Below are 72089 nucleotides of genomic sequence, written 5' to 3'. Positions count from 1 at the left end.
GAGTTGGGGAGATAAGGAGTAAGTCATATAAGTTCTTCTATGGGACTTAGGGTCACTGGGGATATTTTAAGTAAGGGAGATACTGATCTAATTTACATAAAGATTAGGATTGGTCTGGTACCTATGTGGAGAATGGACTGTCAGGTTGCACAATGCAAGTATGGGATCTTAGAGGAGAGCACTGTAGGTGGGAGATAATGGTGGCTCAGGATGGAGGTGGAAATGATGAGAAAGAATTTAGATTATATTTTGAAGGTATGGTCAACTAGATGAACTGTTGGAGGAGTAGAGGAAGAAAATCGGAATATTAAAGATTATTTATAACTCTTTCTTGAAAATAGAGGTGGCAGTGGTAATTATGAATAGAAGTTAGAGCAGAGTTAGGGGAGAAAATCAGGAGTCCTGCCCTAGAGCACTAAGTTGATTGCCTGTTCGCCATATGTATTAGTTTCCTGTGGCTGTAGTTAACAAAATACCACAAACATGGTGGCTTAAAAAACAGAAATTTATTCTCGCATAGTTCTAGAGGCTAGAAGTCCAAAATCCATTTCAGTGGCTGAATTCTAGGTGTCAACAGGCCCACATGTCCTTTGGAGGCTCAAATCCATTTCTTGCCACTTCCAGCTTCTAATGACTGCTGGTACGACATGGCTCCATGGTCACATTGCCTTCTCTTCTTCTGTGTGTCTTCTCTTCTGCCTATGTGTAATTTTTTCCTGTCTCTCTCTCTCTCTCTCTCTTTTTTTTTTATAAGGACACATATAACTGCATCTAAGTTCCACCCAGATAGTTCAGGGTAATTTCCCCATCTCAAAATTCTTAGCTTAGTGACATCAGCAAAGGCTTTTTTTTTTTTTCCTAATAAGGTCACAATCATAGATTCCAGGGTTTAGGATGTGGATATTTTTGGGAGTGGGATGGGGGCATTTTTCAGCCTACTACAACATCTGAGAGGAATATTGAGCTGAACACATGCACCTAAACCTGAAAAGGTTTAAGGAACTGATGAATTGAGGAGTTGACAGAGATGGGATAGAGAATCAGCTATTGCTTTTGGTAAAGAGGAGTTAGTGAGTGGGGAACATAAAATTCCAAGTAAAATTGGTGAAGAGGAAATGGAAGTTCTATTTCGGGCAGTATGGTGTTCTCAATAATCTGACAACCTCACAGTTTAAAAAAAGAACTTGAAATGTTTGATAAAATATAGCAAACATCCTCTCAACTATATGGCAGAACTCACAAAGAAAAAAATTATAGAAATCTTCAGAGCTCCAAAGCAAAGAGGAAGCTGAAAACAGAGGGTGAAGCCATTATAGAAGTTCTGCTGGTTTGGAAATATTTGTCCATCTAAAATGTGATCTTTAATGGCTACAATGTTTTGGTATTAAGATACATACCTAAACCTGCCGTGAGATGAGATGTGATTTATGGCAATATTTGCTTTCTAGAAAGAAAGATGACAGCAAAATCTGTCAAATTTGACCTGAGATCTGGATTTTTAAAAAATCTGGACAATTTTAACCACAGTCCTATTCACAAGGGTTGGGTTTTGAAATAGTATTGTCCAGGGCAGTAAATGCTAAGAGATTAATAAAAGCGATCCTTGTTCACAACAACCCTGGGTGGTGAAAGAAGACTAAGAAAATCTCCTCTGGACAATAATGGTGTACCCTCAATCCAGAAAGCATAGAATTTCTAACCCTAAATACAAGATCATACACACAAGAGGAAACAAGCTGCCATAGTTGAACTGTAGAGGGAAAAATCAAGAACAGATATGGACTCCTATAACTTTCAGATAATGAGAACTGATTTCTTATTTTATTTTTTTATTTTTTTTTTTTTTTAAATTTTTATTTATTTATGATAGTCACAGAGAGATAGAGAGAGAGGCAGAGACACAGGCAGAGGGAGAAGCAGGCTCCATGCACCGGGAGCCCGACGTGGGATTCGATCCCGGGTCTCCAGGATCGCGCCCTGGGCCAAAGGCAGGCGCTAAACCGCTGCGCCACCCAGGGATCCCTCTTATTTTATTTTTTAATGAGTTAGCTTTAAAGAAATAGTATTAAAAGGTATAAATAAATAAAATGCTGAATTGAATAAATGAGAAAAGCTAATTAAAAAAAAAGATTGAACAAAGCACCCAACAGAAATTTAGAAATTAAACACATAATAATTGAAATTTAAAATCTGTGGGTGGTAAAATAACATGTTAAACCCAGCAGAAAAAAAAATAAGTAAATTAGAAAACAGAGCCGAAGAAATCACTCCTAAGGGAACAGAGACACAAGAGAATGGAAACTCTGAAAGAGAGGTTAGGAGATGTAGAAGATGCAATGAGGTATTAGTTATCTACTGAGCTGTGTAAAAAACCACCTGAAAAGAGCAGCTTTTTTCTAATTCTCTGGGTTGTTGGGCAGTTCTGTTGATAGTTCCACCTGGACTCATACTCACATACCTGGGAATTTATCAAGTGTTCAGCAGGGAAAACTGGGATAGCTGTTCAGCCCCAAAAAGGTTAGATCACCTCTTCACATGGCGGTACACTGTTCCAAGGCACCAAGCTCTCATATGCAAGTGCATTATCAAACCTTCTTGTATCACATTTGCTAAATGCTCAACAGGCAAAGGAAGTCACATGGACAAGCTCAGAGTCAATGTGGGAGGGAATAATTCTGGAATACCAGGAAGTATTACAGTAGCATTTATTACAAATGAGAAAGCCTAACATGTATCTCAGTGGAATTCCAGAAAGAAAGGAAAAGATTAACAATTAAGAGAAGGGAGGGGAGAGGACAGAAGGAGCAGACTCCCTCCTGAGCAGGGAGCCTGACATGGGGGTTGTTCTCAGGAATCTGGGATCATGACCTGAGGCAAAGGCAGATGCTTAACCAACCACCCAGGTGCCTCCAAGATAGTCTTTTTAAAAGTTGAGCCAAAATAATTGTTTACATAGAAATCTATACACCCAATGAAACATCTTTCAGAATAAAACTAAAATAGAGATTTTCAGAAAATTTAAAACTGGCAGAGTTTTCACATAAGTGATTATCAATAAAGGAAAAATTTAAAGAATATATTTCAGGAAAAAGGAAGTGACTCCAGAAAGAAGTCTGAGATGCAGAAATCCATGACAAGAAAAGAAATTGAGAAATGTAAGTGCATCTAAACTAACATTGGTAGTATAAACAATAATAAAATGTCTAATCTGGAGGGTACAAATAGTGAATCTAAAATACAAGGAAATATAACAGTAAATTGAGACATGCAATGTTAAAGAATATGGATATTTTTACATTAGTCAGGAGAAGAACAAAAATGTTGATATATTTTAGGATTTGTTAGGTCTGAGTATTCATAATTTAGAAAGAAGTACTAGTAAAATAGAAATAGAATCTAAACAAGTGTAGATAATATTTCAATTTAAAAAGGCAAAGATGGAAAGAAAGCAGAAGAAAAACATTACAGGAGAGGCAAGGTAAATGCAAAACACAACATGTATATGTATCAGTAATTTAAAGAAATATAAATGGTGTAAAGTTCCATTTCAATATAGTGATAAAGGGAAAAGAAGGCAGGAAGGGAAAAAAGGAGGGAAAGAAGAAAGAAAGCAGGCAGGCTGTACCTATATGTTTCTAGCAGAAGCACTCTTAAATATAAGAATACAGAAAGGTTAACGAAAAAGGTATAAAAGGTATAGGCCAGAAAATATTAACAAAATAAAGATGGCATAGCAATATTAATATTATTTAATGTGGACCCAGATTCTAGATCAGCTCTTAAGGACCCAGGCTCCTGACCTGCCCCAGTCTAGATCAGCCCCTGAGGACCTAAATTTAAGGTTGGTCTCCAAAACCACAGGCCAACACCTATAAACCAAGCTCCAGTTTAACCTTAGCACCAGGTGGGCCTCCAGAGCACAAGTCTCCAGGCTGTCTCCTGCAAAACCATGCTCCCAACCAGTCACAGCATTGGACTGGCCTTGTAGATCTAGATGGCCGGATATACCCCAGTGGTTCTTGGAACCTGTTTGGCCTTGTGAACCCAGACTGTACACCAATCCTTATGTACCCAAGCATCAAGTGTGCCCATCTGCTGACCTAGGAACCAGAATAGTCTGTTATAGGACTCCAGCAGCAAGCCTGCCAGGAGATACTATTAGATGGTCTAGTCTGGGCCTCCATACAGGCTGACTGGTGCAGAGGACTTGAACAGGACATTTTTCCAAAGAAGACATACAAATTGCCAACAGATGCATAAAAAGATGTTCAACATCACTAATCATCAAGGAAATGCCAACCAAAGACACAATGAGATATTACCTCACACTGGTTAGAATGGCCATCATCAAAAAGACAATAGACAAATGTTGGTGGGGAGATGAAGAAAAAATCCTTATGCACTATTGGTTAGACTGCAAACTAGTACAGTCATTATGGAAAATGGTATGGGGTTTCCTCAAAAATTAAAAATAATGCTACTATATGATCCAGCAATCCCACTGATATATTTTTTAGGAAATAAAGCCACTATCTCAAGGAGATATCTACACTTCATGTTCATTGCAACATTATTCACAATGGCATTTACCTTAGTGTCCATCGACAAATGAATGGATAAAGAAGGTGTGGTATACATATATGTAAGTACAATGGAATATTATTCAACCATAGAAAAGAAGGAAATCCTGCTGTTTGTAATAATAGAGCTAGATTATGGAGGCATTATACTAAATGAAATAAATCAGACACTATAGAAAACATATCAGACACATATGTTTTCACCTATATAGGGAATCTAAGAAAGCCAAATTCACAAAAATAGAGAGTAGAATGGCACTTACTAGAGTCTAGGGGATGCAGCAAATGGGGAGTTGTTGGTCAAACTTGATGGTCAGAGGTGTTGTTACAAACTCCCAGCTATAAGATGAATAAATTCTGGAGATGTAATGTACAGCATGATGTCTAAAGTTAAGAATTCTGCATTAGATACTTGAAAGTTACTAGGAGAGTAGATCTTAAATGTTATTACCACACACAAAAAAGGGTAATTATGAAAGGATGGTGATGTTAATAACCTTATTGTGGTAATCATTTTGCAATATATATGTGTATAGAATCACCACATTGAAACTTTAATTTACATAAGCTTTATGTCAATAATTTCTCAATAAGTTCAGAAAAAATAATAATCTAAAATGTAATCAGCAATTAACTTCAAAATATATTTATAGAATTATAAGGAGAAATTAACAAACTATAATTTGGGGAAATTTTATACTATTCTCTGTAATGAGCAGATGAAGCAGAAGAAAAGTCAGTAATTCTATGTAAGGCTTAATAAACTTGCCCTATGGATATAGAGAACACCGCATCTCAGGTTAAAGATTACACATTCTTTCTGAGCACATTTGAAACATTTAGGGAAGAAAATGACAGTAGAGTATACCATAAAACACCTTTTAACAAATTCTGTAGAATTAATATCAGAGTATCCACATACTCTGGTTACAATACAATTAAGGCAGACATTTTTTTAAAAGTTACTAAAATAATAAATAGATCTGAAAATTAAAACATACTTCTAAATAATCCAAGGGTGAAAAAATCATAAAAGATACGTGAAAATACCTAGAACTCTTCAGTAACAAATAGACAATCTAGCAAAACTTTTGAGCAACAGCTCTTGTAGTCACTATAAGAATGTTTTAAAATTAAAGTACTATTACAGAAAAAGAAAATGAGAATGATCATGAGGGAAGTAGGATAGATAAAGCAATAAAGATAAGTGGAAATAAATGAATTTGAAAATAAACATTCACAGAGAAGGTCAACAAAACTGAGCACATGTTCTTTGGAAAGGTTGAAGAAGCACTAAACCATTGAGAAGGTTAATGAAGAGAAAAGAGAGAAGCCACAAAGACATGTTTGGAACAGAAAGAGGTATGTAACTACAAAAAAAGGAGAGATTAAAAAGACTATAAGGAATGCTAATTATTTTTACATTTGCATATTTGAAAGTTGCCAAGAGCATAGATTCTAAAAAGTTCTCATCACCAGAAAAAAAAGGCTGTGACTATGTATGGTGATGGCCAACTAGGCTTATTGTGGTGATTATTTTGCAATACAAAGATAATATTGAATCATAATGTATATCTGAAATTAATGTACTGTTATATGTCAAATTATTCAATCAATCAATCAGTCAGTCAATGGCATCTGCACTGGACTGTGGAACCAGTTATAGGAAGGAAGGGAGGTAGGAAGGAAGAGTGACATTGAGAGAGTTAGTACAAATTGGCTTTTTTTTTTATTTGTTTATTCATGACAGAGATTGAGAGAGAAGCAGAGACACAGGCAGAGGGAGGCTCCATGCAGGGAGCCCGACATGGGACTCGATCCGGGGTCTCCAGGATCATGCCCTGGGCGGAAGGCGGCGCTAAACCGCTGAGCCACCCGGGGTTCCCCAAATTGTTTTTTATAATAAGTAAATTGAAAGAGCAAAGGGAAGACTTTCAACTAACTCACACAGCACCTGTTAAAGTCTAGAGCTGAGTCTATCTAAAGAAGAAATATGGTCAGTTTTTACACTGAAGAGTTTCAGCAAAGTCATTTGAAATATTAAAAACAACAAGACAAAACAACGCTAAAATAATTTCAGGACAATAATTTTTGGAACCTAAGAGGAAGTAAGTTATTTTCTAAGGAAAAAAATGGCTTGTAAAAGTGAATTCCAAATAAAGTTGAAAATCTAAGAAGCCTCATAACCATTAAAGATTTTGAAAAACAATTCTAAATCTACCCATAAAATCACACTACACTAAACTATTTTATTGGTGTAACTTAGCAATCATTCACATTAGAGATATTACTTACCTGTACAAATTCTTCCAGGAAATGGAAAAAGAACAGTCACTCTGTAACCCATTCTATGAGGAGGGTGAATCTGACTTTCTCATGTAAATATGGGAAAGGGGCATACATAAAGAGAAGGAAATCAAAGGTGATCTCACATATAAACAGAGATAAAAAGGTTTTAGCAAATAAAATAATGTTTATTTTAAAAAGAATTCAATATAGCCACTATGCTACATGCCCTGGATGTTTTTGTCTTCCCCCAAAATTCATATCTTGAAATCTACCTCAGTATGATGCGGGTTGGAGATGAGATCTTTGGGGGTGATTAGGTTATGAAGGCAAAACCTTCATGTATGAAATTAGCATCCTCATAAAAGAGTCTGTAGAGCACTCCCAGCTCCTTCCACCGTATGATTATATAGTAAGAAGACAGCTATGTATGGACAAGGAAGTGAGCTCTCACCAGACACCGAATCTGCTGGAACCTTGATTTTAGATGTCCAAACTTTAGAACTATGAGAAATAAATTTGTTGTTTATAAGCCACCCAGTCTATGGTGTCCTGAGTAGATTAAGACAATGACAAACTTTGGTTCATTCTGGAAGTTCTACAACAGTTAAACAGAAGATTAAATAGTGTGACACATTATAAATTAAAGAACCCATATAGTCAGCATTGTTTTTCGTAGGAGAAAAACAAAGTTCACAATAACAACAGACAACATGATGTCCATTATAAGAAGAATAAATAAATGAATTGTGACATTTATTCTATGGAATAATGTACCACAAATGAAAATGGTGGAATTGGGAGACAATGTACTAACACAAGTGAATCTCACAAAAATAATTTTGAGTAACAAAGGCAATTCATAAAATATATATAGTATAATATGATTGTTATAAAGCCTAAAAATATGCTAAACAATTCTGCATATCTTTAGGGATGTATAAATATATATATATATACATATATATATATATAAAGTGAAAATATATGTAGGAAATGATTTTCAAAAAAAATTTAAACATCAGAAAAACACTTAGAATTCTGGTTACTTCAGAGGCCCTGAAGGTAGGAATGAGTTCAGAAGGAGTTTCATATTTTAAGTAGGAGAGAGGATAAATGGGTTTTCATTACATTAATCATTAGTTATCTTTTATGTTTGGAATATTATTAGTGTTAAAATAAAATAAAATAAAATGGAGACCAGGCTTAAAGATCCTCTAGGCAGAACAAAACTAGTCAAGCCATATAAGTAAAATAGTCTATCTTCTTTCATGAAGGTAGGCTAAGCTTACATTATTTCTTGGAAATACCTCTGATAATCATTAACAAAACTTAAGTCATCTTCCTAAAATAGTATAAGATAATCAATTTAACCAATGTCTTGCTGTCTGGAGATTCTCATTTTAATAACCAATCATTGTAAAACTTGAACAACCTCCTTACTTTTACCTTGTAAGCTATCCTGTAATATCATGCCTGTGAACTTCATACTAGTTTCACGTTGAAAGTACCCCTGTTTGTGAATAGTTTACTCCCCATTCCATAAAATGCTTCTATCAAATAAAGTTCATTGAATTTTCTTTTGACATCAGTGTATAAATTCTTCTATGAGTAAGGCAAAGTAAGGAAGAGTAAAGAGGATAAATCTGATTGTCAACACGCTGCATGTCCTAATAAGTTTCAAAGTTTGTTGGAATGGAAATACTAGGAAAAAGGATCTGGAAGGATATGAGACAAAAGTTAGAAGCCAGATGCCTGAAACTGAGTTTCAGAAATGCAAGATTTAGGGTCATAATGAAATCTGTAATACATCTGTGGAGTGGATGGTTCTGATAGGAAGAAAAAGATCATTGCTGTTGAGGAAGTCACAAAACTATAAAGTCACTGTGCTAGATAAATCCTCTCTCTGGAATTTGAATTTGGCCAGAATTACAACACAACTATGGAGATGAAGCGTGGGGCAGTTTTAATGAATTCCTGGGTAAAGTCGGTAAGTCTCTGCTGACAATGTGGTAGAGTCAGATTTTCAAAAGACCTGTGTTTTTGGTTTGTTTTTGTTTCTTGTTTTGTTCTAATAAACAAGGGAGAGAAAATATTTTAAAGAGTAAATGAAAAGCAAGGAGACCACAAATACATGCCGGTCCTGGAATATGAGGCTGAGTTTTGGGGAGCCTTTCCTAGATGGTACTCCAAGGGAGGCAGGATGCTCATGGGGTCGCTCAGGTCGGTTATAGCTGGATCCTGAAAGAGTGTCCAGGAAAGAGACAGAGAATTGCTAGAGGCAGATGCTATTGCATTAACTATGTTCCATAGAGAGCACAATCCAAGTGTGTGGGAAGATGAGGGAAGGTGAGGTGGGCTGGAGATCATGCCAAATCAGGTAATATATTCAAGAGTATGTATACGGGGATGATGGAGATTCATCTGGGAATCTTGAGCATCTGACACTTACTGTGATACATGGTGGGAATACCCTGGAGGTATCTACAGGAAGGGGGCAATGGTTGAAGTTAAACACCAGGGTATTAAGAGGCAGAAGACAAGCTTTGTCAGCTCAGAATTCAAATTTCTCTCACTTCCTTGGCCTCCTGTCATTATTCCTCCACATGCACCTCCACTCAGATCAATCCCTCTTCTCTGTGTCCTCTGATTCAGCTATGGATGTGGTATCCTTTCTGCTTTCCCATGAAACTGTGATGGTCCTCCATAGCTTGTTTTTTCTTTTGAATTTCTGACAGCACCTAGCAAAATGCTGGATGCACAGTGGATATTCAATAAATATTTGATTGATTGAGCTATAAATTTTATTTGTCTAGGTTATAACCAGTACTCAGACATTTGAGATGTGGGTATAAATTGGAAAGCAAAGGATCTGAGCTTTTACTGGAAACTTTTTCATGTTTGAAAGAAAATCTTGGCTTGTAAAGGTTTTGCTATTACTCTTGCTTCTTCCCCAGCTCATCGCAATCTAAGATTTATAAAAACATAAGTAGTTGCCGTGGAGACAATTGCTGGGCACTAGAGGAGCCATTTGGGAATAAAAGCAAGAGCTGCTATAATATTCAACAGCAAGATTTTACATTCATCTTTTTGCTTTCAATAGTAAAACTGAAAATAAAATACTGAAAAAATATGGAGTACTGTGAACTTGCTCTCTTTGTTACAAAGCTGATAATCATCTGGTACATACCAATAGACACTACCCTTTGTGAAGATTTCGGAATAATCCCACACCAGTTGAAAAGAGTCAATGCTCCTGGCAGTCCATTGAGTACTACCCCATGTTCCTGGCCCAACGTCCTCTGCAACTTCTTATGATACAGCAACTCAACTTGACACCTGGTCAAGTAGGAGCTCAGCACTACATCTGTAGCTTGCACACCAGATGTCATACATGGTGTACCCACTGGCTATAAAATATAGTAAATATCATTTCTTACTATATTTGTCAGAGTTATAAACTAGCGTCCTACAGACATGATTTGTGTGGCCCTCCCAGGGCTTTATATTCTTCTGAAATTATTAAGTAGCATTTAAAATTCCGGTGGCTTCATGTAATAATCCACGTTTTTATTTCCTCTTGAATAATTGGAGGTACCCATAACATTGGGCTTTTATCTGCCCCCCCCCAAATAAGTCATGGAGTAGAGCAGCAATCCTCCCCTTGAAACACTGTATACATTCTGTATTGGCAGGCACTACCACCTCTCATTATCAAGCAACTGGATTGCACTTTTTTATGTTACTAGTTACCCCGTGGATGTTTATGTTCCACGCCAGGTTTTACAATAACCCCAAACCAAATTGCTAGGAGCTGTGCTTGCTTCTAGACTTAGGGGTCATTTGGTGCCATACCAGCTCAGTTCAGCACACTCTTGCTTTGTTGCCACCTCTTCCACATGCCTTTGCTTCTAGTAGTTATAATCTTGCTGCATACCTCCCTTTCAATTCTAATTCAAGATGGTGCATCCAAACTTTGCAGACAAGACAACCTTGTCTCTGATGCCTATATTCTTAAAATTTCACAGAAATTGTGGAGAATTATGTACATTAGTCCTGGTATTTACGATCAAGAAAAGATAGGAATGAAATTTTGTGACCTCTGCCATATATCTTTGCTCAGTAAATGAAAAATTAAATCTCCTACAGGAAAACTGCTGCTAGCAATTATGCTGCTATTTCTGGGAAGGAAGTGCCCCAGCAGGGACAGGCCCAAGATTTCTACCTGCTTACCTGCTATTTTCTCCCTTAACTGTGACTACCACCTGCCAGCTTGCGAATTCACAGCTATACCTAACAATAAACAAGAAGGAATGTTCTGACACCATATTTAATCAGAATCCTTGCCTCTGTTTTCTGTTGCTGTGTGACATACCATTCGAAACTTAGTTGCTTGAAGGCACTGGCTGTTGATTTGCTCATGCTTCTGTGATTCAGCAACTTGGGCTAGGCTGGCCAGAATCATTCATGCCATTGCACTCACCTAGCAGCTCAACTGTGGTCTAAGATGGCCCCTTGCACATCTCTGGCAATTAGTGGGGAGTGCAGGGAAAGGCACTGGGTTCTCTTCCATGTGCCTGGGCCAGGTGTCTTGACATAGTGAGCTCTGAGCAACATTCTAGGAGGGTGAGAACAGAAGCTTTGGAATGCTAATAATGACATTTCTGTCTCATTCTACTGGCCAAAGCAAGTCACAAGGCCACCCAGACTCAAAGGGTAGGGAAGTAGATTCCAGTTTTTGATGACAGGAGCTGCAAAGCCATGAGTATGCATTCAGGAGTGGGAAGAGATATGACCACTATGCGCACAAACAGTCTGCCACATTCCACGTTGTAACAGAAGACAGGATTTATAGCAGAAAACCTTTGAAAATGTATTAGAATCACGTAACACACATTGGAAATCTCTGGTGAGATGGAGAATGCTAAGATAAGGGAGACTGGGGAGGATTTCTAGTTTGGAATTCATCAGGAAAGTCCTGAGAGTGGAAAGAGAGAAAGAAGGAAGAAGTAGGGACAGAGAATAGAGGAGGGATGGTGAGGGCAGGAGCGTCTGAGAAGGAGAAGCCCCATCAAGGACCTGAAAGAGCCATCTGCCAGTGGCCACAGCTCAGCCCAATCTCACTCCCTCCCTTTAGTGATAAAAGCCTGGACTGTGTTTTCTGATCCATCCCTCCCCACCACTCAAGTATAGGACCTCCTCATCTCAGATCTAAATACTATGATATTTTCCAAACAACTCTTTCAGGGTTTCCTCTTCTGGTACATCCTGAACATCATACCTGCTTGGCTTAATTATTAAAAAAAAATATTTTTATTTCTTTGTGAATAAGTAAAGTTGCTCATGTTACAAAATTCAAAAGTTACACAGACAGAAATCAGAAACTTGGAGAAGTTAAATGACTTATCTCCTAACAAGTGGTAGAACCTGGACTTGACACAGGCTGACTGTAAACCCATGCTCTTAACCACAGCACTGTTGACTTCTAGCATCAGGGCTCATCTGCCCTGTGCACAGAAAAGTTGGAAATTACATTTTCTCCCAACTATCAAAACTAGCAAATTTACTTTGATTAGCAAATGAGAAGTGTAGACCTGTACTTCTTATCTAAAACAATAAACTTAGAAGCAGTCAGCTTTGTCTCTTTCACAGAAATAAGAAGTTATTGGAATCAGATACCAAACATTGCTCATTTTAAGACACCGAATCATACCTGTACACGTTGTCATGACCATAAAGGCACTGAAATTGAAAGAGAATTGAAAATTGGATGTGACCTGCATCTATCAGCATCCCAGGAGTCAAGGTGAAATGTGGAAGGGGAGAGAGAGGAGACTTTGGGAGGTGGGTGTTCGCCACCCAGAGAGGAAGAAAGGTCCCCTGGCTTCTGTCTCCCTGTCTAGCTTCCTTACTTGAAAAGTTGCCTTGGATGAGAGAGCCTATATTTGTGCTTCATCAGCTTGGTGGAGAAAAGAGACATAGGAAGGAGCATGACCATTTAGTTTCAAAATCACAAACCCATGGTCTTTGTGTAATGCATCTTGATATATTCATGCTACCGGCAGTACAATGGGGTGTGCACACTTGGGTCTGATCATACGGCATTTGCTGGCATGTGCATTTTGTCCATAGAACATTTACCTATAGCATCTGCCTGTTAAGGCCTGTTGAGCTTTAAACACTGGAGTTGTGGCAATACAAGAAAGAAGAAGGTCATCCTGCCCACTGGACTTTTCATAGGCCCATCCCAAAGCAAGGCAGACTTACCTGAAGCTGGACTTTCCAGCTGTTCTTCTGCTAAACTTTTGGTTACTCCTTTCCATTTATCACACAATGACATCTTGCCAAAAAGGCTATTTGTATATTTCTGGCCATTTGTGGCTATTCTGTAGTAAGAGACACTTGTGCCCAAAAGGATAGGTTTCCCCCACTTTTTGGAAAAGTGATCGGGGCAATTTCTGTTCCTGGTTTTTAATCAGCCACCTAAGCCACCCAGATTAGTGGGAAGTAGATGGATCTTCCCCCTGCTTGATGAAGAGAACTTCTTTTAGCCATTATGACCGATATAACATTAATCCTCAAAGCTGAGGTTTGAGTCCTCTTATTAGAAGAAAATCTTTTATCCCCTCCCTTAAATGTCATAAATAGACCACTCTGGAAACAAGTCCTCCAAGGATACTTTGGTGAGTAAATGGGTCAAGAGAAAAGTGGGAATGCTTTTTCTCACACATTACACAAAATCCTTGTGATTCAACCACGAAAATTATTTACCTAAACACTGAAGTTCTTCCCCACTAATATGGGTAAAAGGAAGGACAGAAAAGTCAATGAAATTTAATTTTACCGTAAGAGACTATCCCAACTCTCAAAAATACCAGACTATGCATCTTCAAAAATCATTCTTCCACTGCATATGATCTAATTTTCCAGAGAAGATGTTTGCGGATTTGTAAAGTATAATTTGAATTTTTAGGTATAAAATACAGTACAAATTATCTGATGTTTTATATATTATATCTGAAAGGTAAAATTTTACAGTGCCTTCTTCATTCTGTGTGCGTGTGTGTGTGTGTGTGTGTGTGAGAGAGAGAGAAGAGAGAGAGAGAGAGAGAGAAATAAGAAGGAGGGTGAAGAGCTAAATTTCCAGTTTGCCTTTCTAGAGACAGAAATATGCTTTCTGTGCCTTTAGCAATTATAGTGTGAATGGAGAAAGCAAAATCATGACCTCCAGGGTCCCTGCTCCAGGGATCACCATGGCAAAGGCAGGCTGGTCCTAGAATCAGGCTCCTCAAAAATAAGGGACTCATATCAAATTCCAGATAATTGAATGTAAATTATACCTTTCTGTATTCTATGTTGCCACACTCTTAGTTTATAGTGACTCAACAATAAGCAAACTTCTCAAACAAAATATCGTTTGAATGATGGAAGGTAGAGGTGAGAAAGCCCTCAGTCCCAATTCCTGACTTTTCCATTCCTCCTTTGCAAATCTGCATCTGAAGCAGGTGAGAGGACAGAGATGAATACAGTCTTGAGGAGTCATTCCCTACGTGCAGCACCACAGAGCAGACCCATTTATAATTAAATTATTGAAATCATTGGGGGTCAGGTGCAGTCTCTCACAGACTATCTAGGCAGTAATGGTGAAAAAGGAATAATGACCCCTCCTCTCTTCATTCCTTTAGTGAGACCTCTGTGATTGCTTTAAAGAAAATCTTGGTGTCTGTTACAAAAGAGACAGGAGTACAAAGGGCTTGCTCTGAACAGGCCATTAATCAGTATCAATTCCTGCCTCACAAACCCACCAGGTAATTCCTGCCCATTTTGCCAAATTATATATATATATATATATATATATATATATATATATATATATATACTCTGACATCTTCCACTCACGTATCAGGTCTGAAAACACTAAAGTCTTCAGACAAGCAGAAAAATGAAGTGCATGTTGAAACTCTGGGAGAAGCATCCTGTTTGTCTCTGTTACTTCAGCAAAATTGCCCTCCACTTCTCCTCTACTCACTGCTTCTTTCTGGAACAATAGCCTGGAATCATTGTCAAAGTCAATGCCCACTTGACATGAGGGATGTGTTTAAAGATTTATTCTGGAATCTAGATTCCAAGTACACATTTAAGACATGGGCTGTTATTTACCAGCACACCTTCCAAAGTGGTCTTGTTTCTCTATAGAAATGACAAATTAGACACATGCCTGACTCATTTGTCTGGTTGTGGTTTATTATGGGGAAGTTGGTTGCCTGACCAAATCAGCAATGCTGAGAGACCAGTCAAGAGATGTTTATGGTTTATCTACTATAAGTAAGGTAGTGGAAAGTCTGAATAGGTATCTAAGCTTCATTTAGATGCTGAGTAAAACAGAGAATTTGAAAATGAAACTATCCTGAAAAATTTGGATGCTGTGAACTTTACATGCCCACACTGTATGCCAGAAAATGCTTTTAAAACCTGTCATCACAAGTAAATGAGAAGAAAAGAATTAGTGCAAAATGTATGTAACATCACTGCCATTCAAATAAGTGTTTGCTTTAAACAGCAAATAATACAAAATACATCCTGAGAGTCAATGCTGGGTACTATGCCCAACTGGCCATCAACACACTGTTCAACTTGGGCAAATTCCCCTCCATATGTGAGTTTTAGTTTCTTCATCTGTAAAGCCAAGTGGCTGGAACAGGATGATCTATTACGTCTCTTGTAGTATGAAAACTCTATGATTTTGTGATTTGACTTTACTCTTCCATTAATACTGAATTACTTTTAACAGAAAATAGATAATAAACATCAAGATAGCAAAACATATATTTTGCCTTTCATCATTAGTATACATCTCTGAACACTTAAATGCACAGTGCACAAAATTGTAATACATAATTACCATGCAATATCTACTGGTATTAACTACAAATGCTATAGTTTGTCAAGACTCAGTTTCTTACAATTATTAAAAATTCAGAACATTGAATTCTTTACAAAGTGCACTCATCAACCACTAATACTCATTTTTATTTTGCTGTGATTAACTTACTTCTTGGCATATTATCATAATTGGTTTGTAATTCCCTTGTTCTTCCCTAGCTATATAATCTTCAATGAACGTTTGGGGGAACATTAAAGGAATTGGTATTTTCATAATATAAGTAGAGGCTGAGGTACAGTTAATAATTACTTTCTGGAATGTGAAGCAACAGATGACGATCAGCTAGTTTTCATTTCCACGAAGAACAAAGACTAAAGCAGCAACAGGAAAGTTTGTGATTACCAAAAAAGAATACCTTCTGATCATTGTTACTCAGTAGAATTTGATACCTAGAGACTTGGCAAACTTATTGTTCTAGATGTATTTGAAAATATGGCAAATATATTTGGGGTTGGTGAAATTAAGAGCTTCTTGAAAACAAGACAGAAAGTTAACTTTTCTTCTAATCCTATTGGAGAAGTGGTTGGAAGAACACTAACAGCCTACTTGTCCTGCTATAGGTCTTCCAGGATCACTACTCCTAATTCCAGAAGACCTCAGTGTATTTCACAGGCAACCAAGAACATCTTCCTATTTTCTTCTACAAAAATTGAGACTCTATTCCCAAGTTTGTATCATAAATAACACTGCCAAACATAGGTTCTATAAAATATATATAAGCTCAGCCACATCAATTACACAAGTATGCCCCCAAGGAAGTCTGGAACAGACCTATCTTGCTTCAGCATTTCCATAGAAAAGGTTTCTGAAGCATTTTGGCCACTCCTTTGGGGTTTTATAAGCAAAAGAGGAATGGTGGCATTGTCATCCATCCCCAGATGTCACTGCAGGAGAGGGAGGGGAGGATGAGCTAAAGCAGCATTTCATAAGAATTAAACAATAAATGAATATTAACAACTGCTATATTTTACCGTACTTTTTGTAATCCCTCATATAATCCTCACAACAAACCCAAAGCCATACTCTCAGAAATATTCACTCACTTCAGGTTGCACAACTACTAAGTGGAAGAGTACGAATTTGAATCCAGATAAATGTCTTTATTTCAAAAATGTTAATGAAAGGAACAATCATGGGCACATTTTCAAATAGATGATTTCTTGCTTGGTGTCCTTATCTGAATATTTCAGCCTCATTTATCTCACCCAATTAATCTAGGATTCATAGTTATTAGAATTTCAAAGTAGTGAAGAAAAACTAGATTTATTTAAAAAAATGATACTGGGTAGCCATATAGGAAAAAACAAAACTAAGCTGGATCCTTTCCTTTGCATTCAAATTGTTCAAAGATCTTAAGTAAAAAATGAAACTATAAAAATAATTGAAGAAATAGGGGGGGAAATTTAATAATCTCAGAGTAGGGAAGTTTTTTCTAAGAATAATACAAAACTGAGAAGACATAATAAAAAGTATGATAAATTAGACTGTGCTAAAAATAAATTAAACATGGCAAAACACGATAAGCAGTGTCAAAAGAATGCCAACACCTAGGAAAAAATTGCAATTTGTATCATAATCAAATTTTTTTAAACTATGAAGAATGTCTGCAAATGAATGTATAAAACACCCCAAAACAGGATGTTGATAATGGGGAGGCTATGTATATATGGGGGTAGAGAGTGTGTGGAAATCTCTATACCGTCTGCTCAATTTTTTTCCTTCTGCTCAATTTTTCTGTGAATCTCAAACTGCTTAAAAAAAAAAAAGTCTCTTAAAAAAACAAACCCACAACCATTCAATAGAAAAATGGACACAGGACAAAAAGAGATCATTGACATGAAAAAATTTAAAATATTTCTTAAATATAAGAAAAGATAATCTCTGTATAAAAGAAAAAATAACATCATAAAGATACCATGTTTTATGTACTAGATTGGCAAAAATTAAAAGGTCTTATTCATACGTTTTGTTGAAAAATGTGGAGAAAAGGGTGTTATATCAATCTCTCACACATTTCTGAGTTGATTGGTATACCCTTCATATAGGGCATCTCAATAATATCTTACAAAAATTTTAATGCACATACTCTTTTTCTCCAGGAATTCATCATTCTGATATAAACCCATATGTGTGAAACTATACGTAACTATATGTACAATGTTATTCATTTTCAAATATTCATATTCATTGCATTTTTTTCTAAAAGCAAAAGATTGAAGATTCATATTCATTACATTTGGTAATAAGAAAAGTTTGGAAGCATCTATGGTGTCTATCAATAGGAGACTAGTTAAGTCAATTACTGTTCATTCCTAATGTTTGGTTTGTGGGGAGGATGTTATTGCCACATTTTTTTTTTGTTTTCATCAAAAAGAGTTTTTCCTAAACATTCTAATTTCTTGTTCAATCATTTACTGAAGCGAGTGGCCTAATTAGTGAGTCTGAATGAGAGACTGGGCCATGTAACTAAGCTTGTCCATCTTTCCTTTCTGTTTCACCAGGTCATGAGCCATGTAGGCAGGCCTGTGGCTCTTGAGCTGCCTATGACTGATGGTAAGTCTGTCTAATATGGGAGTTCAGTATCAGGAAATTGTTGTGCATCTGAGCTGTAGTCTCTAAAATCAATTTTAATAAACATTTTGCTCTCTATCTGCTTTGTGTTTGTCTTATTTAAAAAAAAATGAACTCCAAACTTAGGTAAGAAAAGGATAGGTGTCATTTACATAGTACATACCTTTCATCCTCTCCTCTCACCCAAATGAGAAATCTTTTGTGGTGCAGGTAGGTGATCATCTCCAAGTCAAATGGAGAAAAGAAGAGCAAGGTGCAGAAGACCATGTGCAGAATGCTACCATTTGGGTAAAAAGAGTGAAGGAGAGAACATATGTTCATCTGTATCTGTATGACCTAGCTCCTAAATGGGACAATGGAAGCTGATATTGTTGGCTGCATTCACACAGCAGGAGAGAGAGAGGCTGGGTGGGGGGGGGGGTCAGGAAGGGGGGAGAGGGCACACGGGGCATAGAGAAAGCAGCAGATTTTCCATGGTGTTCACATCTGTACCTTTTAGAGTTTGAATACATGATTGCATATGAGCACATGAACTCATTTCTTCTGTAGTATGTTTCTAAAATTACCTTTCTCTTCCCCTCTTTTGCTCTCCCCCAAAATTCTACTTTGTTAGTGCTGGTGTTAGTAAGGGGGTAAGAATTACTCTATGACTACTCATCAGCTTTCCTCTCCCCTGAGAACTAAGAAGACCTCTTCCTGAACTTTTCTCCCAAGAAAGACTCTTTCCATAGAGTGAGTGGGGCTTGGAGACATAGAAAGGGGAGACAGGGATGGGGTGGAATAGGTTCAACAGGAAAGGGGGTTGGAGGGGCGCTGAGGTTGTTGGAAAGAGATTGGTACAGACAAACTGGGATTTGGGGGGAAAGTAGGTGGGAGAGAAGCAGGGACTTTTAGGAAGTATCTCTGAGAGCTTGCATGAATTCCATGCTTGTTGGCTTCTGACAGGACCGTGTGCTCACAGCTTCAATGGAATTGCAAATATTATGAGTTGGAGCTTAAAACAGTCATGATGGTGTCTTGCTGCCTGGATTTTCCCAAATATCACCACCCTGCAGACACATAAAAACAGCTTATGAGGATTAAAACCCTCCCATGGGTAGACTTTTACTGATTCATTTATCATGGAGAGATGTAGCTTACAACCTAAGCCACTAATGAATCATCAAACCACCTATTTGCTTTCTGTTTTCTTTTCTTCCTAAATGGGGGTACCAAATAGCCTTAGTGTCCTGGGAGATCCCAATGACCAGTTTTGTTCACCACCAAATACCAAATATCAGCCCTGGACAGCACCCTGGACAGAAAGCTAGTTTAACCAGCACTTCCATGCCTTAAGGCTCTGCTGGAGGATTCTCTCCTGCAGTGAGGAGAGCTCACCTTAGATCCTGTTCCCAACCCCATGGACCCTACAGTCCACATCTTTCCCAACCTGACTATGTTTCTCATCCCCAGTTTAATCTCCAAAATGCCCAGTTTGGCTATTCATAGAAGACATATTTTAATGGGACTAGCTTACCATTTATGTGTAAAATACAACACTCCACAATTCTAAGGCAGATAATTAAGAAGTATCACATTGTCTTTGTCACAAATATTCTTTCACCTCAGTGTGAAAGCCTGTTCACATATTTTCAGTTTTTACAGTTTGTTGCTCACATAGCTCATAACTTGGAAATAAGCACACACACACACACACACACACACACAGGGAACCTTGGGCTTAAATGAGATTTAGTGACACTGATCCTCTCTGCTAAGATCTGATCAGGAGTTTGTTAGAGTCCTTGGGTTTCCTGCATTATCATTTGTTTCTATGACGATGGTAGTGATGGGAAATAATCACCAGCAAGGACTTTCAACCTATCGTCAGAGAGGTTTGGGATATGAAGAGAAAGCAGTGTAGAAATTTAATTTAAACCTCTAGGGGAAGAAATTTTGCCACAATAAATGTTGACTGTCATTCAAATACCTAAGCGGAAGTAGAATTCCCTATAGAATAGAGACTACTCTGAAACACACCACAATAAGGAATCTGTTCTTAGACTTTTTATTATTATCTATGAGAGTAGGAAGAACAAAGATAGCTTAAAAATGACATGCTTTGGATGTCTTTCAATGCTCTGATTCTATTTTTGGCTATCTCCCCTTCTCATGGAAGTCAAATCATCTAACCAGATACTGTTCATTTGGAAATGCTGCTTACAAGAGGAAGGTAACATCAAATTTCTATTATACATGTCCTTTCGAAACCCTACTGCAGTTTTCCAGCATTTCTAAATTCACAATATTTCTTGCTCAAGGGAATCAATAATTTATTGAATCACTTGTGGATTAATGAATTTAAGTCTCTTCATCTGCCTATACAGAACTGTGTTCCATTTCATACGACATCACCAGTGAACTACCCTGTCACTCCTAAACTTCAGTCAATTAGAGTGAATGATGGCAAATGAATACCTCTTCCTCTCTTTTCAAGGAAAGCTGCTAACACCAGGCCACACATTAGATAATGAGTATCAGTCCTCCTTGCTCTAATGCAGAGAGGAATAGTGAGATTTTACCTGGATAGAGTCCTGCAGCCTGGGCAGCTCCGTTGCCAGGGGAGGAATTAGCCAAATAACCCAGATCAACAAGAATGTTCTAGAGTTGTGGCCAGAAAGGCAACTTGGGGCAAGGAGTTCTGCATCTCTGAGCTATTACCATCAAATACTCTTCTGCCCAGATTCTTCCCAAAGCCTCCCATCTCTTTTTTTTTCTCTCTCTTGAGCTAATTTCTGCTTTTCCACATCTTTGCAGCCCTCACATTTCAGATCGTGACTTCAGCTTGGAACCGTGCAAAGGCCAGCATTTAAAGGGCTAGGCAACACGTGGTCTGAAGGCAAGTATGACACAGAAAAGGGAGGGAGTGTGTGCTAGAGGCGAATATGGCAAGGAGATAACAGTTGTAATCTTGCTTTGTTCTATTTTCTATTGTGATGAAAAATTAGACCAACGAAAATCACGACTCTCTTCTCAATTTATCCATCTAATTACAGAATGTTTGAGGGTTCCTTCTCATTCTCCATTGTGATGCATTTTGCTTTTCTCTTTGGGATTTGGGATTGGGTGGAAAGGACAGGCTACAAGGCACCTTCTCATGCTACTGGTATGGTTAAAAGTTCTATGATGCTTAAGTGCTATTTTGTTGCTATAAAACTGTATGCATGAATGATCTGGCAATGAAGTCTGAAACTTAAAGGATAAACAACTACTACATCTTGGTTAGAAGACAGCAGCCAGATCCAGACTCTGCTCAATTTGGCTGTAAATGACTGATGATTAGAACAAGGTTAGATTACTCCAAGTGCAGGTCACTTCTTCAAGCTAAGGCCTTGGTTAACAGAAAACTGCTTTGCCACTGGTACTTTCAAGAACAAGATTGCAGTCCTCCTAATTAAGGTGATGGTAGAATGGCTCAGTGATTTGGTGATTCAGCTTATAAGCAGAATGAGGAGTTGATAAGGGAACCCACACGGCTTCTTGCCTGGTCTGCCTTTATACGAGTCAGGACACCAGGGCAGCTCTTAGGTGTTGGCTGAGAATCTGGAAATACATTTGCCTCTGACAGTGTGGCAGGTAAAATCCACATGTGATTACCTTTGGGAGCAAATTCTAAGGGATTACCAACAGGTGACTGCAAAATTTCAAAAGATTCAGTCAGGCAGTAATTGCAGGATTATTAATCAGGCTCTTTCAAGACGGCAAGAAGCAAAGACTCACTCAGGTTGCCTCAAATAATAGACAACTGTTGTAAAGAATAGGGAAATGAAGATACAGGAATTCTTCTCAAGAGCCTCATAACCAGGGATTATAGATCCTGAAAGCCTGCTTATAAGCCAACAGGAGCCAATGGACTCTCCTCATCAGAACTGGACATCTCCTGCTCCACTTCCACTCTTAGCCATTGCGATGAGTCTACAGTTCCATGTTTCTGCGCTTCTGCAACTGTTGACTCTCTTCTCTCCTTATGTGGTGGTTTCCCCTTATTCACAGCTTCATTGCCTCATGGCTTGATGTTCCTCTTGATTCTCTTCTACTGCCTTTTTAAAGTTATTTTTTTGCTTCTACTGATCCCACTGCCGGTCTGCTTTGCGTGCATTTCCTTCAGGTGCACCACTCTTCAAGTGAGAGGATTTAAATAGATTGGCCGAATCACTGCTGCACAGCATCCTGCTGGACAGGAGTCTCATATTGAGCTGGCTTGCAGGCCTCTGGCCACATAGAAACCACTGCTTTGAGGTCACTCAGCCTGTCCTAATCAGCTGTAGCCAAGGGAGCAGGGACGTATCATATAAAAACGACCCACAACGTGTTAAGGGACATCTCAGAAAGGTGTGGCCGATACTCTGAGGACAACTAGAAGACCTCTTTCCATGGCTGACCCAGTACCTCAGGTAAACAGGGTAACTTTTTCCTGACTGTAGCTCAGGAAATAGAAGCCTAGTCAGTTGTATTGTGCTGTGAGAACAGGCACATTTCCAGAAGATGAAAAGCAAAATTCCAGATCACAGTGGTAGTTAAATCACTACCCAGCAGGGAGCATATCCAGGCAGGCAAGCCCAGAGGTCACCTGAAAATTGCATTTATTGCAGAGATATGCTGTTTCCTTTGAAGCCATATTTTAACCCTCCTTGTTCTGAGCCTAGGCATGCCAAGCAGCATTTAGATAAAGCCAACTTTATGTAGTCTGCATACAAGTGTGAATGCTTTGTCAACATGAGTATGCAAATCTACCTGACAGCCAGTCATATTTCTCATTGTAAAGAGAATGTAAAGCCCTTCTGGACTGTGTGTGAGAGTGAATATGTGTGTGTGTGTGTGTGTGTATGTGTGTGTGTGTGTGTGTAGCATATAGCTGTTTCTAGACAATATGGATAGATTTATATAACATATACTAAATAATAACATTATCTACCAATAAATTCTGTTATATATGATAGAATGTATATTATACAGTATAGAAATACATAGATGTAGACATATATGTGATTATATATTTCTATAATATATCATATATTCTATTATGTACATTCTATTATATTTATATATACATATATTTTAATATTTGCTGACATTAATATATTCCTGAGAGATAGAGGAATTCACCAAATTTCAGATTCTGGGCCTGTAAAGTTGAAGACCAGCCCTGAAATATAATAAATGCCTCTGAGGTGAATTTCATCTTGAGGGGCTCTAGCTCAGCTTCAGTGCATCTCTCCCATATTCTGCACCTCTGCCACAGCATGAACAATCAGCTTGCTGTCTGAAACTTCAATACAAAGTGCTTCTTTCTCAAGAGAATCTCATTAGTTTATATTCAATAATTAATAAGGGTTATTTTAATTTAAGCAGACTGTTAGCCATAACATTGCACACACATAAAGATAAGGTTTTCCAAACTGAACTGTAGAATATAGTCCAATAGAAGAAAAAAATTTTTAAAGATCTCCTTAAGAACAATCTGAAATTGAGATAAATATACTATTATTGGGGATTATGGGCTCAAACTGGGCTGTTCAACATCACAATCCTCAACCTCTACTCCTACCTCCACATATTTCCACAACTGGTAATTCTCATGCGTACACAGATCGAGGTTCCGTAAGGTGGTGTGCAGGTGAGAACCATTCTTCCACTCTTCCATCTTCCTGAGAACTTCAAGGGTATTGGTTCCATTGCAGTCTAAGTGAGCGCTATCTGGAATTTCATAGTATATACCCTATGTGACCCCATTCATTGGTGCCACAACTGCATGTGATAATACACTCTTTAAATAAATAAACTTGTGATAGTGGCTAAAGAGCAAAGGACAAGAAAATGATGGAGGTAATTTGAGGGGCAATAGCACCTTTGATATATGAAAATATTCTTCTGAAATGTGACCATTATTAGACAGCTGATAAGGCCATTAAAAATAATTTAATAATTATCTTAAATTTCTGTGTCAAATGTTGTTGAGCAAAGACTCCTTAATGTGAGATGTAACATAAGCATTATTGAATAGAACAAATTGAGTATTAAAACAGATGACAAGAAATTTTATGTGTTGAGAACTCTACCATTAAGTTGTTCAGAAGTAGAAGATAAACTTTGGGGAAGACTGTGAGGGTATTCACATTATTCCAATAAAACTCATAGCATATATTTTTGCTTTCAAGCAGGAAAGAAGGGGTAATATTGACTGATCCAGGTCCAGGTGGGATTGAATTGTTCATTTCCTTTGTCTTTCTTCACTAACTTCTTCAAGCTACTTGTCTTTCTTTCCTAACTTCTTTACTAAATTACCGAAACAGTAATTTAGAAATTGTTAATTTCCTTTGTCTTTCTTTACTAACTTCTTGAAGGTACTATAAGTAACCCAGAGCTGTCACATACCTATTTATAAGAAGCTTTCTTTCTTTTTGATTTATTTAGAGTCTCAGTTTAAACTATTGCTGTCTCTTCACTTTTTCTTTTGAGTTCTTAGAAAGTGTGAAAGAACCATAATTACAGATAATTAGGAAACAAAAGACATCACTGTACACACACTTACTAAAAGCAATCAGTGATGAAATGTTTAATGTTCGAACTCAGAAAGAACCACAGTGGCCGACATCATTCTTTAAGGTTCTGAAAGAAGTAAACTGCATAAAGAGGAAATATTGCTTTGTGTCTGGGGTCAAGGCTCGAGAGATAAACGGTAAACATAAGAAATTCCTTGGGATGGGTTTACCTGTGGTAGGAAATTCCAGAAAGCACACTATACTTTCATTCTCTGGAAATTGGCTTCTATGACGTTCCTTTGTGTGTGTGTGTGTGTGTGTGTGTGTGTGTGTGTGTGTGTGAAAGAGAGAGAGAGAGAGAAGAGAGAGAGAGGAGTTGGGGAGGGGGAGAGAAAAAGAGAGAGAGAGAGAGGCTAGTTATATGCAAGAATGTCTCATTTCCTTCAATCAGAAAAATCATTTTGAATAAAAATTTTTGATTGTGGGGGTGGTTATGAGATCTTTTCTGCTTAAAAGTAGCAATTCTCCACCCCATTAATTCCCTATTCAAAGTTCTTTGTTTAAACACTGATGTTTGTCTCCTGCTCAGTGCTGCTGATTTGGAAAGAATCCTGCCACATTCATTAACCACCCAAGCATCCAGGGTTCTTGTTGCATTATCTTATTAAATGAGTGGTTATTTTTATGATGCATTATAAAAAAGCACAAGATCTACTCCCTGTCATAAAATAACCACACTGATTAAAAAACAAATCCAGCAGAGTGGCCTCAAAATTTTCTTTTGCCAAATTGACAATGACTATGAAAACTTTAAAGATTTCTGCAATATAGCTTTAAGATGAAACCCCACCGCCAACTATTATTGCAAGGTAGAACAGCACTAAAATAACCAGTGTGAGGAGAATCTGGCAAGGCGGAATGGTCTGCATCATATGCTAAAAATGCTTAGAAGCATTTAAGGTGAGCATGAATCAGAGAACTAAGGAACATGATGTGAGCAAATCGAGCATGGCTCTTCTCGCTTGCCTTGTCCATCCCCCTTCCCCGACTGTCTCTCTAACAGTACAATCTCACGGGGCCACTGAAATGTTCTTAGATTTTAACCCGTTAAAACTCCTCTATGTTCCCTTTCTGTGTACAGATGAGGTCTGCGAGCTTGTTGGCACTGTCAGCAGTGCTTTCTGAGTTCTGATTTCTGTCCCTTCAGATGAGGACCGTCTGCCAGCCCCATGGGTTCCCCACCCCCTGCAAGTTCTCTCCTCATCTCCAGATTTTATGCTGAGGGTCCTTCCTCTCTGGTCTGCATTTTTTTCTGGGTCCCTCAAATTCATGTTCAGAGATAATTTCTTTCTTTTTAAGATTGTATTTATTTATTCATGAGAGACACAGAGAGAGGCAGAGACATAGGCAGAGGGAGAAGCAGGCTCCCCGTTGGGAGTCTGATGCAGGACTGATCCTAGGACTCCAGGGATTACTGCCTGAGCTAAAGGCAGATACTCAACCAATGAGCCACCCAGGTGCCCCTCAGAGATAGTTTCTGCAGGGATTCCTCCTCAGACTCCTTTTCTTCCTGTAAACATATCGTTGCATCATCCTGTAATGGGGGTGTCATTTGGGAAGGCATCTGCTGGACGTGGGTATTTGGGATTGGGTTTATTGCCTTTAAGTTGTATTGTAGTTGCTTAAGCAAACACTGATTCTGTAGACTGGATGCTCATTTGGGTAATTAAAAATGCCGATGGAGATATGGTTGGTAGGGGGCGCTGAACCCCTCTGGTCCATCTGAGCAGCAGGAATTTACAGAGCTGTTGTATACATCTTCTATTCACACCTGCATTTGAACCCCTTTGGGGCAGAAGCTTTCTCATTCTTGTGTCCAACTGGCTAGTAGGGTCAGGCACTCTGCAGTGCTCAGGAAATGCTTGCTGAATTGGATATTTTAATCAGAAGAAACATATTTTGAATATTTCAGTCTTAACAAACAGAGACTAACTTTCCTGAGAAAATGATAGTGATTAATAAGTGAACCAGTCTTTAGGATTCCTAAGGAACCTGATGCATGCTGCATTTAACCTCATAAGTAACTCCACAAACACAAATTGTGGCATAACAGAAGCCACCACCAAAGGAACACAAGATATTATTAGTTTTTGCCTTGCCCCCCCTCCCTGAGTCCGGCGTCATCCTTCACCCCTCCCCCACCCTGCTGCCACCAGGCAAATGTTGTGTCACAACCAAGACAGGCTGTATGGCTGGCAGCCAAGAAATCTCACAAAGTGACTTTTACTACAATAAATTCTCCATGGTCCGAGGCTTAGCCCATAGTCTTGAAAGTTCGGAAATTCAGCTACAGTGACTTTGTCAGAATTTTAATATTTCCCCTCCAGGAAGCTTTCCCCGAATTCAAAAACATGGATTAGACATCCTTTCTAAATGGTCCCATAAGATTCTGCATTTACCTCTGTCCAAGCCCTTAACTCACTATTGTTAATACGCATGTCTGTCTCCCTTATCAGACTATTGATTTCTTGAGGTCGGGGCTGGTCCTGTCTATTTATCTATATCTCCCTGTGAGGAGGGTGTCAATACATGTTTGATAAATAATGAATGGATGCATGTATTCAGTTTGAAGATGATTAATCTTTTGAGCAAATGTCACAAGATTCTTAAGTCTAAAACTATTTTGTCAGTTTAATCATTTCTCAGTTAGAAATATAGCTTCCAAGCAATGGCACCTTCACTTCTTTGATCATAAGGTATGTGGCATCTGATCTTTGCATTTCCAAGATGACCGACTCCTTGTTGGGACACATTTTAGTCCTGTACTCTTCAGTTCTGTGGTTTTGTAGCTGACCAAACTTCTGTTCTTCTGGGCACATTCCTCTCTCAATACATGTATACCGCTAGCCAAATTTCTGTTGATTCTTTCAATAGAAAGGAGTCATTCTAGCTTCTCAGGATGGCCTTGCATATTTTTTCCTGATTCATTACATGCTGACTCATAATTTAACTCTCAAGTGAGGTGTCTCAGGGAGCAAATGGGTTTTAATTACACCCTGTCACTTCATATAGCAGATAGTATTTCCCTACTTTACAGATGAATAAAACAAGACCAGAGAGGTCAAGTTAATTGAACAAGATAATACCACTCTTAAAGGGAGAAAATCTGGACGAAAATTGATGTCATTTGCTTCCTAGTCTATGCTGCTTCTGTCATTCAAAAAAAATTTGTTGAAGTATAATGTACATGAGAAAACTGTACACCTCAATGAATTTCTGTAAACTGAACAAAACCATATAACCACCAACCAGACCAATCATCATCATATTCTTTTTTTTAAGATTTTATTTATTTATTCATGAGAGACACACACAGAGAGTGAGAGAGAGAGAGGCAGAGACACAAGCAGGGGAGAAACAGGCTCCATGCAGGGAGCCCAACGTGGGACTTGATCCCAGGTCCTCAGGATTAGGCTTTGGGCTCTGAAGGCAACGCTAAACTGCTGAGCCACCCGGGCTGCCCACCATTATATTATCAACAACCTGGAAACCCCATTCATACTCCCTTCCAGTCACTGCTCTACCCCCTACCTGAGGCATATACAGTCTCCAGTTCTGGGCACAGATTAGTTTTCTCTAATTTTACACTTTACATAAATGGAATTACATAGTATACATACCTTTTGCATCTGTCTTCTTTTATTTAACATTCTGTTTAGGACATATATCTATATAATTGTAGTTACTCATTTTCATGGCTGTATTGTATTCTATCTTATGAAAAGATCACTATTTGCTTATTCATCTGCTCTTGATGGGTGTCTGTATTGTCTTTAGTCGGGAACTATTATGAGTAGGGCTGCTGGGTATTTTCTTCCCTTCAAATTCTGACTATACATCTCAGATTTTAGAGATACAAACACAAATTCATGGCAGAATGAATCAAGTCACTTATTTTTTAAATGTTGGTTTTACCCTAGCATGTCAAGGGTGGCATAGTATTAAAAAGTAATAAATATAATGAGCAACATTAAAAATGAAATGAGAAAAGACATGATCCTCTAAAGAGAGATATTTTTTCAATAAAATTCACTATTGATTTTCAATAACAACTCTCAGTAAATTAAGAACAAAAGGAAATTTTCTTAACATATTAAAGGGCTAGAAAAATCCTACAGCAAACATCATACTTTTTTGAAGTGGGGAAACACATTGTTTTTAAGATCTGGAGCAAGACAATTGTGTTTTTTCTCACTACTATTCATTATGCTGAAGATTCTAGTAAGTACAGTAAGATGTGAAAAACAAGTAAGTTGTAAGGTTAATGAAGAAGAACAAAAGTCTTATTATTCATAGATGATATGCTAACACAACAAATAAAAAACTATACACATAAATTATTAGAAATAATGGATGTGGAGAAAAGGGAACCCTTGTGCATTCATTAGTGGGAAGGTAAACTGGTGCAGCCACTGTAGAAAACAGTATGGAGGCTCCACAGGAGAATAAAAATAGAATTACCATATGATCCAGCAGTTTCACTTCTGGGTATTTATCTGAGGTAAACATAAACACTAACTCAAGAAGATACATGTATCCCCATGTTCAGTGCAACATTATTTACCATAGCCACGATACGGAAATAACCTAAATTTCCATCAGTGGATGAATGAACAAAGAAATTATGGAATGGAAATTATGGAATTATATTATTCAATCATAAAAAAGAATGAAATCTTGCTATTGTGACAATATGAACTGACCTTGAGAGCATGATGCTAAGTGAAAGAAGTTAGACAAAGATAATATTTTCTCTCTTTTTTTAAAAAAAGATTTTATTTATTTATTCATAAAAGACACACACACACAGAGAGGCAGAGACACAGGCAGAGAGAGAAGTAGGCAGAGGGAGAAGCAGGCTCCATGCAGGGAGCCCGATGTGAAACTGGATCCTGGGTCTCCAGGATCAGCCCCTGGGCTGAAGGCGGCGCTAAACCACTGAGCCACCCAGGCTGCCCATATTTTCTCTCTCTTATATGTGGAGTCTAAACAAACAAACAAAACAAACAAACACAAGCTCAGAGATACAGAGAACAGATTGGTGGCTGCCAGAGGTGGGGGGCAATGGGAGAAATGAGTGAACTGCGGTTGACTATTTTTTTAGTTAAATAAATTGAATAAAAATTTTAAAAATAAAATAAGTAACAAAAAATTTATCAAGTTTGCTGGTTGTAATATAAATTTTTAAAAGTTTGAATTTCAATATATGAATAAAAACAGAATATATAATTTTATTAAAAATATAGAATTTAAATAGCATTATAAATGTAATAATCTAAAAGTAACTTTAAGAAAATAACTCCTACGAGTCATTAAGAAAATGACATGAAAGTGTTGACAAAAGCCTTGAAAGAAGCATTTCATTGAGGAAGTCCCTGTAGTAGAGACATAGAAAATAGGCTCAATCTCATGAGTAAGCAAGGAAATGCGCACAAATTCATCAGAATTCATTTTCTTTCTAGCACATTCACAAAAATTGTGTTGTCAAAGATATGGAACAACTAGTAAACTTACACGCTGCTGGTAGTCACTTCAGAAAACCTCTTCAGAAATCACTTCAGAGGGGATCCCTGGGTGGCGCAGCGGTTTGGCGCCTGCCTTTGGCCCAGGGCGCGATCCTGGAGACCCGGGATCGAATCCCACATCAGGCTCCCGGTGCATGGAGCCTGCTTCTCCCTCTGCCTGTATCTCTGCCTCTCTCTCTCTGTGTGTGTGTGACTATCATAAATAATAAAAAAAAAAATTTTAAGCCACCAGGTTTGTGATAATGTGTAATGGCAGCCCTGGGAAACGAACGCCCATCACAGAGCTGAGATTGTAGGCAGCCAATTAACCTAAAATCTAAGAAAAAAACAGGAGCCTCCAAAGAGAGACACTTAACCTGCAGCAGACACTGTATGCAAGTTGAGAAAAAGAAGTCATCTAAAATTTAAAAAAAAAAAAAAAAAGAAATCACTTCAGAAAACAATTTAGCATTATCTGGTAAAGTTGATTTTGTGCAGTGAATATAACTCAACTATTCCACTCCTGGATATATACCTTAGAGAAAAACTTGGATGTGTACAAATGTCTATCTACAATAGAATGGAAAAAAATTGGAATCATCATATGAGAGATTACTATATATCAGGGGAAATAACCACATGTCAGCTACCTGCAAAAACAGATAAATATCAAGACCATAATACTGAACAAAAAAGCAAAGTTGAAGATTAGTACAGACAGTATAATTCCATTTATATGAAGTTTAAAGACAGAATAACTCTATTATGAAGGCATTGGTGCATATTTGGTAAATCTATAAAGCAAAGCAAGGGAATGGTAAATACAAAGATAAAATGATCATTACCAATGAGGGAGGAAAGAATGGGATGATTTAAGAAGAGTACACAGAGAATCTGAAAGATAACAAACAACAATGGCCTTTACACTTTTCAACTGCATGGTCCCAACCTAGGCAGGGCTGATATGCAGCTGGGCAGAGCCCAACTATTACATCCCACTAGCTGCCAAGAGTTGCTTCAAGGAGACCTCTGAGCGCTCCCCTCAAACACTTGCATTGCTCCCACCTCTCAATTCACTTGCATGCAATTTAATTACTGATGTTTTGAGTTTTGACCAACTGACTATGTTACTATTTATTTTATCTTTATCTTATCTATTTTATGCTCCTTTGTCCTCTCTACCTTCTTTTGATAGCCTTTATTATTCCCCTCTATATTTTCTTTTATCTTCGAGGTTTACATTCTTATGTATTTTCTTTTAAGATTTATTTATTTATTGATTGATTGATTGATTGATTCATAAGAGACACAGAGAGAGAGACAGAGAGAGACAGAGACATGGGCAAAGAGAGAGAACCAGGCTCCTCACAGGGAGCCTGATGTGGGACTCGATCCCGGATCCCAGATCACGCCCTGAGCTGAAGGCAGATGCTTAACCACTGAGCCACCCAGGCATCCCAATTCTTCTTCTGTATTTTTTATTTTTTTGTTACTGGCTACTCTAGAGATCAAAACATGTATCCTTATTTCCCCACTGCCTAATACTAACACTTTACCACCCTTGCAGACATGCTGAGAATCTTGCAACAGTTTTATTCCTTTTATCCAACTTCGTGCTATTGCAGTAACATATTTTGCTTCTACATAGATTGTAAGCCCCACAAAATATTGTTGTGATTGTTGTTTTAAATTTACCATTTTTAATCACCCAAATTTTTACCCATTCTGCTGCTCTTCAGTCTTCCTGTAGTCTTGTGTGTCTATCCAGGATCCCTTTTCCTTCAGCCTGGAAAAAGTCTCTTTAGTATTATTTGTAGTGTAAATCTTTTATCTGCTGAAAAGTACTTATCATAATTTTTAAAGAAAATTTTTCTGGGCAGAGGACCTGAATGGATATTTTTCCAAATAGGACATACAGATGGCTAACAGACAACATTATAAGATGCTCAACATCATTTATCATCAGAGAAGTGCAAATCAAAACCACACTGAGAATATCATTTCAGGTTCTCTCTTTCCGGACCTGGCTGAGCAGGACGTGCCATCCTGGAAGTCGACATCTGCCACAACAAGGACCAAAAGGTTGGGCGCAAGGAGCCCAAGAGCCAGGACATCTACTTGAGACTGTTGGTCAAGCTGTACAGGTTTCTGGCCAGACGAGCCAACTCTACCTTTAACCAGTTTGTGTTGAAGAGGTTGTTCATGAGTCGCACCAACCGGCCACCTCTGTCCCTTTCCCGGATGATCCAGAAGATGAAACTGCCTGGCCGGGAAAACAAAACAGCTGTGGTTGTAGGGACCATAACGGATGATGTGCGTGTCCAGGAGGTGCCCAAGCTGAAGGTGTGTGCACTGCGCGTGAGTAGCCGTGCCCGGGGCCGCATCCTCAAAGCTGGAGGCAAGATGCTCACCTTCGATCAGTTGGCCCTGGACTCCCCCAAGGGCTGTGGCGCCGTCTAACTCTCTGGTCCACGCAAGGGCTGAGAGGTGTACAGACACTTTGGCAAGGCCCCAGGAACCCCATGCAGCCACACCAAACCCTACGTGAGATCCAAGGGCTAGAAGTTCGAGCGTGCCAGAGGCCACAGGGCCAGCGAGGCTACAAAAACTAACCCCAGATCCTGCCTTGTTATTAAAAAGATTTTGAATGCAAAAAGAAAAAAAAAAAGAATATCATTTCAGACCCATCAAATGACTAGTATTTAAAAAGCAAGAACTAACAAGTACTGGCGAGGATGTGGAGAAAGGGGATCACTGTGCACTGTTGGGGGGAAGGCAAATAGCTGCAGCCACTGTGGAAAAGAGTATGGGGGTTCTTCAAAAATTAAAAATAGAACAACCATATGATCCAGCAATTCCATCTCCGGGTATTTACCTGAGAAAACTAAAACACTAATTCAAAAGGGTGTATGCACCCCTGTGTTTATAGAAGTATTATTTACAATAACCAAGTTGTTAAAGAAAGCCGTGTCCATCAATATAGATGAATGAATAAAGAAGATGTAATATATATATATATATATATATATATATATATATATATATATATAGGAATATTGCTCAGCCATACAAAAGTATGGGATTTGCAGCAACAGGGATGGACCTTGAGGATATTATGCTAAGTGAATTAAGTGAAATTAAGTTAGACAAAGAAAGATATACCGTATTATTTTACTTACATGTAGAATCTAAAAATCAAAGCAAACCAACAACAAAAAAGAAACAGACTCGTAAATACAGAAAACAAACTAGTGGTTGCCAGAGGGGAGGAGAGTGGAGAGATGGGTGACATAGCGGACAAGGACCTACAAACATCAAGTCATAAAATTAATAATTCACGAGGATGAAAAGTACAGTATGAGAATATAGTCAATAATATTGTAATAACATTACATTGTAATAAATCATGGTGACAGGTGATAACTACACTTAAGGTGGTGAGCATTTTGTAATATATATAATTGTTCAATCACTACTTTGTACACCTGAAATATAATATTGTATGTCAACTATGCATCAATATAAATAAATGAATAAATAAATACGATTTTTCACTTGTTACAGAATTCTAGGTTGGAAGTTTTTTCTTTCAGCATTTAAAGATGTCCTTCTTTTGCCTCCTATTTCTATAATACTTGTCCAAAAGTCAGATAAAACTTGTTATTTATCCTTTGAACTTAATGTGTCCCTTTTGTTAGTTGCCCCCCCCCCTTTTTTTTTAATGTTTCTCACTGTCTTTGATCAGGTCTTAATTTAAAATTAGCTGTCCAAAATGATTGAGTTTTATGGAATAAACAAATATAAGTTTTTAGTCAGTGGGCTTCTTCTCTTGGGTGGTAGGTTTCTTTTCTGCAGGTTTCTTGTCAGCTGCTGGTTTCTTGGTAGCTGCAGCCTTGTTTCCTACCAAAGTTTTTTTCAGCTTTTTCACACCAACAGCCTTCTTTCCTTTCTTCCCTACCATGGGCTTCTTGCCTGGAACCCCCTTCTCCTCCGATTTGGCTTCTAAGGCTGCTGCTGCCTTATCCATCCGGAGTTTGTGATTCTTGGCCTGGCGAAGAATGGTGTTCCGTCGCATGGTCTTTGCATACGGGTTTAGCTTCAACATGATTCTTAGGTTCTTCAGTGGATTCTTCCTCAGGACCCTACAATGAATCTTCTTGTGTGGTGCTCGGAGGGCTCTTTGGATCTCTGGGCTTTTCAAGATTCTGCTGAGGTCTGCATTAAGCATTCTATGCATGGGAAGGTTACTCTTGAGGGAGGCAGCCTTACCCCAAGTGCCATACAGATCGTCTAACTTGAGGAAAGCACTTTCAGTCCAAATGCAGAAACGTCCCACATGCCCACCAGGAGCAAGTTTCAGAACATTCAGTTTGCTTACATTAAGTAAAGTAATTCCAGGGATGTTTCTGAAGGCCTTGATGATACCGTTGTCTTCACTGTAGATGACGCAGGGTCCCCTGCGCTGGATACCACGACGGTTTCTCATTTTGCCCTTGCCAGCTCTCCTTCGCTGAGAGGCATAGACCTTTTTGATATCATTCCAGGCTTTAAGTTTCTTAAGAAGCAAAACCGCCTCCTTGGTCTTCTTGTAGCCTTCAACTTTATCTTCAATCACCAAAGGAAGTTCAGGAACTTCCTCAGTACGATGACCTTTAGACATGACCAGTGCTGGTGAGGCTGAGGCAGCCAGGGCAGAGCAGATGGTGCATCGCTTTTGTGTTGTGTTCACTCTGCGGTGCCAATGGCACCAGGTTTTGGTTGGTGCAAACATGCGGCCTCCACGACACATATTTCCAAGAGCACCCTGACCAGAACGGTGAGGCCCACCCCTCGAACTCTGGGAATTCGAGCCACGGCTCTGCCAGTACCCCAAGACTCAGCACTGGTTTGATGACCTGCTAATTCACTGACAGCATATGGCTGTTGTTTTTGCGCAAGTTGGTGTGAACAGAGTTCACACCATCGGGTCGAATGGGAGCCTTAAACACAGCAGGCAAGGTAACATTTTTGCCAGATGATTCCCCCTTTTCGGAGTACACAGATATCAACGGATGAACACAGGCCCTTGCAGGAAGAGGAGAGGGCCATGCTCCTCTCAACCCAGCCTTGTTAGTTGCTTTTAATATTTTTATCCATTATTATATTTCTCTTATATACTTTTTGTTTGATTATTCTTTTACAAACTTCAATTCTCTGATGAAAACTTCCCACCTGCAATAATTTTGGCTCTCACTTTCTTTTTCTTCAATCTATTATTTGTAATGTATGTGCTGTAATGGTCTCTGATTAAAATATTTAAGTACACAGTTTTGGAGAAATTAGCAATTTTTTATAAAATCTGGAGGGAAAGTTCCTCATGGCTTCTTTCTTATTTATTTTAAATCTAATTTAGGATTCTTTGCCCCTAAAAATCCTTTGAGTTTTGAATTATCTGAGTGGGGGGAGGTTTCTTTGCATAAGGGAAACCCAAAGTTTTCCTTTACTTGCTTAGACTGATGATATTATTTCAATATCATATGTACCTGACAAGACGCAACCTTCTTCAGATCCCATTACAACTTTATTCCTAACTTTTTAACTTCAGAGTTATCTTCCTAGCCTGCTGCTGAGATTATAATTTGATGCCAAACTATGGTGTTAAACACATTATGATTGAATCAAAACACAGCAAAGGAAACTTGATGCTTTGGAAAAGGTGCATTCTCTGGTTAAATGTGAATAAGTGTTATTTATAGATCCATTGTTGGATGTGGGCATGTCACATTGGTCTGGCTAGCTGGTAGATTCTTTGAAAGCAAGGCCTTAAATTCTTTTCAACTCTCTTGACACTACCTAACACAGCTCTTAATATATATGTGTTCAATTGATGTCTATTGTAACCAATCAAAATTTGATGTGACATAAAGAAGGTATTTCTATGTCACTTCTGAACTTAAGACCAAGAATTAACTTTTATTATCTACTAATTTAAATCAGTAAAAAATGTCTCAAGAATATGAGTACACCACATGTACTTTTAGAGAGAGATAGTTCCAATGGCATCAGGTAAAGCTGTTGAAAATAATTAAGCAGTTTTGTTTTACTATATAGCTCTGATCCCTCTGTCCTTCTATAAAAAACTCCAAGAAAATATTGTTTGAATAATATAGTTTTAAGAACGGTCAGCACAAAAGAGTTTAAGTTTTCAAAACACATTGTATTATAGCATTTGGTGGGAGAAGGAACACATATAAAGTAATTATAAATAGCTGATGTTAGAGGTGAACTCAGATTGCAGAGGCTTAGCATAATAAAGATTTTTTTTCTCTGTCAGTCAAAACCCAGCACAGGCTTAGTGGCTCACTCCATCATGAGGTTATGGAGTCTAGAACATGTGGCCTCAAAGTTACCAAACCACAGCAGACTGGGGTGGAGGAACTGGGAAATATTTTTAAGCACTGAAATTACTTGACACATTTTCCATTGGCCAGAACACAGTCATAAAGCCTAAGCAACTACAAAGGGGGACCAGAAATGCAAAGGACAATGGCTATTTGGTGACTTAGTCTCTGCTACAGGAATGATAGGAGAGAATATCAACACAATGTCAAATTGTCTAACCTGGATTTTTAACTCTTCTATAATTAGATGGGCATAGGAACAGAAATCTTATAGTGAAAATAAGAGGGGTTATTGGGTTTTTAAAAACAGATATTTCCTTGCATTCATTTAATAAGCATTTATTACTGGACTGCTATAACCACACACCTCTTGTAACACAATGAAGTAGAAATAAAATAAATTGGTAAAAACACTTTCTCTTGAGGAACATAGAATCTAAGAGTGAAGATAAAGGCAAATCTTGGAAGTTTCCTCAATTGTCATTTCTTTTATCTGTCTTCACAAACTGCTGTTTGTTTGTTTGGTTTTTTTTTTACATTTGTTAACAAAACGAAGCTGGATTCCATTTCTGAGTATATACCCAAAAGAAATGAAAACAGGGTATTCAAAAGATATCTGCACTCCTCTATTAACTGCACCATTGTTCACAATAGCCAAGATATGGAAACAACCTAAGAACCCTTTGATGGATGAATGGGTAAAGATATGGTACATATATACAATGGAATATTATCCAGCCATGAGAAAGAAGGATGTTTTGTCATTTGCAACAACATGGATGAATCTTGAGGACATGTAAAGTGAGATAAGTCAGACAGAAAAAGACAAATACTGCATGTTCTCACTTATAGGTGGAATCTAAAAAAGCCAAATCCATAAAAACAGAGAGCAAAATAGTGGTTACAGGGGCTTGGAGGTAGGGGGATAAGAGAGGAGGAAAGGTGTTGTTTAAGAGTACAAACTTGCAACAAGTAGTAAATAAGTTCTGCAGCTCTAATGGAGTTTCACAATATAGTGAGAAAGACAATGACATTGTATTTTAATCGTCAAACTTACTAAGAGACTAGATATTAATTATTCCAATCCCTAAAAAAGAAATGATAATTAAGTGACATGATAGAGGGGCTAATTATCACTACAGTGAAAATTATATGAATGTATCACATCAACACATTGTACACCTTAAATTTACACAGTGTTATATGTCAAATATATTTCAATTTAAAAAAAAACCTACTTAAACACTATTTTCAGTGCTTCATTTTTTATTTAAAGTAGAAATTGTATTCTTATCAGCTTCTGCAGGCTTAATGGTCAGCTGTTCAATTAGTATTAAAAAACCTAGATAGGGACAGTTATAATATTTTCGTTTCATGTGATAGGAAGAGTATTTTTCTAGAAATCGAAACACCAGGGCTTTTATTTTCCTCCTGCTACTACTGACTAGCCCTGTGACCTTCAAGAAGCCAGGTATCCCTAAGGTCTTTGGTTTCCCTGCATTCAAAGATGTTTTCCAAGGTCTCTTCCTAGTATGGATTCCATATCTTCTCTTTTTAGGTTTAGATTCACAGTTTGTCTCATTCCTCTCCCTTCCAATTCAGATACCTTCCTCCACTAGTGCCTGGGTACCCTATTGTGGTATCCCAGATGAGTTTGACATTTCCCCAAGGAGGCTCAGTCTCCAGAATCTGGACCAGCTTGAATCTCTTCTTACTCTGCTGTAATATGCTCTTGTCCTGTGGACCATTCCTTCAAATCCTGTTTTTGCTCCGAAGGACTTAGCTACTCAGATAAACTAGCAAGTACCACTATATTCATGAACCTGTTGCTTCATTCCTATGTCAAATAACACAAAGGCTAGGCAGGTGTAGTTTTGTGGGGGAAATTTCTTCCTACAAAGAGCATTGCCATAAGGGCAAATATGAGGTTGCTTGGCTGAAGGGAGGAAAAGAAAAGCCCTGCATCTTTTGGCCAATTTTCTGCTCCTCTGACCAAATGAAAGAAAGGAAGAGAAGGAGATAAAGAAAGAAAGAGAGAAAGAGAGAGAGAGAAAGACATGACTCTATTTTGCTGTTGGTAATTTCACAAGAAAAAACTCCTTATGATATTCCCTCTCAAACAGCAACTCTCCATTTAAACAAATTTAATACCCTCCTGCGGCTACATTGGCTATACAACCATGCATAATGAAAAGGTGTTGAAATTTTATCCAACACTTTTTCATGTGTAATGAGCTGATCTGGTTCCCTCCTTTATTTTGTGACTGTACTGAATTATGTCTACTGATTTCTGAGAGTTAAGCCAAACTTGCATTCTGGGAATAAATCCAACTTTTTATGTGTTCCCATTTTTACATATTCCTAAATTTGATTTGCTAATATTTGGATTAGGATTTTTGCATTTATAATTTTCTTTTCTTGCAATGTCTTTGTAAGTTTTGGTATCAAGATTATGCTATAGTCATAAATAGAGCTGAGAAATATTTCTTTTTTTTTATTTTTTAGACAAGCTCATGTGTACTTAGTGTTATTTCTTCATGAAAAGTTTATTGAGTTTGTTGCTAAAGCCAGGTGATCCTGGAGCTTTAATTTATTGAATGGTTTTTAATTACATATTTATTTTATTTATGTGTCTTAGTAAGATTTTACGTCCTTTGTATCAGTATTAATAAGCTGTGTTTTTTCAAGGAATTGGTAAATTTCATGTAAATTTTTAAATTGATTAGCATAAATTGGTTATATTTTCATTATTCTTGTAATGGTTAAAATATCTGTAATGTTTCCTTTTTATCCCTGGTGTATGCAATTCACATTATTCTTTTTCTCCTGATTAGTCCTCCCACAAGTGTTTTGTTTTTATTACATTTTTCAAAGAAGTAATTTTTGACTATGTTTATTTTCTCTTTTCCATAGGGTTGTCTTTTTAAATTTTATTGAGTTTAGTTTGTTATTTTTCTGATTTACTTACATGAATACTTGGATTGATTTTCAGACTTTCTTTTTTTCTAACACATGCATTTAGAGAGAGAAATTTCTAAGTGTAGCTTTAGTGGCAACATAGGTGTTGATACATCATATTTTCATTATCATTTAAGTAAACATATGTTCTAATTCCCATTGTAAAGTCTTCTTTGATCCATTATATGCAGAAACGAGTTAACACACCGAACCTAACTGCTATATGTTGAAAGGCCTGATCACAAGGTTGGCCATTGGCTGACGTCTGGGAACATCATCATCATCCCCCCACCAACTGGTAAGAGTGGTTCACTATTCCTAGCTATGCAGACAACATAGTTTATACCGATCACCTGCTTTCCTTTTGGGAGCCTGGAATTTTGGTATATACCAGGCAGAGGCTACCCTTATGACCAGCCCCCAGTAAAAACTCTAGGCATGAGGTGTCTATGATTCTGTGGTTGGCAGCAGTTCACATATGTTGCCACAAATTGTAGTTGGGGAAATTAAGGGCATCCTGTGTGACTTCACCAGGAGAGGATTCCAGAAACTTACACCTAATTTCCCCTAGTTTTCATTCCATGTACCTTTCCCTTTGTTGATTTTGCTCTGTATCCTTTCATGTAATGTATCATAGCTTAGTATGACTATGTACTGAATCTTTGACTCCTCCCAGTGAGTCACTGAACCTGAGAGTGGCCCTGGAAATCTTCAACACTCAAATGTTTAAGCATTTTGGAATTTCCCCCTTAAAAGTACATTCATTTAGCTTAATTGCATTGTTGCCAGAAAACATATGTTGAATGATTTCAATCTTTTGAAATTTGTTGAAACTGGCTGTATGAAAAGTTAATTTTATAAATTTTCCAGATGCACTTATAAAGAATATATATTTTGAAGTTGTTGTGTGCAGTGTTTAAATATGTCAACTAGGTCAGGTTCATTAATTGCATTTTTCAAATATTATTCACTTATTCTTCCAAGTTTTTATTTAGATTCAAGTTAGTTAACATACAGTGCAGCATTGGTTTCAGGAGTAGAATTCAGTGATTCATCACTCACACATAATACCCAGTGCTCATCACAAAGAAGTGCCTTCCTTAATGTCCATCACCCATTTAGCCCATTCCCGATTTCCGAATATTTTAAATATTTGGTGATTTTGTTTGCATATTCTATCAGATACTGAGAGAAATGCATTTAAAAAAGACCTACTACAGGGATCCCTGGGTGGCGCAGCGGTTTGGCGCCTGCCTTTGGCCCAGGGCGCGATCCTGGAGACCCGGGATCGAATCCCACATCGGGCTCCCGGTGCATGGAGCCTGCTTCTCCTTCTGCCTGTGTCTCTGCCTCTCTCTCTCTGTGTGTGTGACTGTCATAAAAAAAAAAAAAAAAAAAAAAATTAAAAAAAATAAAAAAGACCTACTACAATGATGGTGATTGTGTATGTTTCCTGCTAGTTGCATTCATTTTTGCTGTATATATTTTGAAGCTACTTTATTACTTTTTTTTTTTTTTTTTTTAATTTTTTTTTTTAATTTTTTAATTTATTTATGATACTCACAGAGAGAGAGAGAGAGAGAGGGGCAGAGACACAGGCAGAGGAAGAAGCAGGCTCCATGCACCGGGAGCCCGACGTGGGATTTGATCCCGGGTCTCCAGGATCGCGCCCTGGGCCAAAGGCAGGCGCCAAACCGCTGCGCCACCCAGGGATCCCGAAGCTACTTTATTACTTGCATCAAATTTAGAATTGATATATCTTCCTGATAGATTGACCATTATATTATATTAAAACATCTCTTCTAATCAGTAATAATATATCTTGCCTTAAAATCTACTTTGACTAACAGTAAGACCTTATCTTGTGTATGTCTTTGTTTTGCTTAGGTTTACGCAGTCTGGATCTCTTCTTTTTTGTGACTTTTATCTTTCTGTGTCTTTGTATTTAGGTATGTCTCCTATAAACAACAAATACTTGAGTTTTGTTATTTTTATCCAGTCTGGCAATTACGTTCAATGTAAATAGTAATAGTTTTAAATGTAAGCCTACTATCTTGTCCTTTGTGTTATGCTTGTCCACTTCTTCTGGGAAATAACTCTGGATCTTTACTGGTATCCCATATGGTTCTTATATTCCTTTACATACCTTTACTTTTTGTTCTTTTTTGTTTTCAGTCTTAATACGTTTTATTGACTTGTTTTCTAATTCACTAATCTTTTCTTCTACGTGTCTAATCGACAGTTAAACCATCTGTTGTGTTCTTAACTTCAACTATTATATTTTTTGCTTATATGTTTTACATTTGATGTTTTTATAGATCCCAATTCTCTGGTAAGGTCATATATCTTCTCATCTCTTTCCTTTGACATATTAATCATAGTTACGCTAAAAATCCAAGTCTATTAACACCAATATCTAAATTCCTGTGGTTCTGTTTTTATTAACTTTTTTTTCTCTTAGTTTTCAGTCACTTGTTACCATCTTCTAGTCTACCTTATAGACCAATCATTGCTTATGAACTGTTGTAGAAAGAATTTGAGGATCTTGTTAATGTTCTTTTTTTCCAGATAGAATTAACTTTTGTTTCTTGCATATATTCAGAATAGGACATGTCATCTTAAACTAGACTGGAACATAACTAGTTTGCAGATAATTTTTTTCTATACACTGGTTAACTTCTTTTTGAATCTTAATCTTAGAGTGCTGATTTTGTACGGTCCTAACTGCAAGTCCAGAGGCCTCTCTTCTGCTTACAGGCTTTGATTCCAGGTGTAGTGTTCACACCTTTGTGAAACTATTGAGAATTCAGTTTCCCAGCCTCTTAGTCAAATCTTTCTGCTTTGCTTTGTAGCCTTTTGGTTCTTCACTGTTTATGAATTGGCAGATACCTCAAGGGGGAAAACAGTGCAGACTATTGGGATCACTGTAATATGTTTTTTGTTTTCCGAACATCTTCATTTCTCTCAACCCTGGACTGCTATAGCAACTTTGGAATCTTAGTGAGACTGTTGAAATCTTAACTCAGGATCCCAACTCGTTAGTCTGCCACTGATTCTCAGCTTCTTAGACTTTTACTGAAATATCACAGAGGAAAATTTCTACAGAAATCCAGACCTATATCAGTTCATTTTGCTTATTTCTGGAGTCCTGATACCTCAAATCATGGCTTCCTAGAGAGCCTTCTAATGCCTTTGAACATATGTATATGCATGCACACACATAGGTGCTGTATTGTTAATTCTTTTTATTTTGATGTTAGTCTGTAGCAACATATACCACCTAAAACAGGCAACCCTGACATATTCTTTATAAATCTGAGATTTTTACATGTGACCTGCTTCAAACTATAATGTGAGTTTCATTTCCAGGAATCAGAATTCTTTTTTTTGGTAAAGTCTACATTTATATTATTTTGACAGCCTTGCCATTCTGCGTTCTTACATTGACTTTATAATCTAAAACTCCCACATATTTTTCATATGAGCAGCTATTAAGCAGTGCTTTTACTAGTTGAATTTATTTAACTTAAATGCAGAATTTTACTTTGAAATTTATCTTGTTAATTTAAATCATTCTTTACAGTAAAAACAGAACCAAACTAGGAATTGAAGTTATCATTTCTCAGTTTTATATTTTCAGTAAATCACTGATGAAACCTTGATAAAGCCATGAGCTCTTCTATCTTTGATTTTTTTTTTTTTGCTCTTAAAAGAGATTTAGAAACATTTAATTCCCTTAGCAACTGGTTGAAAATTCATTGAAAAGCTAAATTCATTTAGCTTTTAGTCAAGCTAAAAGCATGACTAACTCAGTCTTGAATCCTTTTGTACCTAATGGGCAGTGCTTTTTATGTACTAGATCTACTGTATTTTTGGAACGTTCTTTTGATTCTGGGTGTTTAGCTTTTTATAACGCCATTTGTATGGTTCCATGATGCTTTTCTATACTTATTACTGATTATATAAATTTTTCCCCATTATTTTAAGTGTTTTTTAAAAGCACAAAAAATTTTGGAACACTCACTGTAAATGGTTGTCTTTCTTCTTCCTTGGATCATTTGTGCCTAGGTTACAAACTTTTCTTTTTGAAAGATTTTCAGCAGCCTTGAGCTAATTTCTTCCCCCAAATTGGTTTGCTGGATTGTTTTTTCCCCAAACTTGTAGAACCTGCTTTTTTATGCTTTTGTTCAATCTCTGGTCTCAGCATTCCTCTCTTAGATATAAAAATGCTAAGATGGTGAGTACTTTCTTTTGAGTCTTACCTTACCTTGATAGCACCAAAAAGACATTTTTGTTGATTAGAATTAAGTACAGAATAGTACTTATGGTTGTTTCCCCTTTCTTGAGGGAGAGCAAACTGTCAAAAGAGTAAGTCAAAAATTTATCAGATGTGCTGCTTTTAGCGAAAAGAGATTTTTGGCAGATGCACAGCTTGTTGAATTACACATAGTCCTTACTAAATCTTGCTTCTTTGATAGTTGCGTGATTTGTATTAGATCACAAAGTCTCAGTCCATGAAACAAACATAAGGGGAAAATGCCAAAATAGAAAATCAGATCAGGAAAAAAATGCAATGAAAAATAATTTTACATACAAATGAGTAAATGGAGGAAAAACACAAACATATGTGAGTTCTAATTAGATGTTGATTTATTTCTAAATGACAAATATATGATCACTTAGCTATATAGAAAACTGGAAATACTTAATATAAAATATATTTAAAGAACACAGAATTGGATTTCAAGTAGAAGTTGACTTTGACTTTGGCACAAAGACTGCCACGTCTGGAGGGAAAGCAGGGGAAAGGCCTGTAAACTTAGCCAGCCAACTTATTCCAAAAGGTGTACCAAATGCTGGTACATAAGTGCTTCCTCCAGGCCAGTGATATCTGTACCTGCAGCTAGCCAAGATCAAGGAACAAAGAAGTCAAACCGTGGTGGAACTGTTGCATCCAGGATTTGGCGAGCTACCTTCAAGACACATTCAGATGGAACTTAGACATTAATGGATTTGGCAGTTAGTGTAGAATTTTCAAATGGATCTTTCAGTTTAGCTTGAACTCCAAGAGCCAGATCTAAGGTGGCTGCAAGCTGTACTGCTTTCCATTTGCCTTAGGATACAATTGAACAAGCCATCCTGAAGTTGGCCAGATCCTCTTCTCTGGTTCCCTACAAACTTATTTTAATTCTTTTTTTCTTTTTATCCAAGCCAGGAACCAGGCTGAAATTCAATATCAAATAAAGATGGTAGGTTTTTCTGATTTAACAGTAATTTTTTACATACAATTCTATGTGGCAATGATGGTTACCTGTTCCCCAATCACTGTGCTGTCCTTTCACAATGCAGTTGTGGGCGGGAATGGGCTGCTGCATCTGTAAGTCTGTCCCAGCATCCCTATCTTCTATGTAGTGCTGTGGGACTGGTTCTCACAATGGAACGTAAGCAGAATGGTGCCACTTCTAACCTGATGTGGCTACAAAGTACATACATATATTCTACCCTCTTTTTTCTCCCATCTGTTGGCTAAATTTTATTGCCCAGAGAAACTTGAGAAGCCACTTCTTTAATTTCCTCAGGAAGGGTTTCTAAACAGGTACAAAAAAAGAGTGTGTTCTCTCCCTACTAAGCAAGAACACATATACTAGACTTTTACAGACCAAGAAAAAATACTTGTAATGTTAAATTGCTAAGTTTGTTTTAAGATCTTTTGGTTTCAATAGTTAGCATTATATTAACCAACAATGCCTTTATGTCAGTCATATTCATGTGTCTTCACACACACACATACACACAGAAAGATCAGCACTCTTAGGCAATTTACCTCTAACATCTCACAGACTAACTGTATTAATCAGGGTTCAATCAAAGAAATGCCACCCCTATATACATACATGTCTATATATTTCCATAGGTGTGGGATGTGTGCATTCACATGCATGCGTGTAAAGGTATTTGCTATAAGGATTTGACCTTACACAGTTGTGAGAGTTAAGCAGACTCAGTAAGGCTATTGATTCTACACCTGATCCCACAGCTTTGAGTAAACAAGAAGCTATCTGAAGATAATATATCTGGGGAGTCAGGGAAAGTAGGGGCAAACTGGATCTCACAGGGACAAATTGAAACCAGTTCTCAAATCTCAAAGCTTCCAAGCTAGAAGATGTGAATATTTCACAGAACCCACTGGCAGTCGTCATCATGGATCTGAACACACATGTGGCAGGAGTTAAAAAAAACTCCAGAAGGATGTGGGGACAGATGAAACAGGTGCAGATTTGGCTGCCATCCCATACTGAAGAGGTGGGTCAACAAATACTCAACAGTGTTCATGAGCTACAAAAACACCTGATGACCTTGCTTCAACCTTTGGGCACTAAAAAAAGACAGTTGCTGCTTCACTTCCACTTCCAAATCTTTTGCAAAAAAGTATCTTATGGATCAAAAGAAAAATTTCATAGGAGAGAGATGTTGTAAACAGTTCACCCTAGTCAAGTCAATGCTTTGTAAAGCCCCGACACCAGTCCACAGATGGAATCAGCAGCAGACTTTTGTTCTTTAAAAAGTTACTACTCACTTATTCCACAATTGTGAATTGAATAACACCTATTTTCTGGTATTTGGGAAATATTGGAGATAAAAACATGAGTAATATATGCTCCAAACTTCAAGAAATCGCTTTCTAGTTGAAGAAGCAAAGCTATAAACAAAATCATAATATAATGTCATTGCATGGTATTGCTATTCATAGGGCATTGTTCGAACTCAGAGAGGAAGCAACGCAGGATATTCATTACACTAGGCCACCTTCCCACACCTAAAATTACAAATATTGTAATTGTGGGTTACAATTACAATAACAATAATTGTTATTGGGAAACATCACACTGCCCCCAAATCAGCAACTTCCAATCTGCATTTTGTAGTCAGCAACATCACCTACTTTCTTTCCAAGTTGCTAGATTGAATCAAGTGTAGAAAGAAACGGAGAACCTCATCTTAACTTCAGAAGCCAGAGTTGAGGCTAAACACAGTCACTAGTCAAATGATGTCGACTGCCTTATTTTAAATTGAACACAATAGATAAGAGAGGCAAACAAAGAGTGAACAAAGATTTGGAGACATATGTAACATCATTTTACATATACTAATCACTTGACCAGTAGCATGATTTAGTGATATAACAAGCATACAACTGACAAGAAATAGGAATTAGTTTTTCTTCTAACACTGAACAGTAAATTCTATATAGGCCCATCTTCAAGGCAGAGAGCATTCAATGTGTTTTTCAAATTGTTCAGGCATTTTATCAGCATTCCCTAATTAACCAACAAACATCAACAGAATTAAAAATCAATTATTATAGCCCTCACCTGCCAAATTGGAAAACAAAGACAGATTTACTCAAAGTCAGGGAGGATTTGTGACAAAGTGAGAAATAAAAGCCATATCTCTAACTCTTTTCCAGAATCCACACTGCTGAACTCCACCCCCTTGCAATGGACTGTAGAGCTCACAATACTACTCCTGCTGCTTTTCACCTGATGTGCCATTTTCTTCCTTCTCCTTATTACTTCCTAATCCCAGGGGGTATTACTAGTCCTGTTTATTCTAATTGGTTTAAACAAGTTGGAACATTATTTCCAAGGAAAATGACCCCGGAAAGAGAGCTGTAAATTTGTGAGTCCCAGAGTAAAATTAAAACTAAAGTAATTAACTCCTGGAATCTTGAAGCTTTAATTTACTGCATTGTTGGAGAGATTTTGACTGTGACAATAGAAATAAATTTTTAAAATCAAAACTACAAAAGGAGAGAGAGAAATAATCCATAAGTGACTCTTAATAATAGAAAGCAAACTAAGGATTGATGGAAGGATGGGGGGGGGGGGATGGATGAAGTGGGGGTTGGGTATTAAGCAGGGCACTTGTGAGGATGAGCACTGGGTGTTGTATGTAAGTGACGAATCATAGAATTCTACTCCTGAAACCAATATTATGCTATTAACTAATGAAGTTTAAATTAAAAAATACTGACACAAGTGGTAAAATTCTACTTGTTCTTTTGCTGATTGCTTAAGTCGGTACACATAGGTGGAGTAACTATAATTTAACATCCAAACTGGGATATTTTGAAAGTAAAAAAGTGCCTGTTAATTATTATGCCCAGAAAGTAAGCAGAAACAGAGACTGCATGGACAAACTTTGTGATGAACTTGACCAACTCACACAGTAACATGCCTTTTTGTTAATGGACGTGTGGAAACAGTTGTACCCTTGGCGCATGCACACCTCTCGTATTATTGGTTTGCCAGGTATGCTTGCTAGCTCACTGCTCCTCCCTCTGGAGATCTAAGTTTAGGTCATGTATTAGTTTTCTAGGATTGCTACAACAATATACAACAACCTGGGGGACTTTAAACAATAGACATTTATTCTTCCACAGTTCTGGAGGCAAGAAGTCTGAAATAAGAGTCATTGTCTCTCTTAAAGTTTTGTGGAAGAATCTTTCCAGGCTTTGCTCTTAGCTTCTTGTGTCGCTGGCAATTTTTGGCATTCCTTGGCTTGTGAAGCATCACTCCAATCTCTTTGTCCACCATCACATGGCATCCTTTCTATGTGTCTGAGGCAGGGTCACTTTTCCTCTTCTTGTAAGGACACCAGTCATGTTGGATTAGAACCCATCCCACTGACCTTGTCTTAACTCAATTACATCTACAAAGACTATTTCCAAATAAGATCATGTTTACAGGGATCTCGGGTTAGGAGGACTTTAACATATCTTTCTGGGAAACACAATTTAACTCTTAAAAAATGACAACAGTATCGAAGAGCATATATTTGGGTTTAGAATGAAAAAGTAGCAATGGCCCAGCTGCCTCTGGAGTATACTTTGCAGTCCTTACTATTATTGTTTCTTGAATAAATAGATTCGGAGTGAGGCCAAAAGCATGTTACTAAAGAGACACAGGGGAATTAGAGAGCACGGAGGAAGTCATTTCACAACATGGTCCAAAATCCATCTTGGAACGGATAGTCTTTAGGAATACAATATGCCTTCTTTATGACATATTCCCTTACTGAAGTCTCTATGAATTCAGGCAACATACCTTTTAAATATTTCTTGGTTATTGTGCCAGAAAAAAAAAATCACACGTCTGTCTTAAAATACTCTTGGAAAGGCTAGTGATCCAACACACGTTGTTGTGAGCTCCTATGATAAAAGCGAAACACGTGACCCAGGCATTCACCTTCACGGCACACAGCTAAATATATTCACTGATGTCTTTGATAAATTATTCATGTTACTTCTTTCTAAAAGCAACACTGCCACTTAATGCTTATCAGATCCCCTTCCTCCTTCATATTCTTATTTTTTCTTCAGACACCTGAGAGAAATCATTATCATGTCTTCCTGAGGTAGTACTAGCACCTCCATGCCTTCATTTTACAGGTTACATTACCCAGAAATAAGTTAATTATTAGCTGGAGTGATATAAAATCGGAGATGGATTGTTATCTAGAAAAGCAAAACTAAACGAGGGAGAAAATATTCATGCCTTCAGGCATTGCATTTCTGTTTATAGAGTATTTCACATTTTATTGTTCAAGCTTATTCCACTAAAGATGCTTTGGGTTTTTGTTCCTATAATTCATGGAGTAATGCATTTCCAGACTGTTTGTTTATTCACTAAAAGTGACATATAGGCCCCTCTCTTTCAAATGCCAGAATCAAAATACAAGGGTATGAAGTTATTGTAAATTCATCACAATTTATTGGGAGAAATCAGTTATTATTATAAGCTCCATGGTATAGATCACTATTATTCCACACTATTTTCAGACCTAATTAAAAAGGAATCTTTTTCTTTTGTCCAGAAAACTTGCACTGCATTGCTAACGGATTTGTTTATTTAATGCAAATGTATACCGCACGCTGTTCAGTAACGTGTAAATTATGCATGCCTGCAACCATAGCGGTCATTTTGTGTTCTGTATGTCGGGGGATTATATTTTATCTTGCATTTTCATGTGTCTCTATGGAGACATCCAAGAGACAGATTAAGAATGTTTTGAATTAAGGAGTTGGGGGGCATTTTAATCATGGGAGGTTTGAAGGGAATCTGATCAATACTAGAGATAAGGATGTGGTTTCTAGTGCTGCCATGACAGGTAAACGTGACAGCATTGGCCTTATACTGGAATGGAATGCTTAAAACTGCAACCAGATATCAATCTTTAAAACACCATCAAATGTCACATACTGTACTTAATCCATATTACAGTCCCTTTACCCCTAAATATCTTGGAACTGTGGTAAAACATATATTTTACATTTATAGACATTGTGACTCATTTCCTCTCACAATATTTTTATTTTAATTCAGATAATGTGTGACAACTGGCTAATTGGTCAGAGTGTCTAGTTATGCATTTGTAATTATTAGTGCTTTTCCCTTTTATTGATTTGTGGTCATATATTTATTCTTCCCAAAGCCTCTTTAACTCTTAGAAAACTTTATGCTAAATAAGGCCAGATTTGAAGTATTCTTTTAGGACACCTGGTTTGTACATTTGCTAGTGTAGCAAGCCAGTAATGACCTCAGAAATTATTCCAAATGGAGCCACTAAAAAGCAAACTTGAAGATTTTATTCTTTCTTTTTAACTAATATTTTGTAATACCCTCTACTGGGGGCTTGATCCTTTGATCTATTATTGTATTGAAGTCTACTGATAGAGATGAGGGAAGGAATGTGAAGTCTGCATCACGTGACAATGTCATGGGGGCTTGGTAAGGCAGTGCTATGGACTGAATATTTGTGCCTCCCCATTCACATGTTGAAACCCTGCCTCCCAACCGTGATGGTATTGGATGGTAGGGCCTTTGGAAAATAATTATGATTAGTGAGGTCATAAGGATAGAGCCCTCATGAATGGGATTAGTACCCTTTTAAGAGGAACAAGAGAGCTTGCTTGTCTCTCTCTGTTCTCTTTGCCATGTGAAGATAGATGCAATGTTAAATCAGTCCTCTGCAATGTGGAAAGTTTTTATGAAAACCCAGCCATGCTGGCAACCAGATCTTAGGCTTCTCATCTCCATAACTGTGAGAAATAAATTTCTGTCATTTATAAGCCACCTAGTGTATGGTATTTTGTTATAGCAAATTGGATTAAGACAGGTGGTGTAACCAAGCTTATATTTATCCACCCTTTGTAACTTTATGGAAGAGATTCATTTGTACATTCTTTGTATTGCTTTACAGATGATTTTAAGCCTTGTCATCTCTTTCTTTTGGTTAAAACTTTCATTGCCTGCACCAGAGGATTGTTGCTCTATAAATTGGTGACCCCCACCCCCCAAAAAACCCACCACCACCACCAACAATTCCACTGGAATCTGGCTAGTATGCCTGTCATGAACTCAGAGGGTTGCATGTAAGTAATAGTAATAACAATAAAATATTAGCAGCCAATAGATATTATGCCAGATATTAGCCTAAGTATAGTACATGTATTATCTCACTTGATCCTTTAATCCTTACAAGAATGCCCCTTTTTTAGAGATGAGTAAATGAAACCATAAGAGGTTAAAACCTAGTAAGTAGCAAAACCAGTACTTGAACCCAGGAAGTCTGATTCTAAATGTATCATATTAGAGCTATTCTGAACTGGGATAAGATTCACAGAGAAGCAAAGAGGAAGAGGGTCAGTGAATATAGAGGTACTAGTCCCTCGCTGGTGAGGGCTTTGTAGTGTGATGGCTGAACCTCTTGGACCATAGAACAGTCCTTGAAACAAATATCTACAGCTGATACATTTGCTCTTAGCCACCACATGTGTCACAAGTCTTAACCCCACAGTTATTAATATGTGTTCCCTGCTTTAATTCAAAAGTACAGAGAGAGGAACCGTTGCCAAGGATAGGGAATTTCAAGAATTGTAAAAATACAGATAAGAAGCTAGGAGAAGCAGTAAAAGGAATTAATTTTGGTCTCAACTCAGCTTTAAGCTAGATAATCCTTCTATAGTACAAGAAAAATGTAGATTTTCTTTAGTATAAAGCCAACAGAGAAGTTCTTATTCTATCCAAGGTGGAGATGATATCTCTCCCAAGGCAGAGGGACGTTCTTTACTATTGAGGTCCTCACATAATGCCTACTGGGAGCTTAAAGAATACCTTGTCAACTGTGCAGAATCCGAAGCTATTCCCAAGACACATAATTTGGTCCAATGTAGTCACTGGATTAATCCTCAACAGTGATGTAATCACTGGAAGTCACTGAGAATGAGCACAACCCAAACCCTGCCCTAACTCCATGAGCCACTTACTGTACACAACTCCTCATCAATCAAAAACTGGGAGTACAAGAAATAACACCAGGAATGATCAACGTATGACCTTTGCAAAGGAAAAAGGAAAAGGAAAAAGAACTAAACCCAATAAGCATAAAAACATGAAATGCATTTATGGAAAGATGATTCTTCACTTGAACATTGCCATGCTGGAAAAAAAAAAGATGATGACGAGGATGGTGTTGATACCCTTTATCGTTTGTTGAATACTGAATGTGCTAAGTACTACAATAGACATTGACACTATGTATTTAGGGATTGTTGTCCCAAGGTTTTTTTTGGGTAAGTAAACTAAAGCTCAGAGAAGCAAAGCATTTTGCCTAAAGTCCCACAGCCATTCTTTCAGTGGTGAGATTCAAACCTAGTTTTTTATTGTTCCAAAACATGTGCTGTTCACTGCTTAGCTAGAGTACCCTTGTGTAAATGCTAAGAATCCAATTCCATGTTTCAGACTGTTGTAGACAGAATGTCTCCACAATGCTGAATTTCCTGCTTGACTAGAATGATATGAGAATACACTAAGGAGCTATCAAGGAGAGCCACAGGTGCTATGTTCTTCTGAAGATGGTCCAAAGTCCAGGGATCTCCTGTCCCTCTATCCATGAGGTTCCATAGAGGTGTGGTTATGCTGTGTATTTAGGACCATGGAAGCTACAGGGATTCAGAAAACATTTATGCAAGCCTACTGAAAATACCTTTTAGTCTGTCTTTCTTCAGAAATTAATCTAGTCCCTGCTGAAAGACCATAGCATCTGAGAAACTTAAACATTTATTAGGACTGGAGCAACCATTTCATGTGTGAATTCCAGTTCCTTTGGAAAACAAGTAGCAAATGAAGGATTAGGTATCTTTTCTAAAACTTATTGCAGGCTATTGAAACTAGTTTGTCTAGAAATCACGACTAGTCCTAGGCTGAATGATTTTGGGAAGTGGGTTCCTGGGAGTTCTGTGCACAGATTCTGTTGTTTGCTGACAGATCATATTAGAATCACCAGCTACTACATCAGACAAAGGACTGATACATTATTAAAATTACCCCATCCTCATTCTTTTTTTCCTATTATTTCTTTCTTCTTATTTGTGATAATAAAAACCTAGACTTTAGTCCTAGGGTCCAATAATCTAAAATTATGCATGTTTACAGCCTTCTCCAATGCTTTTGGCCCACAGATTTGTTGGCAAGGAGTCTTAGAGAGAACAGTATTTCTATGTGAGGAATAACTACCTCACCTTGGCTGGGTACATGTCAGGCCTGTGCATATTTCACCTAGAAGAGAGGTAATAGGAAAACTATAGTAGGCATGGAGAGGCTTGCCCAAACAGATGTTGCCTCCATGACAGCAGTTGCCTCACAGACCCAGAATGTGGTCAGTAAACAGCTGCCAGGTGCCAGCTTCTTCATAGTCACTTCAAACTATGGAAAGCCATCTCACCCAAGGCCATAAGCTTCCCTGAGTCAACCTACATCTGGTGATTGACAGGCAAAGGTCAATAAAACAAGTCTGTCAGACAATATTTACTTGAAAATTTGGCATTTCCAGAAGTTGAACCTGTCCTCTGTCAAGCCCTGTCCCTTGCTTCCTTTCATTGGTGTTGATCCCCAACAAATAAATAAATTTTAGCCAAGTTCTACCTTAGCATCTGCAGCAAACATTTAACAAACGTTTCTTGAGCCCTTATGATATGCCAGGGAATCCTCTAAGATTTATATGCATTATCTTATTTCTTTCTTCCAACAATCTTACAAATTAGCTACTATTATTACCCCATTCTGTCAGAGAAGGAACAAACTTAGAATCTGGGCCCAGGCTGCCCAAATTCGAAACAATATCGAGCCACTTATTTTGTTACTTATGTTTGAGGCAGATTTGGTGTTTACAGGAAACTTGGTATATATAGTGTAGTTAGAGGGCTGAGAATGGGGACACTTGGGTTGCTCAGTGGTTGAGCTCATCTGCCTTCAGCTCAGGTCATGATCCCAGGATCCTGGGATTGAGTCCCACATCAGGCTCCCTGTGGGGAACCCGCTTCTCCATCTGCCTATGCCTCTGCCTCTCTCTGTGTGTCTCTCATGAATAAATAAATAAAATCTTTAAAAAAAAAGATGGCTGAGAATGTGAAAGAATTTGGTGAGAAAGACAGGTCTGAAACTCAAGGAAAAAATTGAGGTGAGGGTATAAAGCTTAAATTAACAAAAGGAATAGTATGAAGATGATCTATTGGCTATCTGTAGGGAGAGAGCAAAACTGTGGGGATTTCTGGTTTGAGAAAATAGGATAAAATCATTAGCTCTGAGTCTCAAGAAGTCGCTTGGAAGAAGAATTAAATTAGAAACTGTGTGAGACCAAAGGAGACTCTTGCTGATGTGGAGGTGAAATTAGATGGTACTAAAAACAGAAAGTTTCCTGAAGTTTGAACTCTGCAATGATGCTGTGCAGGGTCAATTGTTGCTTCCTTATGTCTACTTTGTCAGCCCTAGGATTTCCCCACACTTTGTGGCCATCGGTGGGATATGTTGGCCTTCTGCTAAGAATCAGAGAAGGGGACTCAGCTCTTGCCACTGAAATGCAGGAACAGGTTAATTAGAGTCCACAGTCTAGGGTGGGTCAAGAAATCAATCCAGAACTCAGAGAGCAGTCATAAACGTAGCCAGGTTACCATATGGGAACAGAAGGACAGAGATCCTTGGAATGAAACCCACAAACAGAAATTGAAATCAGAAATAGAATCAGATGAACCAAGCTAAAGGCAAAGCATACAGGATGGCGTTACATCAGAGTCAGTTAGTCAGTCAGCCAGAGCGCTGGTTCCACAGCCCTGACTACACATGAGAATCACCTGGGGGAGCTTTTAGGGAAAAACATGGGCCCTGCCTCCAATCAGGATGGGACAGAACATGGTGTTTTTCAGATGAGCTTCATGCACAATGGCTGTTATGATTTAACAAGCTGGAGGCACAAAATGTCAAGAAGTGAACAGGATTCATACTTGGGCTAAGAGAGAATAGCCAGGAAAGGCCATTCCCAAGTCAGGCTCAATCAAGATGGAGTCTCAGCTTTACTTTGACTCTGAGAAATCACCAAGTGAGCCTGCTTCATGACACAGAGCATGAACTAGAGGAGAATGGAGCATGATAGGATTCTCCTCAATATGGCCCTCAGGCAGCTCAGAAAGCAGAACCTCACACATCTAGATTCTTTCATCGATGATGACGAAAGTGGCCATCCTTGAACACAAGGTACAAGAACTTCATCACATTCACCATATACCCATAGTATTTTAAAAACAACTTAAGGTAGATAATATAAGTTCGTACAAGTCAACTAATTTTGGCAGCCCTGGTGGCTCAGCAGTTTAGTGCCGCTTTCACCCGGGGTGTGATCCTGGAGACCTGGGATCAAGTCCCACATCAGGTTCCCTGCATGGAGTCTGCTTCTCCCTCTGCCTGTGTCTCTGCCCCCCTCTCTCTCTCTCTCTCTCTCATGAATAAATAAAATAAAATCTTAAAAAAAAAAACTACTAATTTTATTTTATTTTATTTTTTAAGGATTTTTTAAATTTATTTGAGAGAGAAAAAGAGCAGCGTGAGTGAGAGAGAACACAAATGTGTCGGGGAGGGGAGGGCAAAGAGAGAAGAAGCAAGCTCTCGGCTCAGCAGGGCTCAGTGTCTTGATCCCAGACATTCAACCAATTGAGCCACCCAGGTGCCCCAAGACAAATAATTTTACTAGAAAAATCAGAGAAAAAGCAAAATTATTTCAGAATAAAGTTACCACATAAAGAAATATAAAATTAGTTTCTATGTAATAACTAAAGGCAATATTGACTCCAAACCACTGTCATTTGCCCCCATCCAACAACCTGCTTCCTTCTTAACATCAATGTTTAGGTTAGGACAAAGACAAATGTCTTTGATTTTTGGAAAATTGGGTTCTCCCCAGGCTTCCTTAAAGGAGAAATAAGAGAAAGTTGGCAGGATTGACTCTGAAAATTTTTTTTTTCTATTTAGCTAAGAAGATGGAGCCTGGTGAAGAGAAAGACTTTTACTGTATTTCTCCCTTCTTGTCTGGAGTGGCAGGGACTAGTGTTCTCAAGCTTTCATTGATATTAGACTCACTTGAAGATCTTGGTGACGATGAGCCCAGGCTCTATTCTTCAAAGAGCCTGCACCTCTGCTTTATCAGTTATGCAATTTCAATGCACATCAAAGTTCGAGAACTCTAGCTACAGCTGCAACCAGCCATCCTGTGTCCGGAGGAGATTCAGAGACACTGGTCCCCAAATGAAGTGCTGGACCCATCCCACACTTATCTTGAGGCTTCTTGCTTTGTAAAAAGATAGGAAAAAAACCCTGCTTAAGTTATTGTAAGTCAATGTGCCTAAAAGCATTCTCAGTTGATACACAGCCAAAGATAAAGCAAAGAATCACAATCACAATAATACCCCCAATGCCCATAGAATCAAAATGTTCTAGTTGCTAAGAAAAAAATTCAATGTGAGCCCCAGGGCCCAAGAAAAATTCTTCCCTAGGCCTGCATAAAGGAGGCACTGCTTGCCATGATGAGTAACACTTTGAGCAATATTCTTACAGGACTTAAAAAGAGAACATTTCATACAATCTCTCCATGGTGTCTCAATGCAAACTACCAAAGTATAGTGCAGTAAAAGTAACTCTGCTAAATAAGATGTAGATTGCAGGGGATCTGACTTAATCTAAGAATGAAATTTAAACTCTCTGGTTGGCTAGCTGTTGCATAATGTATAAAGACAAAAATCAAAAAGCCAGTCTAAGAATCGACTGATTAGTGTGGGCTTCTCATAATTTTGTTTGATAATCTTTTTTGACTTCTGATACAAACATGAATTTCTAACTTTTTCATAATTACCCAATATTTACCAAATAGTCCATGCTAGCTCTACTTTCTTCCACTTCATCAGTGAAGTATAAACAAATTTCAAACTCCGCTTGTTCCAGGTGTATTTTATGTTTGTTTTGCAGCTCCATGTGTCTTCTTGGGTTGGACACTCACCCATCCCAAGAGCTTCTAAAAAGTGTTCAAATATTACTGTCTTTTAAGAGAGCAACCATAGAAAAGTGTGATCAGGATTGCTCATGAAAAGCCAAGACAGAGCAGCCAGTAATGGAAGAATGTTGGTCTCAGGAATGCAGGTGCAGGGATGAGAAGGTTGCTCCAGTGCTGGCCTCACAACACCTCCAAGCCTCAGATCTGGACCTAATCATCAGGTCTCACTATATAGCAGAACCTTATGTAATAACAGAAATTACTGCTTGGTGCTGACTTGACTTAATTATAATTCACAGCAAACCCACAGTGCTATAAGCCAATAGCTTTTTCTGCCTAGGCTAGAGATGACCAAATACTGGGTGCATTGACATGAGACTCATGTGGACAGCTTCTTTGTTATCTTTCCCTTGACCTCAGATTTTCTCTGGGTTGGGACCCATTCTTTTCTCCTTTAGTCCTGTCTCAGAGGGAGAATTGTTTTTTTTTGTAAAATAATTATTCCACTTGTTATCTTGCTGCCTTTTGTCCTTCCATTTTCTCAGTCCATCAATCATCCCTGTTATTCATATTCAACCTTTCACTTTCCTCTTTCTTTTCTGCCCTTCCAACTACAAACATGTCTTTATATTCCTGGTCCTAAGACAAATCCAACCCTTGGTTCTCCTTTCACCTAAGCTACTGTTTATTCTCTTCCCCTTAATAGGGAACTTCTAAAAATAACAGTCTGTGCTCAGAGACTTCACTTATATTATCCCCTACCTCCCACTTCAATTTACTTTCCGATGCTTTGAAAAATAAGATTTTCACCTAACACTCCACTGTATCTTGTTTCTTAGAATAACTTCAATAAATGGATTATCCAAGTCTATTGTTTTACTGACATTCTTCCTTTCCACACCATCTGACACAAGCTGATCCCTCAGCTTTCAAAATTTTCTTCACCCCTGATGTCAGAGGTGATACTTTATTCTTTTGGTTCTTATTGTAACTTCCATTTCTTTGACAAATTATTGCAGCCCTACCTTCTTGTATATACACAGATACACAGATATACACGTTTATATATGCATGCACATAAAAGCTGCCCATGGAAGATTGATGCCATGTCTATTCTCGCCCTCAACTGAAAATGACTAATCACCAGGTGGCAGGACGTGGAGATTTAACTCTCTTACAACAGAGGCAACCTCAGGGCACCTGGATGGCTCAGTTGAGTAAGTGTCTGCCTTTGGCTCAGGTCATGATCCTAGAGTCCCAGGATCAAACCCTGCATTGGACTCTCTGCTCAGCAGGGAGTCTGCTTCTCTCTCTGCCCCTCACCTTGTTAGTGCACTCTCTCTCTCTCACAACTCTCTCTCTCTCAAATAAATAAATAAAATCTTAAAAAAAAAAAAATCTAGGCAACCTTAATACCTCCAATTCTGTTCCTAGGCCTTTTCACATCTTGCTGTTGGCAACTACATTAATCATAATCTCTACCTAAATGACATCCACGTTTATTCACATTTAGCCCTGATTTTTCTATCCAGACTCAGGCCAGGATGACCACTTGCCAGCCTGTAGTATATGACTATGCTGAACATTTCTAATGCTTGATGTCCAAAGTCAAGCCTATCAAAATCTTCACCCACAACTCCCAGTACCAAGGATGATGTCTTATAAAACAAATGCCTGTTTAATTTTTATATGCATTTTAAGAGTTTAAAAAATTATATACTATTTTAATAAAACTAATGCAAATTTGTGCATAAAAATGGTGACCTGGTCCAAATTTTAAAGCCATGAGGAGGTTTTACCGCTGAGCTACATTGAATGACAAGGGCCTAAGGCACTTCTGGTTCTTTCCATTATTTCTCAAATATACAATTTTCAGACCCCTTAACAATACACTTGTCCCTCTCTGGTCAAAGTCTGCCTTGTTAATATTCTTTTTAAAAAATATGACTCCTGGAATTGTCAAAATAAGTTCAGCACTGTTGTGTAACTCAGTAAGTTTTGTAGACACAGCTAAACCTAATAACCTATTCAACCTTCTGTGTGGCTGCTGGCTTCAATTTCAAGTAATTGCTAAAACAGCACAGGCCTTGTGTGTATGTGTGTGTGTGTGTGTGTGTGTGTGTGAGAGAGAGAGAGAGAGAGAGAGAGAGAGAGGTGGAAGAACAAAGAGTGGAATTTGCTTTTTGTATGTAACCTACCTCACAGAGGCCTTCCATCATCAAATATAGCATCTAAAAATGGACCCAAAGTTTTGTGAAAATAGTTATGGGAGTAGAAATAGGTCTTTTAGCTGCATGGATGCTCTGCTATGATCCAATGATTAGACAACAGATGGACAAACACATAAACACTAAATAAAAAATATGTGCCAAATTCATGTCCAAGGATTTATTCATGAGCCTATGAAAAATTGAAGACTTATGTGCAGATATGCATATTTATGAAGCTGAAAACAATGGCATATTATTATTTCCTAACGACAGGCCTCTTGATTTTATGTGTGCATAAAATGACTAATTTTGAGATGCAATGTTTTTTTACCTGCATCTGTCTTCTTATATGATGGGTGAAAGAGAAATCCCCAAAGTCATATAGATTCATTTTAAGTCATAATGTTAAAATAGAACTCAAGACCTCATCTGACTATTGGATATTGCCCAATTCTTCGCTGTTTGCTTTATTAAAGAATTTAATGACTTTGAGTGATCTAAGATCTCACTAAAGCAACTAAAGCCTATATTAGCTACATAAAGAGCTGAGTTCACATTGATGCAGCAAAAATTGCATCTTGTATTATTTCAGTTACTTAGTGGAGTGAGGGAAAAGTGGAATTTGTTTCTCATGTTCAACATCTGGAAGGAAAAAAAGCAAGAGCAATTAACATTTTTGAGGGTTCCTATGTGCCAGGCACTGTTAAAAGCACTTTACATATATATTAATTCACTTTAATTGCCTAATAGCCCATCAAAATGGGTAATGCTAATATTCCCATTATACAGATAAGGAAAACTTGGACCTAGAGCAGTCCCATTGCTAGTTAATAGTGGAGTAAGATTTCAATATGGGGAAAAAACTTCCAGAGGCAATATTTAACTTTTGTTACATAACATTATGTTAATTGTTTCCCAAATAAACACAAGTAGCATTTTAATTTGGTGGCAATGCTATATGTATTTAATTCTCTCCTTAATTCCTTTAATTATCTTCATAATTCTGCTTAAAACTTTAGCAACTTAGCATTCATTATGTGAAAAGTCCAAAGTATAAGATTCCAACATTTTGAGTTTTCCTAATACCACCCCCAACTCACAAAACTTTTCAAGAAAATACCCCAATTTTTGGGAAACTGACCCAAACATCGCAATCCATTGATTTGAAACTGGAGTGATAATTTTGCAGCATGACGCAGTCACCCCAGCCACAGTTTATTCCTGGGAGGACACATGACTTAGACTGAACCAAATGATCCCTGCCTTGGGAACTTGGGGACAGGTGCTCTCCCTAGGTGACTCAGCTACAACACATAAAATGCAAGCCCTTTTTGAAAGTTATGCAGCACTATGTGGACTAGGGGACAGCACAAGGAAAGAACAGTGTACATTCAGGGGGAAAAGCCAGACAGAAGACAAGAGTAGTATTCCAGGCTTTCCATAAGAGCTCCAATCTTGTGGTCCATTTTCTTGAGCCATTTGGGCTTCGTGCCTTTTGATCCCATAATACATTTTGGTATCCATGGATGCTTTGGGATATCTTTCTGATATCTTTTCCCTTTTTGCTTTGGCTGGTTCTAGTTGTATTTCTATTACTTGCAACCAAACGAATCCTAATGAGTTTCAAAAACAAAACAAAATATTGCATTTAGGAAAGGTATGTATATTTTATATGTTAATTATGTTTAATGAAATCTACAATAGGAAAGCACTTAGATTTTTTTTTTCTGAAACATTAATCAAATATTTTTACCAGCTACACCAATCTTTGAAGCTTAACCCTTTGAAAGGATAGATGAGAAAGAATATTGAATTTTATGGGCCAGGCTTATCAATGAAACTATTCATTTACAGTTTTACTTGCCTGGGGACATATAGTTGTTTTTTATATTTATTATCTAGGGTCATGAAATAAAGTTTCCCACATGTCAAAAGAATGCTGAATACACTGTTTCTTTTGACCTCTATTTGCTGCTCCTGGGTCAAAATGTTACCTGCCTTAGGCAACTTTTCAGCCAGGCAGTGGGTCTCTTAGCAGCCAGAGGCTCTGGGATGCAGGATGTGAGCCAGGCTCCATATGGGCAGAATAATGGAACTTAAAGACAAATGAAAGTCTCCACCCTCTTTAAAAAATTTCCCTCAGATTCTTTCCCCAGTGAGAATGCTTTAGTGAGGAAGAGGAAAAACAAAATCTTGAAACCGTTCCCCCACTGTCCCACTATTTTAGACAAATGCCAAGTCAGGAGTGGAGACAGGCATAGAATTAAAATGCTATCACTAAAATGAGCAGTGGTTAACATGGTACATTGACTAGGTAGTAAAAAATTAAATCAGAGCCAAAGCTGTGGCATTAGTACAGCCTGTATTTTATTTAACTGGATCGTTCTCAAGTTAGGTGGTATTTTATTATCAAGAGTTAGGTGGCTGGGATGTAATACTGCTGTTTCATTTAGTGAGAGTATTTACCCTTTAATAGCTAATGAGTGCTCAGTGTTTGAGAGGAAAAAAGAATAGGAAAAAATTATCATGGATAATCTGAGTTAATATTCAAAAGAAATCATTGAGGTTATAGCTTGGCAGAACAGTAAATGGCTCTCTCAGATATTTGAGAAAAATCATTTGCTACTTAATTGTATAGGTCCTTCTTGTTTTGCCAGGGCTCTGGATAGTCACGTCTATACCTCGTTTTAGATGCAGATTCAGCAAATACTTATTGAACACTGACTACACATTTATAGGAAAATATTATGGAAAGATCCTTGGAATCAGATGAGCTTTGTTGCAAATCTCAGCTCATTCCCAGTTTGAGCTGTGAAGATAGCAAATTGAAATCAATTTTCTCACTACTGTTTTAACACTGACTTCACTTCTTCATTCCTAACACCTTTGGTCATGGAGTTAGAGGGTGCCCTTGCATGGCCAGTGGACTAGGGCAAGGGATTCTCAAGGACTCCCATGGCCCAGAAAGAGAGAAAGGCTTTCAGATGTCAGAGGAATGTGATTAGTGGTATATTTCAAATGACTGCAAAAGGGGCAGAAGAATAAAAGCAGCCAGAACCTGGAGGTGAAGGCCAGATTCCTGGAGCTGAAGAGTATTCACCAGAATACACTCCCCTAGTTGAGAGAGCTGCAGGATGGAATGTCCAGAGGGTGTTCTAAGAGCCAAACAAAATGCCCCCAAGAAATCAGCTGTCCATTGGTCTCAAGAACCCAAGTCTACCCGGAACAAGTTTAAGCAATACTTTTCTTACATACTTACTGTTCTTCTCTCCTCAACTCCAAGTGCCAGAAAGTAGCAGGCCAAAGCTTTGGCTAAATTCTTTTTTTCTTTTTAAAGATTCATTTATTTGAGAGAGAGGAAGAGAATGAGTGGGGGTAGAGGCAGAAGGGGGGAGAGAGAGAGAATCTCTTCCTCCTGAGCATGGAACCTGAGTTGGGGCTCGATCCCACGACCATGATATCATGACTGGAGCCTAAACCAAGAATCTAACCCTTAACCAACTGAGCCACCCAGGTACCATCCACCTAATTTCTGAATGGGAACATACTGCTCCTTGAAGTGACCTCAGACTCAGTTATCTAAAAATGAACAGAAAAGCATGAGGACTGTGAGACATTTCAGCTCAAGGCTGGTGATGAATACATTTTATGAAGTGGCAAAACACATATTTTAATTACATCCTGAGTTTTTCTTGTTCATTAACTTGGTAGAGTAACTGAGTCATTATTATTTTCCAGCCACTATATTACTAAGTGTTTTTCATGCATTATCTCATTTTATTTTAACTCTCACATCAGATATACAAATTAGATATAATTGTCTCTCTTTTGAAAATAAGAAAAAATGGAGTTCAGTATTTTGCCCAAGGTCACATATCTAGTAAGTGGAAGAGCCGAGAAAATAGCTAGGTCTGTCTGATTCATCCACTCTCCTAATGACTATACTCTTAACCCCTACACTGTACTATTGGCATAAAGAAACTATTCATAATGCAGAAAAAAAGTTTGAGAGAAAGATCTTTTATGAAACAGCATGTAAAACATCCCAGTATTGTAAGAAAAAAAGATATATTTCTGTATGTATCTAAATGAATATATGTGATAACTATGTGTGAAAAATTTTTAAAGTCTAGATAAATACTATGATTTTTCTTTAGCTGGTTGTAGGTTTTTCCTTCCTTACTTTTGTTTCTGACTTTTCTACTACTCTTGCTTTTATAAAAGGATGAAGAATCATTTTTTATTAATTAAAAAATATATACCCCTTCTGTGTCATATTTTATTTTCTTGGGTTTAATTATGTGACTGGTGTTTCTTTAAGTTGATTTCAACATTTGTATCATCAAAATTGGTTTAAAGCAGTAAGTTCTGCCCTCCTAAGAACTCCTCCCAGTCCCCATGTATAAGGACAGTGCCAAGCTCTCCCAAATGCTTCGAGGTAGGGATGACAGCTCGGTTCGTCTTTCAAACAAGGATACTTGGTCAATTCAGAGCTTATTGCACAACATACCCACATTAATTCCTTTATATTATCATATTACTATTAAGAATACAATGAAACTGCATGACTCCATTTATACCACATTCAGGAAAGGAAAAATGAGAATAGGAAACAGACCACTGGTTGCCAGGGTCTGAGGTTGGAGGAAGGGTTGGCTATAAATAGGCAGGGGGTAATTTGGGGAAATAGCAAAATTGTTCTATAAGGTAGTTGCACACTATATATGTTCATTGAAACTTGCAGAACTGAACACTAAAAACAGAATTTTCCAGTAAGGTATATTGTACCTTAGTGTAAAAAAAAAAAAAAAAAAGGGAAGAACTACACAATATAAATCTTGACATGCCCTTATTAGTTCTCCTTTTTAGTTTTATGAGAAAAATAATATTCGATACAAAATTTTATTGCTCAAACTCTCTTCTTATTAACAACACTACAATTGTTCTCCTTTGGGTCTCCTTTCTCTTCTCGAAGCTGGCAAATTCATTAAAGAAAACCATTGTGGCCCCATACAGACGAAAGCCTTGTTCCGCCTCCCCAGCCTCCATGTATCTTGGACCAATGATTAATTTATTTTAACTCAATCTTTAAATTCCACTTGAGGAAAAAAACCCTTTTCTTTAAAAATGCTTAAGAGCATTATTTTATTTATTCTGGAAAACATTTAGAGCAGTGTTTTTTTGGTTTTTGTTTTTTGTTTTTTGTTTTTTACCATGGCTGCACAATGGAATTACTTGAGGATCTTTTTTTTTTTTTTTTTTTTTATTATTTTTTTTTTTTACTTGAGGATCTTTATAAAAGTTACTGGATCTACGGTTCAGCTTACAGGGATTCAGATATATTATTTGGGTGCAGACTGGGGACAAGAATTTTAAAGTCTTCCCAAACTATTCTAATGTTTCTAACCATTGTCCAAGTGGAGAGGCAGAAGAGAAAGTTTTTAGAATAGACTTTTTTTCTCCAACAGAAACTTCTTTCATAGTTACTCTTAAAGAAGGAAACGCTTATTTTTAGTGTATAAAATGTGTGTGCACACAGAAAGCCATTAATGTGATTTCCTTAAGCTGCTGAAGTGACTTGAGATCGTGTTCATGACTAATGATGATTCATTGCATTTTCTGCATTTTCTTTCCAGGTGACAAGTGTAGCTGCATGAAGGTCTCAGCAGCACCTTACCTTGGCGTCCGGCCTGGTAGTGGAGATGGCGGGTGTAGGGGAATCAGATCATCTATTTTTGCAAATTGTACTTGATTGGTAGCTACCTACTCCATCTGTGCATGAGGAGTAACATCATGCCACGTGAAGACAATTACAAAATCTGTCATGAAAGGGAAATGAGAATCAAGTCACAGGTGGGAATGAAAATGAAATATGGACAGCCAGGACAGCTCAGATTCACAAGATAAGGGGAAAGGATACCTGACTGCATTTTATTTTGGAAAATACATTTTGTTGGTGGTATCCAGTACAGAATTATGTTTAGTCTTCCCTTATCGAACTCCCCAAGAGTATGCCAAGTACCCAATCAACATAGAGAGACATCCTTCTGGGGAAGTGGAGCTGGTGAAAATGTATTATACACTTTTAATATTTACTGATTGTGGGTCTCTCCTGGAAATGGTAAAATTCTGGGCCGGATATCAAAAGGCCTATATAATGCTCCCATTCTAGCTTCCTGGGTGAATTCAGTGATTAAACCATTCTTACCCTCAGCTTTCACACCTGGTAAAGGACAGTAAGAAGTACAATCTACATAGATAAGTAGTGTTTGGATAAAAGGTTATTATATCAGTGCTATAAAGTAAAGGCATTATCACCTAAATAGTAACCTCTTACTTTTTTTAATTTAAATTCAATTAATCAACATATAGTGTTCTATTAGTTTTAAGGGTAGAGTTCAGTAATTCATCACTCTTGTGCATCTTATTATTATTCATCACTCTTATTACATCACATGCTCTCCTTAACGTCCATCACTCAGTTATCCCATCTCCCCCAACCTCTTATTTAAATTCACAGAGGATATAATAAAGTCTAGGATCTAATGCATAAGTCTCTGACCTTCCTATTTCCTTGCCCATAAGCCCCTTCCTGACACTGGTGCTACTTAGCTTGAACCAGTTCATTCTAATCAGACAAGACTTAAGTTTTATTCACCATAAAACCAGACTTGTAGATTCTGCTGTGCCCTGAACTTCAGCTCTCTAACTGATCTCTGGCCTTTTCTCCCCATTCCTTAGTCCCTGTTCTCGTATTTTGAACTCTAACTTAATTCCTTTCACACATCCATACTACTTTGCTCTCACCAATTCTGGTTTCTAAAGGCTTGGTCCTGACCTGTGACCTAATATCCTTGATTTCTGTCTGTCCTATGACCAGGCTTCTTAGGTAAGGCTTCCTTGACTCTGAGCTGACCTGCCAAGACTTCCCATCCTACCTCCCAGACACTGAGAACAGATACAGATCATTGAGATTTTCAGTGGGCCAAGATCGGTGCCAAGCACTTTGGAAGGAAGATATTACTTGTCATTGTTATTTTCTATGTGAAGAAACTGGGGCATAGAAACCAATTAGTTGTATATTACAATGGTTTGTTGGATGAATCTAACTCAGAGGAGTCCATGAGTTTTGTGATATTTCTAACCCAACTCAGTATAATACAAAATAAATCATTAAATAAGAATTCAGATGTGAGTCCCTCTATCAAAGTGAAGTCAATCTTTCTGTTAGTTGCATAAAATGATTAATCACAACTAAAGAAATTTTGGGGTTATCACAGGATTATCATCCAAACTCTCTCAATTATAACTGAAGATGAAATAATCAAGCAAAACTCAAAAACTCTGGGCAATAACTATTTTTAAAAGTGTCTTGGTGGAGAACTTTAAAGGTGTTTAATTAATTTCTATTTAAAATGGTCTTCCACTTTGGCTGCATTATAATCATAATTAGGGCCAATGAATTGGTCTTAGTTATTTCTGTGTTCCCATGGCCCACTCAATTATTCATTTATTTAGTATATATTTATGGAGTGCCTACACTGCAGCATGAACTATCATGGTTGGGTGTGCAATCATGAGGAAAATAGATATGATTATAGTCCTTGTGGCACTTATATCTAGTAAAAGAGAGATACAAAAATTAAAATAATTTTAGATAAGTAAAATGACTATGAACAAATAAACAAGGTGGTGGGGCACCTGGGTGGCTCAGTTGGTAGAACATATGACCCTTTTTTTTTCTTTACGATTATTTATTTATTTATTTATTCATGAGAGACAGAGACAGAGAGAGAGAGAGAGAGGCAGAGACGCAGGCAGAGGGAGAAGCAGGCTCCACACAGGGAGCCTGACATGGGACTCGATCCCGGGTCTCCAGGATCAGGCCCTGGGCTGAAGGCAGTGTTAAACCACTGAGCCACCCAGGCTGCCCAGAACATTGACTCTTAATCAAGCTTATGAGTTTAACTCCCAAATTGGGTATGGGGCCTATTTAAAAAATAAAAATAAAAAAATAAACAAGATACTTTAATAGAAATCCTGGTTAGGAGTGTACTTTAAATGGAATTATCAAGGGAGGCATCTCCAAGGCAGAGGCATTTTAAACTGAGACCAGAAAAGTGGGAAATATCCAGTTGTGCCATGTGAAATGTGCGGATACTGAGAGAAGAGTGATCCTGGCTTGACAGATCAGCAAACATAAAAATAGCAACAAAGAGATTGGCATTTTTCAGCAATGGGCAGATGGCACTGTGATTAGAATAGAATGAACAATTTGGGAATTTGGCCTAAAATGAGGCTGGAGAGTGAAAAGGGCCAGGACCTGTGGGACCTTGGAGGTCATGGAAAGGAGTTTAGATTTCTTTCTTTATTTTTTTAAGATTTATTTATTTATGAGAGAGAGAGACGGCATGCACACATGAGCAGGGGGAGGAGCAGAGGAGAGGGAGAGAGACAATTCTCAAGCAGACTCCCCACTGAACACAGAGCCCAATGCAGGGCTTAATCCCAGGACCCCAAGATCACGACCTGAGCTGAAATCAAGAGTCAGCCCCCTTGACCAACTGAGCCAATCAGGTACTCTGAGTTTGGATTTTATTTTTAGTATGCTGGGAATCTGAGAATTCATTTGTGATGGCCAATTTTATGTGTCAATTTGAGTTGGACATCAAGTGCCCAAATATTTGGTTAAACATTATTCTGAGTGTTTCTGTGAGGGTGTTTTAGATGAGATTAATATTTAAATCAGTACTGTAAGTAAGCAGATTGCCCTCCTTGTGGGTGAGTCTCATCCAATCAGTTGAAAGCCTGAATCGACCCCAAAGTCAGAGATAATTATTCCTGCTTGACTGCCTTCAAACTGGGACATTGGCCTTTTTTCCTGCTTTCAGGCTTGAACGGAAACATCAGCTCTCCCCAGGTTTCAAGGCCACTGGCATTTGGATAGGAACTATACCTGCAGTTCTCTGGAGTCTCCAACTTGCTGACTCACCCTGCAGATGCTGGGACTTGCCAGCCTCCATAATCATATGAGCCAATTTCTTATAATAAATCTCTTTTACATACACACGCATCCTATTAGTTCTGTTTCCCTGAAGAACCCTGACAACAGAGCAGTGAACAATTTTCTTAAGCAGAGGATTGACATAACCCAATTTTATTTTGACGACACCACTGATTACAGTGTGGAAAGTAGTAGATTGAAGGGAGATTGTGTGTAAATATATTTTTGTTTCTTTTTTTAAAAAAATTTATTTATTCATGAGAGACAGAGAGAGAGAGAGAGAGAGGCACAGACACAGGCAGAGGGAGAAGCCAGCTCCATTCCATGTAGGGAGCCTGACGTAGGACTCGATCCCGAGTCTCCACGACCACACCCAGGACTGAAGGTGGCGCTAAGGCACTGAGCCACCCGGGCTGCCCATATTTTTGTTTCTAAATATTCTTCAGTTCTCCCTGTAAAAGAACATGCCTCCCTTCCCCTTCGAATCAATCTTGACCTTATTACTTGCTCTGGCCAATAAAATATGAGCAGAATAATAGATGCCACATAGGAGCAGGAGTTCTAAGAGCCACTGTGCAGTTTTCCGCTATTCTTTTCCTTTGGCCATGAGAGCAGCCTGTTCCAAATAGGAGCTTCTCTCTCAGCCTAATCCTCTGGTAAGGAACATTCAAGGAGCCAATATGCAATGTGAGCCAGAAACAAACCCTTACCAGTGTAAGCTACTGAGATTGGGGATTGCTTGGTACCATAGCATAAGCCCCATATAGAGAAGTTAGAAGCTGTTGTATTTGTCCAGGTGAGGGCAGTTGGCAGCTTAACTACTAAAGGTAGCAGCCAAGGTAAAGATGCGTGGAAGGCCTGAGGTAGCTTGCGCATCGTGATGGTTAATTCTATATGTCAACTTGGCTGGGCTCTGGTACCCGATTGTTTGCTTCCAGGGATTTGTGAATATGGTTAAACATCTATAATCACTTTGACTTTAAGTAAAGTGATTAGCCTTCAAAATGTGGGTGAGCTTCATGCAGTTGAAGACCTTAAGAGCAAATATGTGAGGTTTCTCAGAGAAGGAGGAGTTCTGCCTTGAGACCTTTACAGAAATTCTGCCTGAGTTTCCAGCCTGCTGATTTACCCTGTGGGCTTTGGACCTGCCAGCTTCCACTACCATGTGAGCCAATTCCTTCAAATAAATCTCAGTCTCTCTCTCTCTTTCTCATCCTTTTTCCCTCTCTCTGTTTCCCTCCCCCTCCATGTATATATGGGCAACCGGTTTGTGATGGACTAAGGGGAGATACACCCCAGGGGCTTGCCTTGGCACTTGGGTGGAGGGGTGCATAACGCATGATCGACGTCTCTGACTGTAGTAGTAGGAAAAAATTGAATCTCTAATCAAAAAGAATCTCAAACATTTTTGGAAAGTTTGGACAGCCATTGGAATTTCACTGAGAAATATCTTAAAAGGCAACAAAGTACCATTGGTTTTGTGGGGCTTTTTGGAAAATAAAAAATCTGGCCCAGAACTCTGAGCAGCCGTCAAGAAAAGTCCTGTGAAATTAAACAGTCGTGAAACGGCCTGTTGGTTTCCCACGTAGTTCAGTAATGCACACTGAGAGCTATTCACTTGCATCCTAGTCACCTTAAAATGCTACTTTCAAAATGGTGAAGGTGGAAGAAAGCTTCTAAAATATGTGCTGAGTTTGAGAAATTGCATGCCCAACAGTTATTACGTCTGTCCCTCTGCACCCCCTCCTCTCGCGCCAGCAGCCAGGTGAGCCAGGGTCAGAGAAAGCCAAGACCTGCGAATAAGGGGGGGTGGGGGGGGGGCTGCAGGAACATTAAGAATTCCTCCCAGGTCTACACCGACAGTGTAAACCAGCAGCGCTCACACACCCAGGGTGTGCAATGCTACAGGTTTGGTCACAAAGCTAGACCAAGAGACCACCTGGAGGTCGCGAAAGGAAAATCCTGGGGCTCAAGGATTGTCTCTGCACAACCGCCCCCCAACCTCCGCAGTCCGAGCTTGGAATCACATTTCTGCCGCCCTGGAGGCAGCATTCCACAGGCACTAGCAAGTTGGGGAGTTAGCGCCTTACAGGCCAGTGATCGCAGGCAAAGGAACCAACACACATTTTTCTCTTGAAATGTCTACTTATATTTACAATTATAAGTGTATATGATAATGGTAATTAGTGTCTAATTTTCCAGATTCACTCTGGGGTCTTTTGTTAATTTCCCCTTTTTTGTTTGTTACCTTAAATCTTTTTAAAAGGTAAGTTCCCTGTAGCATCCACCTGACCTTTTCTTTCTTTCTTTCTTTCCTTCTTTCCTTCTTTCTTTCTTTCTTTCTTTCTTTCTTTCTTTCTTTCTTTCTTTCTTTCTTCTTTCTTCTTCTTCTTCTTCTTCTTCTTCTTCTTCTTCTTCTTCTTTCTTTCTTTCTTTCTTTAACTAAGTTGCAGTTGTATGTTTTTGTTTTGACTGTTCATCAGCTATCAGGAATCTTATCAGTAGAAAAGTATTAGGAATTTTTTCTCAGACATGTACTCACTTCTGCTGGTGAAAAAGGTTAGTTATGATTTTAATGAACAGAGATTTCATTGGTGACTTAAAAAAAAGGAATGTCCAAGGATTCAAGGCTTATTGAAAAAAAGACCATTTTTATAGTGGGAATTAGATACAGGTTGCCATGGCCCCTCTTTGAGCCCCAACTTTTCTTTTTTCTAAAATATTTTAATTACATTCAGTTTGCCAACATATAGTATAACACCCAGTGCTCATCCCATGAAGTGGCCTCCTTAAAGCCTGTCACCCAGTTACCCCATCATCCCCCACTCCCTCCTCCCCTTCTGCAACTCTTTGTTTGTTTCCCAGAGTTAGGACTCTCACGTGGTTTGTCTTCCTCTCTCATTTTTCCCCACTCAGTTTTCCTCCTTTCCCTTATAGTCCCTTTCACTGTTACTTATATTCCACATATTAGTGAAACTATATGATAATTATCTTTCTCCAATTGACTTATTTCACTTAGCGTAATACTTTCCAGTTCCATCCACGTTGAAGCAAATGGTAGGTGCTCATCTTTCTGATGAGCCCCATCTTTTCTTTTCAGCCCATTCCAATTTTGCACGCACTCTTTTCTGTCTTGCTGGAGAGCTTAATGATTCATCCTGCAGGACGCGAGCTGTGTGGTTGACAATCTCAGGATATGGAAGCATGGACAGAACCGTGGTGGCAAGGACAGCCAAAACAGCACCCCATTTATCGTTTCCTCCCCTCTTCAAAATTCAGTGGTGAACACATATTTAAACTAGCATTTAAACGCCCCCACTCCCACCACCCAACCACCCTAACAGCTGAAATAACTATAGAAATTTGAAAGCAGAAGCTGAGAATCACCAAAGAAGGACCTTATCTGAGATTTGTGGATGCCACTTTCCTCACCTCTGCTGGACCCAGATCCTTCCAGGGATCTCTTTTAGATTCCTGGAAGATCAGACTCAGCCAAAAGGTCACATTTATTATGCTCATGCCCCACAAAATCTTTGAATATTTTCAGTAGTCTGAAAATAGAATCTTCAAAATTTTCAAAGCCCTTTTTTCCCCAGTGCTTCATTGATTGTCTCTCGTGTCTCCCCTGAGGTGTGGTGTGCCCATGTGCCACCCAGGGGAGAAGCAAGGAAGCACATATGTGGAAAGAGAATTCC

At 38.1% G+C, this 72089-nt stretch overlaps 2 pseudogenes; one reads left to right on the top strand and one right to left on the bottom strand.

The window, feature by feature from the left end:
* The first annotated feature begins 24972 nt into the window (after positions 1 to 24972).
* LOC121477828 lies at positions 24973 to 34246 on the top strand (annotated as a pseudogene).
* A 28-nt stretch (positions 34247 to 34274) lies between these two features.
* On the bottom strand, positions 34275 to 69270 carry LOC121477817 (annotated as a pseudogene).
* Positions 69271 to 72089: the final 2819 nt, after the last annotated feature.

The sequence above is a fragment of the Vulpes lagopus genome, chromosome 2 (genome assembly GCF_018345385.1).
Source record: "Vulpes lagopus strain Blue_001 chromosome 2, ASM1834538v1, whole genome shotgun sequence".
NCBI lineage: Eukaryota > Metazoa > Chordata > Mammalia > Carnivora > Canidae > Vulpes > Vulpes lagopus.
Note: the sequence above shows the minus strand (reverse complement) of the source record. Positions and strands in the feature narration are given on the sequence as shown.